General features: G+C 37.2%; 3 protein-coding genes across 3 annotated transcripts in view; 1 reads left to right on the forward strand and 2 right to left on the reverse strand.

Moving 5' to 3' along the window:
* The window catches only part of LOC139142365 (mucin-22-like), an 18,626-nt gene extending 11,565 nt beyond the window's left edge, over window positions 1–7,061 (reverse strand). The window contains exons 1-4 of the mRNA XM_070712287.1: window positions 6,585–7,061; window positions 5,542–5,681; window positions 3,161–4,350; window positions 926–1,220 (exon numbers count right to left, since the gene is read on the reverse strand). Of these exons, the coding sequence (XP_070568388.1) occupies window positions 1,000–1,220; window positions 3,161–3,635 (696 nt within the window). The 5' untranslated portion in view covers window positions 3,636–4,350; window positions 5,542–5,681; window positions 6,585–7,061 and the 3' untranslated portion in view covers window positions 926–999. The remainder of the gene's footprint in view (window positions 1–925; window positions 1,221–3,160; window positions 4,351–5,541; window positions 5,682–6,584) is intronic.
* A 22,411-nt stretch (window positions 7,062–29,472) lies between these two features.
* On the reverse strand, window positions 29,473–50,806 carry LOC139142382 (kelch-like protein 21). The gene is made up of 3 exons (XM_070712300.1): window positions 50,659–50,806; window positions 43,577–43,787; window positions 29,473–34,219 (listed from the first exon to the last, which is right to left on the reverse strand). The coding sequence occupies exon 3, from the start codon at window positions 33,312–33,314 to the stop codon at window positions 32,064–32,066; it is 1,251 nt and encodes a 416-aa protein (XP_070568401.1). The 5' UTR covers window positions 33,315–34,219; window positions 43,577–43,787; window positions 50,659–50,806; the 3' UTR covers window positions 29,473–32,063.
* Window positions 50,807–51,133: 327 nt separating this feature from the next.
* Window positions 51,134–60,452, forward strand: LOC139142391 (vesicle transport protein GOT1B-like). The gene is given in 6 exon segments (XM_070712311.1): window positions 51,134–51,273; window positions 53,235–53,326; window positions 57,207–57,296; window positions 57,298–57,386; window positions 58,298–58,379; window positions 60,245–60,452. Coding segments are annotated over 6 exon segments (417 nt in total). The 5' UTR covers window positions 51,134–51,248; the 3' UTR covers window positions 60,284–60,452.
* Window positions 60,453–60,948: the final 496 nt, after the last annotated feature.

Consider the following 60,948-nt stretch of genomic DNA (forward strand, 5'->3'; position numbering starts at 1 on the left):
TTTTTTACTGAGTGATAGAGATATTGCAAATCTACGGTAGTTGGCGCGATCACTAAGAAATAATCAAGAAAAATGTAAATTGACCGACATATCGACGCAGTTTACGGCTCTGCACGCATCGATAACCATAGCCGCGACTGGGCATGTGCCGCTAACGGACCACGCTTATCCACAGGCCCACGGAAGGTTTCGTAGATCGTCGTCGGATGGGAAGTGACTGACACTGTGAGGCCGAAGGCCGAACCTCGGTAGAAACAACATTTCGATAGAAACCTCGATAGAAACAACATTTATCGTTGATCTTTGGTAACCATACTGGTATGTACCAATTCTGATCAAATTTGAGCGACACCGTATAATTGCGGTATTTTTTTAATTTTGCCGCCCCCAATCCTCAAATACATGTAATTATATACATGCACAAGGTACACCAGTTGGTTATTCTGATAAGATGAAAACTGACACCTGGACTAGAGCTGAGAGAGCTCCTCAATAAGCATAGAAAATTAATTCTGATACAAAGACCATTGATACTGAACAATATTACTTACCAGATTTACTATTCATTCTGACACAAAGACTATTGACACTATTTATTACTTACCAGATTTACTATTCATTCTGACACAAAGACTATAGACACTATTTATTACTTACCAGATTTACTATTCATTCTGACACAAAGACTATAGACACTATTTATTACTTACCAGATTTACTATTCATTCTGACACAAAGACTATAGACACTATTTATTACTTACCAGATTTACTATTCATTCTGACACAAAGACTATAGACACTATTTATTACTTACCAGATTTACTATTCATTCTGACACAAAGACTATAGACACTATTTATTACTTACCAGATTTACTATTCATTCTGACACAAAGACTCTAGACACTTAACACCATTACTCACCAGATTTACTTCTAGCAGTACCACCAGACATCTTAGAGGATTCTGAACCACTAGGCATATCGTCACCACCAGTACTAACTGATCTCCTCTGTTTCCCGTTTACTTCCAGTAGGTGCTGTACCACCAGACATCTTAGAGGACACTGAACCACTAGGCATCTCTTTCCCACCAGTACTGACTGAACTCCTCTGTTCCTGTTTACTTTCAGGTACTGCTGTACTACCATCAGATTTCTCTTTACGTCCAAAGATACGCTTGGAGATCTTGCTGAAAATGCCACCAGAGTCTTTCTTCTCTGTGAATGGATAAGAAATACCTACATCAACAGTAAGTTCTGTACTGCGATTTTAAAGGGCTAGTAATGATAACCTTTCATGATTTTTTCTGTATTTTTGTTTTTTAATGTCAACCATTATTAGTTCCAGAGACCAGCTCTGGAACTGTTAGTTTTTGCTCACTTTCCTTCTTCTTTCTTTCTTTCCTTCTTTCCTTCTTTTTCTTTCTTTCTTTCTTCTTCTCTATTTCCAGTATTACTATCATAGAACGTGCTATACACAAATTTACCTTAATTACCCAGAATGCATTGCGACACACTTATCGACGTCATCGCTCAGCTCGGACGGGTTTTACGGGCATTTCTTGTGTGTTTATTTATTTCAATTTTTATTCTGCATTGCTCGACTATCATATTCCGTTCAGCTATTAATAATTCTAGCTTTCTTTCGCTTTGTTTTTTGTTGCTTTTTGATTTTATTTTCTCTAAATACTCGCCGTACGTGGCACTATACTGTTTCGCCCCGAATGCTCATGAGACAACAATGGCGGCGGATCGATCGCTTTGCTCGCATAGAGACAGAAAAGTAGGCTTTCTGTACGTTTACAAGTGCAGCTGGGCATATCGTGTACCTAGGCGAGGTGGGTGTGCTCGAAAACGAAGATCAATGCAAAATTTGGATTCAAAATCGGCTGTTTTGGCGGAGAAACTGCCCGCCGTATTTCTGAGGAGCCACCAGCGGTTTTTCCTATATCAGTCTGCGAGGCCGTTTAACGCCGGTAACACACAGCCCTGCCATGCAGAGCTAGGCAGCATACTTGAACAGATCCGGTCAGCGGAGCGAAAATTATTGCTCTGGCTCGCGAGAATGTCGTCTGATATACATTTCCGTGCGTTGTTGCCCCCGTATGTATCTGTTGCGTTTTTACCGTACATGTAGGCATTTGTAATCTGTGGACTGCCTTGCTTTTAGTTGTATTATGGTGTTTACTGCTAGCAGCCCTAACTATAGGTACGTGCTTGAATATTAAAATCCAAAGCACTCTTTCATTCTGCACCTATCTTTGTCACACATTCTCTTGTTTCTTCCGCTGCTCTGGTCTCTGGAACTTCGCTTTTGCTTGCAAATGCTTTCTAGTTTCTTGTTATAAGTCTCTCAAAGGCAAGTTGATATATTCATCTCGTCAACTCACCCTGTACTTGTGTAAACTGTGTTGTTATTGTTGACAATTGAATTCTGATCTGGGTTAGAATTCAAATGTAAACAATAATAGTGCATTTTACATAATAGATGCTATGTTGACAAGCTTAATGGTGTATATTTTAGCATTTTTGGATAGAACTGATATTTATTTGTGGGCTGAGATTGAGCATCACTTCAAGTTTGGAATTTCTTTTTCTGGCAAGTATTAGACAGAACTTCTCCCAGAGTGTAAGACATTCCATCTCAGACCATTTTTTGGTTGGAATACTTTTGTCACATCTCTCTTATACTTGCAAAACTTAGAGTCAAATACGTTAGTGTTATTTATTGTACAAAAACACATTAACCCTTTCACCCCCAGTAAAAAATTCTTTAGATCTTCCATGAAAACTCCAATTACTAGAGCTCATTTCAGTACCTTTATATGGCAAAATGTTCAGGGATTATGGGAATATTTTTATCAAATTATTTGTGTATAACTGTATTTTTACCCTGTGAAAGCCAATATTCATATTTATAGGATTTCCACATTATAAAATAACAACAACTAGGCAAAAAATATTTTGCATTGTGCATGTTCACTGGCTATCATGATACAATTTCTTCACTTCTACAAATATTATTTATCAATGGCAATAGACAATGAAAACAATGTGTTTAAGTTTCTCATGTGCTTTTGCAATGGTAACTAGTTCGACATGGACACTCTTTTCGACAACATGTGTTTCATATAACATTGTTATGTCTTTTCTAGTACCTTCTCGCAGCTTCTGTGGTCGTGTTGATGTGGCTGTCTCCATCTCACTTCCCTTTCTGACAGTCATCTCAGGTTGTGTTGGTGTGGCTGTCTCCATCTCACTTCCCTCCCTGCCAGTCATCTCAGGTTGTGTTGGTGTGGCTGTCTCCATCTCACTTCCCTCCCTGCCAGTCATCTCAGGTTGTGTTGGTGTGGCTGTCTCCATCTCACTTCCCTCCCTGACAGTCATCTCAGGTTGTGTTGGTGTGGCTGTCTCCATCTCACTTCCCTCCTTGACAGTCATCTCAGGTTGTGTTGGTGTGTCTGTCTCCATCTCACTTCCCTCCCTGACAGTCATCTCAGGTTGTGTTGGTGTGGCTGTCTCCATCTCACTTCCCTCCCTGACAGTCATCTCAGGTTGTGTTGGTGTGGCTGTCTCCATCTCACTTCCCTCCCTGACAGTCATCTCAGGTTGTGTTGGTGTGGCTGTCTCCATCTCACTCCCTCCCTGCCAGTCATCTCAGGTTGTGTTGGTGTGGCTGTCTCCACCTCACTTCCCTCCCTGACAGTCATCTGAGGTTGTGTTGGTGTGGCTGTCTCCACCTCACTTTCCTCCCTGACAGTCATCTCAGGTTGAGTTGGTGTGGCTGTCTCGCATCTCACTTCCCTCCCTGTCAGTCATCTCAGGTTGTGATGTTTTGGCTGTCTCCATCTCACTTCCCTCCCTGACAGTCATCTCAGGTTGTGTTGATGTGGCTTTCTTCATCTCACTTCCCTTCCTGACAGTTATCTCAGGTTGTGTTGGTGTGGCTGTCTTCATCTCACTTCCTTCCTTGCCAGTCATCTCAGGTTGTGTTGGTGTGGCTGTCTGCATCTCACTTCCCTCCCTGCCAGTCATCTCAGGTTGTGTTGGTGTGGCTGTCTCCATCTCACTTCCCTCCCTGACAGTCATCTCAGGTTGTGTTGGTGTGGCTGTCTCCATCTCACTTCCCTCCCTGACAGTCATCTCAGGTTGTGTTGGTGTGGCTGTCTCCATCTCACTTCCCTCCCTGCCAGTCATCTCAGGTTGTGTTGGTGTGGCTGTCTGCATCTCACTTCCCTCCCTGCCAGTCATCTCAGGTTGTGTTGGTGTGGCTGTCTGCATCTCACTTCCCTCCCTGCCAGTCATCTCAGGTTGTGTTGGTGTGGCTGTCTGCATCTCACTTCCCTCCCTGCCAGTCATCTCAGGTTGTGTTGGTGTGGCTGTCTGCATCTCACTTCCCTCCCTGACAGTCATCTCAGGTTGTGTTGGTGTGGCTGTCTGCATCTCACTTCCCTCCCTGACAGTCAATTCAGGTTGTGTTGGTGTGGCTGTCTCCATCTCACTTCCCTCCCTGACAGTCATCTCAGGTTGTGTTGGTGTGGCTGTCTCCATCTCACTTCCCTCCCTGACAGTCATCTCAGGTTGTGTTGGTGTGGCTGTCTTCATCTCACTTCCATCGCTGACAGTCATCTCAGGTTGTGTTGGTGTGGCTGTCTGCATCTCACTTCCCTCCCTGACAGTCAATTCAGGTTGTGTTGGTGTGGCTGTCTCCATCTCACTTCCCTCCCTGACAGTCATCTCAGGTTGTGTTGGTGTGGCTGTCTCCATCTCACTTCCCTCCCTGCCAGTCATCTCAGGTTGTGTTGGTGTGGCTGTCTCCATCTCACTTCCATCGCTGACAGTCATCTCAGGTTGTGTTGGTGTGGCTGTCTCCATCTCACTTCCCTCCCTACCAGTCATCTCAGGTTGTGTTGGTGTGGCTGTCTCCATCTCACTTCCCTCCCTGACAGTCATCTCAGGTTGTGTTGGTGTGGCTGTCTCCATCTCACTTCCCTCCCTGACAGTCATCTCAGGTTGTGTTGGTGTGGCTGTCTCCATCTCACTTCCCTCCCTGACAGTCATCTCAGGTTGTGTTGATGTGGCTGTCTCCATCTCACTTCCCTCCCTGACAGTCATCTCAGGTTGTGTTGGTGTGGCTGTCTCCATCTCACTTCCCTCCCTGACAGTCATCTCAGGTTGTGTTGGTGTGGCTGTCTCCATCTCACTTCCCTCCCTGACAGTCATCTCAGGTTGTGTTGGTGTGGCTGTCTCCATCTCACTTCCCTCCCTGACAGTCATCTCAGGTTGTGTTGGTGTGGCTGTCTCCATCTCACTTCCCTCCCTGACAGTCATCTCGGTTCTGGTTGTGTGTGTGGCTGTCTCCACCTCACTTCCCTCCCTGCCAGTCATCTCAGGTTGTGTTGTTGTGGCTGTCTCCATCTCACTTCCCTCCCTGCCAGTCATCTTAGGTTGTGTTGGTGTGGCTGTCTCCATTTCACTTCCATCCCTGACAGTCATCTCAGGTTGTGTTGATGTAGCTGTCTCTATCTCATTTCCCTGCCTGACAGTCATCTCAGGTTGTGTTGATGTGGCTGTCTCCATCTCACTTCCATCCCTGACAGTTATACTTTGTTGCAGTGTTTTTGTCTTCCTCGTCAAGTATTTTTGCTTTACTCTGAGCACCATCCAGTGTAGTGCTATCTGAAAACAGGATAAAAGAACAGATGTAAAAGTCTACAGTACTTTTTGTCTGAAGTTTAAAGGGCTAGTGTCTGCAACTTTTGATAATGTTATGTTTTGTACATTAATTGCAAGTTGTTGTTCTACATGTACTGACCAACATGTTGAAACACCAAAGCTATTTAGCTTGTCAACACAGCATCTACTCATGTTAGATTTACGTTCAATGTTACATATTTGAATCCTATTAATGGCTAGAATAGGAATTTGCAGTTAAAATACAAAACTAAAATAGTCAGAAGAAAATCATGCAAGTGTTTTTGACAAGATGATAATTGGTGCTGCCTTTCATATATACCAGTATGTACATTACAAGGAAAGCAGCTTTCATTGATTCTGTAGCAATGTTTATTTATCATTATTATGGGAAAGCAAAGAATGGAAGTTGATCATTTTGCCTAGAGGTCATAAAGAGGATCTTTTTATGAAATGTTTGACATGTTTGAAGTCATGCATCAACATCATTTTATTCATTTAGTTTTATTGAAATATTCCATGTATTCTTGTTGTCATAAAAAGGTTAAAAAAGGAATGACTTTGCCGCTTTAAGCTGGTTATCTAAATAGAAAATACCCTAAACTTCTTTTAGTATGTTTGAGTAAGATATTAATTTGTTGTAGATTAACAGTGGCTTTCACTGACTAAAATTATCAAGACATACACTTGTATGACACTATGTTGAAGTAATGCTGGATAAATTTGGGTCTGAAAGCTGCAGACTTTACTCCATGTTCTTTCATGTATCTTAAATAAGCATTCACCGATAGCATTATGATTGATTATTCCCAATTTAAAACATCATAACCAATCAGTACTTTTATTGTGTTTCTTCTCATATAGTAGGACAGACTAAAAAGGCCTTACCTTTTATTCCTACGTCATCATCAGAATATTGACTTCCAACTTTCATTTTAGCAATTCCTTGTAGTTCCAACTCAGACTGTATCTCTTCCAGAGCTGACAGTTTTGCCTCTAGATCACTGATGATCTTTTCCTTCTCTACCAGTTCAGATGAAAGATTCTCAAACATAGACTTGTCAACACGTTTGGTCAATTCCTTTTATATTTCAGTTATGTCTATTGTCTGAGTTAATTTTCTAATGTGTTCTACCAAAGTAGCCTTTTCCTGTTTAGCTTCATCTAGTTGATGCTGTAGAACTGACTTTTGAAAATCTATTTCTTTTGCATTTATTCTTGCTGACAGCTCAACTATGTACTCTGTGATTTGGATCTGGCTACTTTGACATGGAAGTAAACTTCTAGCAAGTAAACTGACATTTTCATCTGATACTGGTAGAGTTTGAAATTTAGTGCCATCTCTGATGAGTTGTACCTCCATTTCTACAATGAAAAAAAAAAATTGTCATTAAGACCATAATAATCAAGATAATTTTCTTCAAGACAGGAAAAGACAGACTAACTGATCTGACTGAAGGCCACCTTTTGCTAGTGACTGCATTTCATGAAAGATAAAAATAATAGATACTTCCTTACACAATATTAAAACACAAAGTGTATAGTCTTCCAAAAAATAGATACTTATTGAAATTCTGGCATAAACCAAGCAACCTTTCTTCTTGATGTTGAATATGAAATATCATTCCATACAAAGCTACCCAGCATGTACTTTCCAATTAATGTAGTTTAGCAGACATATTTTCTGTTTCAATGACTGGGCTGTTAATTTTCATGTTTAATTTAACAATTTCATAATCAAACTTATGGGTACATTGAAGTAATTAAAATGCTTCCTACACTCCGAAGCAATTCAAATTATAGAATATTATATTATAGCTTTGTCAATACCAGTGAATTTTGTGACGTCATATCCATACATTATTACTGATAATGTATTCCATTATGGGCATTATTCAGCATTGCGGCCCCACAGCGAGCAAGTTCTTTTTTTGAAAACGAAAAAGGACTGCGCATTTCAAAGGAGGGAAAGTATCGGATAAACCGTGCAATACACAAACTATAAATCTTGATAATGGTTCACAATATTGATAATAATGTCTTACTGTACGATTTATTACATTTTTTGAGTCCTCACGTACGCACTTGTCGTCTGTCTGGCTGGCGCTCAGCATGCAGTCCCGTCAGATACGCGGTTGTACTACGTTTGTTTACAACATGGTATCGCTTCGTTGTAAACAGAACTCAGTACGTTTGCAAACTCCTAGACGATACTGGGTTCGACACATGGCATATTATGTATGTCAGTGGCCATGTAAACGATGCAAGATGAAAGGCTACTCAAACCAACTGTAAACGGGCCAACAACGGCAGCTTGCTGTCATCAACCTTGACCGGAAGTGTCTACGGATATACTACGGAGCCATTCAAAGTCTTGGTCCAAGGTCAGCTACAACCAACAATCATGACGACCATTGACTCTCCGTTGATCTAACATCTCAGCCACCTAATTCTGATGCACTGACTGTAATCAGAGACAACTTTCATTCATTGTTTTTTTCTCCATGTCTGTGATTTTACCTTGCCTTGTTCTCGATATCGCGACAGTACCGAAACCCTCCAGTATGTTTGTCAACTGTACCTTTCAAGCACCCGTTTACGTCAAGTTCTGTCGTTCGCCGAAATAAATAGCTCTTCTCAAGAAGCCATCGAAAATTAAATTTATAGACACAATTATTATTGAAATATAAACATTTGAAATAACATCATTGAACTCTGTTGATATTGTTTGCAATGAATGCTGTACTACTATAGCGACATAATAATGATCGTATTGATCAGCTGATACATGGCATGCAGCTCGCTGATCATGCTGATGTCGATGCATGAACATTCCGTTTTCTTCATCTTTGGCATTTCACCATGTCTACTTTTTGAATGGCATGATATTTAAAGGTGATGTTTCAAGTTTGATATAGACGGTAGGGATGCAGTTACTTTTCATTTCCTTCGAAAATACATCGTTTTTCAATTCAAAATGAACCGTGAAAGTGCTGGTATTTTTTGTGCTGAACGTGCGTGTTCAGTGCAGTGCACTGTGCAGTGTGGAGTGCATGTATGTACAGAGTCAGGGCCGGTTCATGCTGGACGACGCTCACTGGCTTCAAACTCAGTTTAAATTTCCTTTTTTATTCGTTTTCTACAACTACAAATTCACTGGCATTGCCAAAATTATAAAATAATAGCAATAATGCACCCCTTCCGGCCCATAATGGACGAAAGCAAACTGCACGACATTCGCCTCGTACATTATGTCGTGCAAAGTTTGCTTTCGTCCATTATGGGCCGGGAGGGGGTGCATTATTGCTTAAGGATGTACGATCGGTAAAATTAAAAGTAATGTCATTTCTCTAAATTGTCAATTTTTGGATACTCCTTTGTAAGTATTATCAAAATGTGTGATAAAATATAGGGGTCACCGTGCTCGTTTGTGAGATAAATGACCATGAATTTTGCCATTTGTGAGAAAAAATGCTGAGTCAGCATTTTTTCACCAATGCATTTTCTATGGACGAAATAATTCAATGCTGTTTATCTCAAAATTTAGCGCGGTGACCATATAATTTTATTTGATCAGTATTATTTATTTCTCTGGACTGAGCTTTGTGCAAATTTTCATGAAAATGACATTAGTAGAAATTGATTTTCCAGCAAATTTCAATGTAATCCTATGGGAAGTGACAAATTCCACGCGCGCGTACCACTCGTACATCCTTAAATATTTGCAGTCAAATCGTCATGAAGACAGTTGTAAATAATACACAAATTTGCATATCGTGACGCACATCATTTCTATGTAAAACTGAAAAAGTCCACAGATCTCTCCCAATAATTCAGATCATACACCTCCAGAAGCCAACAACATACAGCTTTGACCTGTCTCTATGAAACATTTTGCCGCCAGCTGCAACTTAAGATAGTAGAAATAATGTCTTCTACAGACCTGAACATACCTAAGTCACTAAGTAACATTTGCCAGGAATGTTTGTAAGTGGTTCAATGTTGACGTTATCTTTTATTGATTAATCACAATATCAGTAATTGTTACCTCGAGTATTCATGTCCCGACTTGGTGTATCAGTCAAGAGATACCTTGTAACACCCAGTAGTGCTAAGACATCCTGTCTACAGGATAGGATATGTTGAACTGTGTCTGTATTTGTTGTCAGTACTTGCAGCATATCACACTGCCTTCCTTTCAGTCTGATACACTTCTCAGCTTTGAACATTGTCTGTACACTAGTCTCAGTGGATGACTTCACTTCCAGTGCTTGGTCAACCTCAAGTATCAACATCTTTGCTTTATCACTTTCTGTATAAAAATCAATGGTAATATTAAACATTAATAGTTGCAATTACTTTGAAAGTGACATAATTGCATTCCTCTTGATTTTATATTTTGCTGGGATGTGAAAAGAAAATGTATTATTTTTGCTCTTGGTGGAAACCTGAATGTTTGGTAATGAAATCTGCTCTCTGTAGATAAATTAAATTGCAAGCTGGTCATGTCATGTTTGATGTCATTCATATTGATGATAAAGTTTTAGTTTTAATTGTTTTCAGTTAAAATTCCCAGTGTGTATTGAAGAAGTAATTAAGATTGAATTCATTTGCATGCATGGTTCCTTGACTTAAAATATTGTGAATCACTTCTTTAATAGGCATCAGTGTTTCATTCTGTCAAAGCTTTAACCTATCAAGTTAGTACATACCCTGTTTAAGATCATCAACAGAAATGTCGGTGATATCGTCTTCAACATAACCAGTTTCTTCAGCCTTCTAAAAGATAAAGATTCCCTCATTATGGTACATTTGCCAAACGAAAACTTTTCCACTCATACTTGTTATTAATGATATTGTTATTCATAATTTCACCTCTTTTTATTGTCAAAACTGATGTTCCATCACAGACCAAAATGGGCCCACCAACATTGGTATCTGTTATTAGTGACTCGTGTTCGGGTGGTGAAGTCGAGTATATTTACTTGTTTGTTTGATCCCTGGGATTTAGATTTTGTAAATTACTGCAAGTAAATTTCTTTTCACCCTATAGTCAATAAAACACTCAAAAGAAGCTGAAATGAACTCCCTTATGTGTTTGCATTTGCACAGATTTCTACTAGTAATATTTTGAATTCACCAAGGGTTGATCAAAGCCATCATGTATTGCTGTATGTTTCATTACATTTTGCTGACTAGTTTTAATACAATAAAACAAAGTAACAATATTTATTCTAAGTCTACCATCACAGTGTCACATGGCAGATATAGTTTTAGGTACCATTATACTGCATGTGAGTTCGAATTTAATCAAGAATTACATACCGGTACATTCAATGGCTGTCACTGCAGACTATCTGTATCTCTTAACATAATGACATGAAATAATATTTTGCACACCTTTGAACTTGTCTGCTCGTCATCATCACTGTCTTCTGCCACGACAACATGGATTTCCATTGGTTGAATTCCACCACTATCTCCTGCAGGAAAATGAAGTTACGTTGCATGAAGATTCGGTATATTCACTAGTTTCACAGCAGTGCAGAAATTTAGACTAATAAGTTGTCTTACCAGATTACGGTACATGATGTAAACAAAGAGATATTCATGACTTGCTAATTATGCATCAGCAAATAGGCATACTATTTCATTCAGAGTTGAACAGGTCATGGTTTTCAATAATTAATGAAATCTTTTCTTAATATTTGTAAGTCATCTATGTATGAATTTAAATTTGTCAAAGTAAAGAATGATAAAGTAAGTGGTTGAGTTCAGAGAAAAAAGCAAGTAATGATACACCCAATACTGTAACAATCATAAAAACTTTCCCTGAAACAACACACAATTTTTTCAGAATTACAAAATATTCAGCTTAAACCATCAAAACTTACGATTGATAAAGAAGAGTTCAAGTTCCTTGAACCTCTCCGGGTTGTATGTAGCCTTCAACTTCAGTTTGATCCCAACGTCTGCAGCAATCTCTCTCATTTCATGTGTTATCAGTAGTGGTTCAAATGCTTTGGCCAGACTTCCACATCTACAAGTCTGCTTTACTCTGTAGAGATTGTAAAGAGTTAGTAACCTAAGTAAGATTGCCAAGGACTCTGCTGTTGCACTGAGTGGATCAACCCCATCACCAAGTGTCTTCTTGCAGACTTTCTTTACTTCTTCTCGTCCATTTTCACATGCCAGTACCTCATCTACTTTACGTTTCAGTGCATGTTTACAGTCTGTCCATGCAGCCTTCAGTTTTGCAATCTTTTTCTGTCTCTGTTTTGCAGGAAGGGCTTTAAATACTTCTTCTACATGTAGTTCTTTCAGAAGTTGGTCATGTACATTATCGTCTAAACCTACTTGTACATCAAGAGAGTCTGTGAAAGTGAAGTAATGAAAACATTAGAGCATCATGGGACAAAAATAATCAGGGTCTCAAAGATTCTGTAAAACACATAGCTGCTGATCATCAATTACACTCATGACATCTGTTGTCATGAAATGGTGTAAACAATACCACTTAATATATGAAGTCTTTAATATCAAATGTGAAAGTGAAATTAAATTTAAACCATTAGTTTTGTTTTCTAGGTGTACATGGTGTACGATAATTAAAAACTCATATGAAATCAATGTAAATGCAGAAAATAAAGTGACCAGAATACCTTTTCCGTCTTGCCCAACTTCATTATCTTTACTCTCTTCTCCAGAACGTTGCTGAATACTTGTAGTTAGCATGGATGCAAACCTAGCATAGCTTGTTGATATGACTTCACTCTTCAAAGTCTCTCTTCAGGTCCTTTGCTTTCTCAAAAGCCAGAGCTGTGTCTGCCAGATGTTTTAGTACCTTCTCTGACAGGTTTTTCTCAAGATTTTCTACAACACAGTTGTCAGCATGTTTCTTAAAGTATCTCCTGATTAAGTGAGCCAGATGAGAATATTCATCGACAGCTGTTGGTAAACCAGATACCATTGCTTCTAATCCATAGAAGCTGTAATCAATGTAGCATGGTGCTGGCAGACAGAGATGAGACTGTTGTAGAGATCTGAGCAGAGATTTTGCTGTATGGCCTGGAAGAAGTGTGGGCTTGATATGAGGATGCTTCATCTTATCAGAAAGTAAATTTTCAACAGTCTTGTCTGCTTGTTTAGAGACACCCTGTATCTTCCACATTGGAGGGTTTGTGTGCGTTGCCTTCCACTGATTAGCTGCTTTACCAATGGATGTTGCCATGACATCACATCTTTCTATGGCTTCTTGCACATTTAATTGACCACAGGTTAGTATGTGGTGCTGTGTGATCTCTCCTGTTGGGTCTTTCAAAAACGAACAGCTGATTGGTCTTGGGAGAATCTCCTCATGTGGAATTTCTGGCAGCTGCTTGCCGTGAAACTCTGCTCTGTAAGCATTCTTGAAATATTCATGGATCCGAGGTCCGATGGAAAATATCAGGTCTGCTTTACTTGCCATTCGCAGCATCTTTTCTTCAAATTCATGTATCCCGTACTCTTCAGCTTGCAGGCAGGTAGATTCTGGACAGGCATGGTTGATAAGAACTAGCTTTGCATCAGGGAAAACTTCTGCTCGGATATCAGCTGCTGGGGAACCTGTTTTTGGAGCGTACCCAATCACATATTTCACATTTTCCAATTCTCTCAGGTCTGGGTAGTATATCTGATGATGTAGCAACCATGTCTTCTTTTGTTGTGCATCTTTCAAATCAGTCCATTCTTTTTCTGTGCTGGAATCAAGGTAACACCACAGCTTTCAGCATCTGTCTTCTGGTCATCACTGAGTTTGACGTCAAGTACAGTAGAGTAGGCTTTCAGATCTTCTCCTGCCTTGGCCTTCCTTTCACAGAAATCTTTGATAAGAGTTCTCTGAAATCCTGTCAGACCCAGCTCATCTTTATTCCAGGAATCTCCAACAAATAATGCTGCAGGTTTGGAACTGAGTAGATGAAGTTTGGCATTTTTGAAGAGACTTTCATGCATTGCAGATGCAGCATTGTGTGTCTTTGCAGACAAACCAATCACATGTTTGATATCTTTAACTTTCCAAATACTTGATAGTAGTTGATATGATTTAGAAGCCAGTTGATTGCAGGTGGATCTTCAGCAGGACTGGACCATTTTGGTCTGGTAGCTGGAATCAACGTAACTCCATGTCTTGCTGCATCTTCCTTTTGTTGCTTACTCAAATCAACATCAAGGACAGTGCAGTGTATTTTAGAAAATTCAACAGGTTTCTTTTTCAGTGTATTTTCACAGAAATCCATGATCATCTTCCAATTTGCTAGGCTATATGAATTTCTCTTCCATGATGTTATAAACAGTGCTGCAGATCCTTCCATTTTGTTCCTTGGTGAAATTCCAGATTGCATTAATTGTGAATTCTTGTCCTGAAAATAAGTTTAAAATGACTACATCGCATGTTTACAATAGTAAAGTATCGAGTATCTTCATCAAAGTCACATGCTCTGTCTTATACAGTAATGACTTGTCATTCAGCTTCAAAGTTCAAGGGAAAAGATCTTTAGAAAATTATGTTGGCATTATTATTTGTAGAGATGACAGTTCAGAAACACCTCTTTGATTTCATCCTAAAAGCCAGCTGTTGTCCACATCTCAACTGCATGCATGTAAATTAAGTCGTATTCACAATTCAGCATTAATATGTTAGATCTGATATTTAATGGCATACACATTGCTTACAACACATGAGTCTAATACAATGTTACAGTAGTTTTTGGTCTAAGAAGGCATTTTTTACACACTTGACTTTTCTAAATTAAGGTTGACATTTACAACACATAGTTACAGAAAAGACCAACACTTTACAAAACACAAATTAAATTTAACATAGTGTGCCATTTCACTAATGACCAGAGTAGATAAGGTGAATTACCTGCCAAATGTGATCGGTATTGAAACCTATGTTAACCTTTATGAAAAGTCTAATTTCTGGCATTTGTTTTGGAATTTACAGCTTAGTTTTTGTCAAACTATTATCTTAAACCATATGGGTTGCAATATAACAGATCTGTTATTTTACACACATTTTGGAGGATAATTTCTCATTTTGTCCTAAAAAAACTTTTCCTCTCCAAAATTGCTCATCTTGTAACTTTCTCGATCAATTAACAAAAATGTTAGTGTAGGACTTCTTTCAAATAAGTGCATACCGGTATGATGATGAAATATGCGTACATTTCTGGACAAAAGTCGGTTGTTTTTAAAGTCTCTTTTTCAGTGATTATTTTAATAACTGAAATCCCTAAAATTACTGATTTCAAATTATCAAAGTTAAGAATCATCTGTGAATAATTGAATACAGATAGCAGCGGCTAATTTTCATTGTTTTTTTTCCAGAAACAACCAAGGAATGGTTGCCGTGTATGTCTTACTGGTATGCCAACAACAAATAACAACTGGTGAACAGATCATGAACCATGGCATGGCTGATACCTGCACTCAGGACTTTGTACTCACTTCAAGTGGTCAGCAAATCAACCAGTAAATATGACATCACTATTAAGGTGTACGCAAACTACATAGTACTGAAATGTATGGCATGTGTATAAACAGAAATTCAGAAATTGGTCAATATGAAGACAAATTGTTGTTTATCACTTAGATCACACATTGTTCAAAGAATGTGTAGACTTGCAATTAGAAATTGAAATTAGCTGGCATTACTACTCATAATTGTGGGGATAATGCTTTTGACATCCACATTTACAAAATGATTACAGTACTATTATTTGCAAAGCTTTACTCCTGTAAATAGACATTTTAAATACAGGCTCTTAGAGAGCATGTTTTGTTTTTCAATCATCCAGGTCTCCTTTTACTAAGAGATTTGAATTACGGCTGTAAGAGTAATTATTGTTCTTCAGAATCACCACTTCTACTTTGGAATTTTTTTGAATGTGCTGGAAATATATCGGTATAATATTAATTCCACATTGCAACTTTCAGGGCAATTGTTTTTTGTGGTTTGCTGTGGATATTATTACAGTTTTTTGTTTTCTTGTTGGAGCATTTTGAAATGCTCATAATTGTTTTGTCAACCCTGCCTGTATATGTAATGCCTCTATTATTGTGGATGATTTGTAAAATCTAGACTCCAAGTGACCAGAAAAATGTAACTAGTGGAAGATTTTGCTGGTTCATAAAAAATTTAAAACATATTTTGTTTGCCACCTCTGTAGCTTTACAAAAAATCCATGGGAGAATATTTTGTCTCTGTCCTAAGGGAAAAAATACTGGAATGCTATGTGACTGATTTATCCTCATCTGAATTTTCACGGAGGTTTATCTTGGTAAGATGTTTTTATCAGTCAAGTTGGGTTTGTGTAATAAATCTACTCAGCTTCTTGCTGCAAATATGAATTACACAATGTCATGTAAATTTTTGTTTTCTAAAAAGTATAGAAAAGACGTGTCCTTCACAAGTTCAGCATACAGCTATGACTTTGTTGCTAGTGAAATAAGTTGTATCTGACTTAATTGAGAAGATTATTTAATAAAATTCCAACTGTGGTACCTATCGCAATTGAGATTCTTAATTGTATAATTATATTTATTTGTCACTGAGTATGTGTTGTCGCAAAGAAATAACAAAATTTATGCATGCAATGTTGTCTTGTTGTATTCATATTGGTACACAGCTTCCAGTACACATATCTACTGACTTATACATTATTAACAGCAGAAATGATCTCAAAGTAATCAAAATCTACCAGTTACTGCACCACTGTACCATGGTTCGCATGGAGTCCCTTTGTATGTGTTTTTTGTGAGAATGTGGGGTAGCAAAGGTGGCTGCATTAGCAAACTATCCCTTTCTGCACTTGTGATTTTCTGTCAATTCAGTCCTTAAACCAAATGAAGAAAATGTATAACTGATCCACTGTTTTTTGAAATGTTTTTTGCATTTATGCATGGCAAATACTTATAATAGGCTTAGACAGTCATCAATAAAGTGTAACATAGAGATAAGAAGTGTGTGAATACTACACCAAGTGACGTTACAGAATGCTCTGTTCAGGTATGCAACAAGTCATATAAAAGTTAGCATGAAAATCTGTACCTGGCATTAGTAAATTTGACATTTGACAATTGTTTTCAAAAAATAGGTGTCTTTCACATGAAAAAACTTTTGGCCAAGGATAACTTTATCAACTAAACCTGTCGAGGTTAAATCGTTAATTTTGCTTTACAGCATGTACATTTCATAAACATTACTAGTGCGTATCTGCTGTGTTTTTACTGTATACAATAAATGTACTTTTGTTTTGAGTGTGTGGAAGACCTCTGATTTTTTAAAAAATGAAAGAAATAAAATTTGCATTTGGATTTTTTGAATTTTGCATTCATTTTATTTTTTAAACTTGCTTCCCTGTAAACTACTCTGTAAACTAAAAACTTTTCAATTTGTATTTGGTTCCTAAGGAATTACTTCAGTGATTTTTCACTTTGATAGCTTTGGAATTCAGTGAGTAGATTAATGTGGATGGCATCATCCAGATTTCTTCAAAGGATGATTAAATTTGAATACTCAAATTTGTAAGGCCTGTACGTTTTCTACTCATTGCTGTGGAAAGACCTCTTCAAGGACATTCAATATACCGGTACATTTATCAGTATAACCCGCACATACTGGTATGGTGTGTTCTGTTCAAATGGAAGTGTTATTGACACTATTTTTGCAAAAGTTTGTGACTGAGTACAATTGATTTGTGATGATAGATTTGTTTCATATTGACCCCTTCAGAAAGTTTTGCAAATAATGCCTACCAGAATATAAGATGAATATCCATTTTTGTGAGCTCAATTATAATGGATACAACCATAGGAGGAAAGAGGTCAAAACCATTCATTTAATACACACCCCACTAATCCCCATTCCTGATTTTATTTCCCACTTCCGTTGTTGTTGTTTCAGAAAGGTCATTTTAGGTCAAACTCACCTTTGTACTGATACCTCACCTTACTCTGAGGTAAAATGGCTGAAAATTCCACAAGGCATAATTTGCTTTCCAATTCAAAGTTTTGATCCTGATCTTTGACAGTGTAATCAAAATCATAATTGTTTTTAAATCCATGTTCTAGTAAAGTTAGACTATGTTTACCCTTGAATGTTTGAATGCCCAGATAAATTATTCAGAATTCCTGTTGGAATTGAGCGAGAAAATAATCACTTGTTTCCCATGATTCAAATTACATGGAGTCGATGAAGCCCTAAAATGCAATTCCAGCACTGTTTATCCGTTTCTGTAAAAAATACCGCGAGTTATAATGGCGAAAATGGCTTTTCAGGGATATGCGACCGCAAAGCTAGCATATATGTAAAAATCATCCTTGGTGAACTTCCCCTTTAAATCAAAGCACAAACTTGGAAAGAACAGGAAACAAGTATAACATACCTAAGTCTCTGGATAATTATCTGTACTTTCACCAGCGGACCCTCAAATTCACATCTGAAAAGCCACAAGGAAGTCAGACTGGTAGTACAAGCTTGCTGTAAATGTAGCAACACAGTATCACGTGATAGAAACCAGATTAGGAATTTATTACCTGTTATCCAAATGAACCTCAATGACATGGTGAGGACAAAGTTCACTTATGAAGTGTTAGAGGTTGTTTTCATAACTTTCCACAAAGCTCAATCAACTTATGGTAGTAGTATATTTTCTGTAAATGTTATCTTGTGTCAAGATTATTGTTTGCCTATGACCTTGTTTTGACTTTTATAATCTGGTTCCTAGTGCCCCTCGCCTGGCTGCATGCTAATGAAAATAGGGTCAGGTATGGGCCGCCATTTTAGTCAAAATTTTGACTGAATAGTACGAGGTTAAAGTCACCTGACGAGATCATGTGATCAAAATCCATAAACAAGATTTGCATCCACTCCACAGCTTGGCAGATCGTCCATGTAGCCGACACGAACACGAAGTGTGTGTTACCGGCTACCAAAAACTATGAAAAATAGTAAAGAATGAGCTACAAAATCACTATCAGTTTTAAGTTGCAGGTAGAATAAGTCTGTGCCTTGTAAAAAATACTATAAAAATAGTAGAAAGTGAAGACCAGCTGAAAGTTAGCCGAGGAGACCTTTACCGCATATCTTTTGCATCTCATTGTCGGCTACATGGACTGTGTGACCCACAGCTTTCTGTGGCAAAGAAGTAAATACTGCATATTAGTTTGTTCCTGGAATGACAAAATTTAGTAACACAACAGGATTTGATATGTGTTTGTTTGTACCAACTAGGCTGTTTGCTAAGGGCGTAACGTAAACTAATGTAGACATGAAGTCCTGCTTTTCGATGCATTTCAAACCAAATGGCTGAAAACCTCATCCCATTATGGCATGAATATGGGGAAGTATTGACCCACATACACGCTACAACCATACTTTGGTATGCCATATATTTCTAATTGGGATGGATTTACCTGCACACAAGGAAATATTCTGCAACTCCTGCATATTGGCAGCAAACTTTTCACAAACTTGCTGTAAAAATAATCTTTGGAAGGGATTGTGTTGGATGAGATATGGTAGCAGTATTGATCTTGTAAAGTGAGTGCAGAGGAGATCACAGCTATGATCATGTAGACAGAATTATAACACTAAAATATCACGTTTCATGGATCATCCAAAACTATATTTATTTTTAAATTCTTAAAAGAATACATGAAAACAAGCATGCTTTCATTGACAGATTGATAGAAACCTTCCATGAATACAAACAAGTTTATGGATATGCATGTATTTAACAATATGAATATACATTACCACCAAGCCATACAACGTTTTGAGAGGGAATTATCTGTTTGGTTAAAGTAAATATATTCTGCTGGTTGGTGAGAAACAAGTATCTGTGCATTTGTGAGAGGGAAATATCTGTGGGTAATTGCTGGGAGGGAAATATCTGTGGACTGGTGAGAAGTATCTGTGGGTTGCTGAGAGTGAAATATCTATTGGTTGCTTGAGGGGGGCGGGCAATATCTGTGGATTGCTGAAGGAAATTATATAATTGTTGATTGCTGTGAGGAAAATATCTGTGGGTTGAGAGTGGGAAATATATGTGGGTTGAGAGTGGGAAATATATGTGGGTTGAGAGTGGGAAATATCTGTGGGTTGAGAGTGGGAAATATATGTGGGTTGAGAGTGGGAAATATATGTGGGTTGAGAGTGGGAAATATCTGTGGGTTGAGAGTGGGAAATATATGTGGGTTGAGAGTGGGAAAGTATGTGGAAATATATGTGGGTTGAGAGTGGGAAATATCTGTGGGTTGAGAGTGGGAAATATCTGTGGGTTGAGAGTGGGAATATATGTTGGTTGATGCTGTGAGGAAGATATCTGTGGGTTGAGAGTGGGAAATATCTGTGGGTTGAGAGTGGGAAATATATGTGGGTTGAGAGTGGGAAATATCTGTGGGTTGAGAGTGGGAAATATCTGTGGGTTGAGAGTGGGAAATATCTGTGGTTGAGAGTGGGAAATATCGGTGGGTTGAGAGTGGGAAATATCGGTGGGTTGAGAGTGGGAAATATCGGTGGGTTGAGAGTGGGAAATATCGGTGGGTTGAGAGTGGGAAATATATGTGGGTTGAGAGTGGGAAATATATGTGGGTTGAGAGTGGGAAATATCTGTGGGTTGCTGAAAGGGAAATTCTATTGGTCACTCAATCTGATTAAAATCAGATGTAGAGTATGGCGACGTCTTTGCGCGGAATTGTCTTGCTATCGCTTCTCACTACGTGACAGCAAGAGAATACTGCGTATTATAAGAACTCACCGTACTCTACATCTGATTTTAATCAGATTGTTGGTCGCTGAGAGGGAATATCTGTGTGTTGTAAGAGGAAAACATCTGTGAATTGCTGAGAGGATGCATCTTTGAGTTGCTGAGAGGAAAATAAATGGGTCATTGAAAGGGGAAATATCTATGGGTTGTTGAAATAACACGATTGGAACTAATTTGGGATAATTGGATTTTCATATTTTTTAAAAAGTTAGGTGCCCTGTAGCTGAATGTTCCAATATTGCAAATTACTTTAAAAACAAGTGTAATAACTTGAAAAGAAAAGCAGATGAGATTGCAGTTGCAGATTAAATCGACATTACTTCACCATCCAATAATCCCAAATTAGTTCCAATCGTGTTAAAGGGAAATGTCTGAGGATTGCTGAGAGTCAAACATCTGTGGATTGCTGAGAGTAAAATATCTGTGGATTGCTGAGAGGAAAATATATGTGGATTGCTGAGAGGAAAATATCTGTGGATTGCTGAGAGGCAAGTATGCTACAAAACAATCAGGCATCTTCCCACGATTACTTTGGGACCAAAACAGTTGACTCTGCAGATTCGGAGTACTTTGGTTAACAAGGAATATAGTCCATAAAGAAAGTAGTACTCGCTTTAATGCAGTCAAAAAATAAAGAGTTTTACATTCATTGTAGAAGACTGTAAGTTACGAAACAATAGGGCATCTTTAACGAATCATTCTGGACCAAAATATAGTTGTCTGTGATGCAGAGCACCTTTAACCCTATGATGATAGTACATAAAGAAAGAACAGTACTCAATTTTTGAGTTTTCTAACCTGTGCAATACTTGCTTAACTTGAGCTTTAGATTCCAAACAGTGGTGAGAAATCAGTTTTAGCTCGCAATATCTTATTCAACGTCAGTGGAAACTTTGAGGAGATAACTAAGTTCACTGTCATGGCAAGTATTTTGGTCAGCCATAGTTGGCAATAAAAGTTGTACCAAGGTTTGAGGTTTCTGACATGCAGAAATTCTTGTTTAACATGAGATTAGTATGCGAAAGATATGTGATGAAAACCTTTCATACTCCCTCGGATGTGTAAAGTGAGACAAGGACTTAGTGTCAGAAAATGTTGTCCCTCTCAAGGAAGTAGAGACAAGTACTCTGCCGTGTGATTGAGTTTTCAGCACTGAGCAAAAAACTGGTCTCCCTGAGCGGACAAAAAGTCCCTAAATGACTGAATTTACTATTTTTTCTCTCAAAATTCAAATATGTAAACTTCTTGCAGATTTACCTTATATTCAAACATATAATTGACCTTTTCCTGACTTAGAGCCACCTAGCAGGTATATTTTTGGATAAACAGCCTCCACAGGTAGTTAAGCTTTAATGCAGTCAAAAAAACTAAGAGGTTTACATTCTTTGTAGAAGACTTTCAATATTAATTTGACATCTCCCCGAATTATTCGGGACTAGAAAATAGTTGACTGTGATGAAATCAGTTATAGTTCCCAATTGTTATTCAATGTCAGTGGAAACTTTGTGGAGATAACATAGTTCACTGTTATAGTGTTATGTGGAGTTATTTGGTTATCTTAAGTCTGTAAGCAAAGTTGTAGTTTGAGTTTCCGACATGCAGAAATTCAGGCTTAATTGAGATTAACATGTGAAAGATAGGTAATGAAAAACGTTTCATACTCCATGGATGTGTAAAGTGAGGTGAGGAGTCAGTGTAAGAAAAGTCACTCTCAAGAAGCAGAGGCAAATACTCGTCAGTGTGAGGGCATTTTCGCTACACCAATGCAAAAAAAGGTCGCCATAGCGACGGGACAAATGTCCCAAAATGGCCGAATTCTCCAGTTTCTCTTCTCTTGAAATTCAGATGAGTAAACTGCTTTGCAGGTTTGGCTTATATTCAAACATATAATTGACCTTTCCGACATACAGCCACCTAGCAGGTATATTTTTGGATGAAAAGTCTCCACAGGTAGGTAAGCTTTTAGTCTTCGTAAAGGTATTTCTTATAATGGGAATTTTTCTGTGAAAGTTTCTTTAGATCTTTTTGATCATTTGATTGTTCCCATTCTTACCTATGGTTGTGAAATTTGGGGGAATGAAATTAATGATAAGAGTAATTTCTTAAATGATGTTAGCTTTTCTTTCTACAGATATTTACTGGGAGTTTCAAAACATGCTCCCAGGCAGGTATTATAGGTGAACTTGGTAGATATCCTATCAAAATTGCCATAGTCAAACGCATGTTAAAATATTGGCATAAGTTAGTTTTCAGTGATGACATTCTGTTACGTTCAGCGTATCTTTCTGCAAGATATCATTCAAAGTGGTTTGAGTTCATTCAAAACATACTAGATACTTATAGCGAGGGTAATATTTGGTCAGCTGTGTGTAACATTAATGCCACTATAAAATTGTACAGAATAACTTACGCAAGCATTATCAAGTTTCTTGGTACAGTGATTTACACAATGATTAAAGTCTCTTGGGAAGGGAAATAATAAGCTCAGAACGTACAGAGAATTTAAAACTAAGTTTGGTTTAGAGAATTACTTACTGGATATTAAGAACTTAGCTGTAGAAAATTGGTCACAAAACTTCGTATTTCTGATCACTGTTTACAAATCGAGTTGGGCAGAAGGTCAAAACCAAAAATTCCACTTGAATCCAGATTTTGTAAGTTTTGTAAGTCTTCCGTGGAGGATGAATTTCACAATTTAATGAAGTGTCAAAAATATAATAGTGATAGAGAAGTTCTCTTTTCTGCAATGAAGTTGTATTATCCTATATTTGATAGTTTAAATGAAAGAGAAAAGTTTTTGTACATTTTAACTTCAGATGATACGCTGTCTCTCATGAAATATATTACAAACACTATGTTTCCCCCAGCAGCTGCAGGTAAAGACATAGACAACAATGTTTTATGCAATGTTTAGTTTTGTTCTTGCTATACTGCACTTTCCGAAGTGTGTTGTTATGCAATAAAGTGATAAAGTGATAAAGTGATTTAATTCAGTCAAAACACTGAGAGGTTTACATTCTTTGTAGAAGACTTTAATTTATGAAATAATCGGGCATTTTCCCAAAATTATTTGGGACTAAAAAATAATTGACTGTGATGCGGAGCATTTTGTGTACCCTAGAAGGTAGTCCGTAAAGAAAACAATACCCGATTTTGAATTTTCTAACCTGTGTTTGAGTTTTACGTCATGCAGAATTCTTGTTTAACCCTTTGAGTGCTGTATTTTTTTCCATCAAAAGTTTAGTGCAACATTTTACCAATTTTTATGAATTTTTCTGTAATTTTTTTTGGTAATTTTGGACCAAACGAACTCAACATTTCATTGGCTACAGTTTTTTATCAAATTTTGGCAAAAATCTGATAAAAATTAACTGAGTTATATTTTCTAAGGGCGACAAAAATTGACTTTGGCGCTCCAAGGGTTAAGTTGAGATTAACATGTGAAAGATTCGTGATAAAAACCGTTTCATACTCCTATGGATTGTTTAAAATTAAACAAGCAATTGGTGTAAAAAATAGTATCCCTCTCAAAGAAACAGAGACCAGTTTTCGGCCTTGTGAGGGCATTTTCTGCTTTCTGCTTCTGTTAATAGCGCCAATGGCACTTGATCACAACTGGCACATTGTGAAACTACTCTATCTCTGGGTACACCTGTACATGAAATACTGAATGGGTAGGTGCTGCGGGTTTGGAGTTTGTCAGTACACACACCAACATAATCATATCATATACATACAGACCAACTCAAACCTATAAGAAGAGCTTTCACTGGCACATATACTTTTGGCCATATGGGAGTTTGAATGGGTTAGCTCTACATACTGACATAGAGGAGAAGTTGTTGATTGTGCCTGCACTTCAAATGTTAAAGAATAGCCACCTGGTATTTGTAGCTGACAGCTGGGGAAAGAGTGACATGGGACAAGTATGGATTTTAACTGTAAACAAATTTTATTCAATATATAAACACTGAACAGTATTAAAAAATCAAGCAGGTAGTATTTTGTAAAAAATACCGTCAAGGACAGTGTGCTCACATTCAGTTTGAATTGGTCTATTCGAGAAATATTTAAACCAGGAAAAACAAGAATGACAAAAGCAAATAAGGTCTGAAAGGTAGGTACTCGAGGTCATCTTTGGAAACATGCATATCGACTTCTATAGCAATGGGACAAGCAGATCCTAAACGCATAAGCAAATGTCAACAACAAAAAATAGACAGAGAAGGCTTGATAAAAAGAAAAGGTGGGAGTGGTAAAAAAAATGTACAAGGGATCTGGTAAAAAAGTAATGCTACCTCATCAATCTTCTAGACCCTACCCCCTCCTGAATATCAAATGTTCCATCCCTTGGTATTACATAACGCCAGATGACAGGAAATATATTTACAACCTTGGGGAGTTTTTAATTACAATGGATGAGTGTTATCATTCTAATGTAAACAGCACTTAAGTTAGTTACAGATAGTGAAATTCCTTCCGCTGTGGGTGGTGATTACAACATCTGGAATCATCCTGGATCCAAATTTCTCATCAGTTCTTGTATGTCTTACATAGAAAAGTTGCAAAAATTGGTCCGCAATGAAAAATTTACCTCAGCTTTGTTTTCTCAATCAAATTTTCCTACAAATTGATACCAAATATAACAAAATTACGTTCACAGCCTTCGATACTGTCTCATAATATATCCTGGGTTGGTGTAGGTCATTTAAGGTCACAAACTGAGAACATTACCTAAACTATACAAATATGGGGGGTTCCCATCACTTTGAGCAGAAAAATTTATCTAATAACATCCCTCGGGACTTTATACCAAATTACAAAGCTATCAAACAAGTTATTTTGAAAAAAACTTTTCTTGACCAAAAATGACAATATTGTCTTAAAAATACAAATTTGTATATTTCAGGACAATTTCCACATATCTAACTATTGTAATCTCTGTACATCTGTTTACCAAATATAAAAGCTGCCTGTCCAGGGGTTTTAAAAAGAAAATACTGTTAAAGAATTTTTGACCTAAAATGACAAACTTGCTCCAAAAAAGTAATTTTCCAAATTTTGTCATAATTTCAACAAATTAGAAGAGTAACACCTGCGCAAAGATCCAACCAAAATTTGAGAGAGATTGGGCTGGCAGTTTCAGAGAAGAATTTTTACTGAAAATGAGAAAAATCACCAAAAAATTCAGCAAAAAATACAAAATTAAAGACATCTTCACAATATTCATAAAACTGTATAAAGTTCACCTAAGGTACTTGCACACAAATTTTCAAAGCAATCAAAACAGCGGTTCTAGAGTTATTAATTCTTGACCATTTTCACATTTTGTAAGCTCATTTGCATAATTTTGGCAATGCAGACTTCATTTGAATAAAGTCCCATCAATAGCCCAGGATGCATCCACATACCAAATACCAAGCTGAAAAGTGCAGCGGTTTGCATGTTTTTGATGTTGACATACATACATACACACATACATACTGTCTCGGGACCTCCAGTGTCCGATCGTTTTGTAAAATATAACAAGTGTGCCATATATGAGCTTCGTTGAATACACTGATATCAAACAGCCATAGCTGTAACTGGCGCACAATGGTTTGATCCATGCAGAAATTTGCATAGGGAGATCGAATGGAGATAGCACAGCAGGCACAGTGTATGTTTTCTGACCAAAGTACCTCGGAGTTTTCCAAGGGATATTGGAAGATTGGAGGGAAAGTGATAGGGGCTTGTCAAAGTTGGTCTGCGGTTCATTTGTGTGCTGTTGTAAGAGTCCTTCGTTCTCTCACTGAACGGATTGATCACGCAATACAGTTTTTGATCCAAATGCAAACACAAAACAAAGTCCCAAAGTAGCGAATTCCAGCCATTTTTAAACCACACTGTTGTCAGTGGGGTAAACAATATTCGCAAAAATCACACATTCCAGGCTAATAGACTATGTTTACGAAATCACACGTCCTTAACACAAAATAAAACGATCTTTGTCTTTAAATCAATGCGCCAGTAAACAGGTCCAGCAAGTCTGTAATGTTAAGGGTCATAACAAATGTGAGAAATCTAAAACATTAAATATGTTGTTTTTTATCAATTTTATTACCAAAAGTGCATGAAAATCTCTGATACTTTGTATCAGCCATCCTGCATATTTCTAACATTCATCAAAACCTCATTTCTGTTCCACAACTCATTAAATAGTCCACAATGCAGGATTGGTGTACATTCCAAAACTAATATATGAAAGACCCCTAAAATCAATTAGTTAAAAGGGGGGGTTAGAAATTTCCCAAAACTATCTAACCGCTGCTCTGTTTGGCTCCATTTTTCGGAATCGGAACCTTGGAACCATTCTGAATATCTGTACCAAATATCAATGCAGTCTGTTCAGCGGTTTTTGACTTTTTGTCGTTTACAGAAAATGGACACACCGGTTGAAGCTAACCCTATATCACAACTTCTAGTTGTGATAAAATGTCCCCCCTGGAGCTGACAAAAAGTCCCTAAAATGGCTAAATTTTTGTCTCATGAAATTCCAATAAAGAAACCTGCTTTGCAGATTTAGCTCATATTTGAGCATATAATTGACTTTTTTCCAACATCGATCACCTAGCTGATCAATTTTTGGATGGAAAGCCTCTACAGGTACATAAGCTTTAATGCAGTGAAAAACTGAGAAAGACATGAAATAAGTTCAGACAGGGCAAAACAAAGACTAGCAAAACAGACAATTTTCTACACTTTGCATTGACATGAGGTCACTCAATGTCATTGACCCTAAAAGTACACTTGAGTAAAGGAATTTTCAGCATGCAATTCTTTGCCCTTTTTGGTCCCCATTAATCAGGGCAAGATGCTGGATTGTTTTGTAGCTAAATGTCTTCTAAAAGGAATGCAACACTCTACGTTTTTGACATTGCATTAAAGCTTACCTACCAGTGGAGGCCTTTGGTCCAAGTATTGACCTACTCAGTGGTTTTATGTCAGAAAGAGATCAAATGTATGCTTGAATATGAACTTGACATATTCAGAAATTCGCTTTGAATTGCGAGAGAAAAAAACTAGAAGATTCAGCCATTTGGGGACTGTTTACCTGCTCTGTCAGAGCCTTATTTTTTGCCTGGTGTAGACAAAAACGCTCTCACACAACTGAGTATTTGCCACTGCTTACTTCAGAGCAGTCGTACGCGAGTTTTTGATAAGGACGGCCAGACATCCATATACCCATACACCCATATCTACAAACAGAACAGACATATTACATACAGATATTTTTACATCATATAACCTCCCAGTTGCAATATATGTATGGCAAATGGGAGCTAATACGCATCACCAAGTAACTTGTGGTCATTATACATTGTTGGTATGAACAAAAACTCTCATAAAATATCTACTGAGCATATACCAGTTCTTGTTATTAAAGGGGAAGTTCACCAAGGATGATTTTTACATATGTGCTAGCTTTGTGGTCACTTACCCCGGAAAAGCTATTTTCGCCATTTATAACTCGCAAGATTTTTTACAAAAACCGGTAGAAATAGTACAGGAAGTTGTCCATGTAATTTGAATCATGGGAAAAAAGCGCCAAGCTTGGAGCTTGCATTATGTGATATGGAAGGGACCATTTTCTCATGGGTATGGCATTGTCCACTCACCCATGCTTAAACCAGGCTGTGCGTATTTACATAACTTTTGTTTATACTGAGTATCCTTGCATAAACGATGATTCACTCATAATAAACTGTCAACTGTCAGATTTTGTGTTGTTGTTTACTACTGTGTTACTGTGAGTGGACAATGTGGGGGCCATACCCGTCCAAAGATGGTCCCTTCCACATCACATTATGTAAGCTCCAAGTTTGGAGCTTTTTTCCCATGATTCAAATTACATTGGCAACTTCCTGTACTATTTCTATCGGTTTTTGTAAAAAATCTTGCGAGTTATAAACGGTGAAAATAGTTTTTCCTGGGTAAATACCACAGAGCTACAACATATGTAAAAATCATCCTTGGTGAACTTCCCCTTTAAGTTTAGTATTTACATGAAACAACTTGTGTACATTTTACATACTGTCAAAAACTAATAAAATATCTGAGTATACATGTATTTTGAGTTTGTGTTTACATGAATTTTGATAAACAATATGACAAGGGAGTAAACCTTCTTGAGTTATTGCTATCTAAAATTTTGTTTATCATTGCAATTATAAATTGAATTCTGATATGAAGTCAAAATCAACAATATGGAAATACTTCAAAGAGTTGACAAAAATAAAACTTCTCACAAATGAATTCTAGTCACCAAATCATGATATTGAAAACTGAGAAAAAAATTGGATCAGGCATACTTGAGTAATAATGGCTTCAGATATAAAAAAAGTGCAACAAAACGGGTGTAAGGTGGCTACATGAAATTACTATTGTTAAAATTACTGACATGGATGGGTACACTGGAATGGCACAGTATACAGAAGTAGACATCAGAGTACAATTCCTTATACTAACGTTAAATTAACATTGGTTTAGGTTAAATCATGTTTTAGGAACAAATATTGAGAGTCTAAACAGTCCATGTACACATGATCCATGTGGAAGGAATTCAAATCTTTATTGAAGAAAATTTGAACTTATTTTTGTATCACACTTTTATTGCCACAAATGTGATGTAAATCCTATATTTACAAGCAAGCAATAAAAATATTATTATTATTATAATGGACCATGGTACAAACAAACCCATGTGCGCAAACGTGAATAGAAATGTATGCGCTTGTACAAATGAATTTGTTTGTACCGCCATCAGGTGATCACTTGGATGTACTGATTCTGTAGAACATATCACGTCATTTTTTATCCGGAATATAAGCATTAATAATTACAACTATGGACAGAATCAAGACTTGCACATAAAGCATCATTGAGGCAACACTACAATAAGTTTTCATTAGAAACAATCAATTTTAAAGAACAAAGACCATAAGTTCCTTAACATCTGGTAAAATTTAAAAAGCTTTCATGAGATGACTCCAGTTTTGTAATCCGTATCAGGAGAGGTAACACATTGTGTAGCACAAGGTAATTTGGGCAAAACTGCACAGCTCTTTCAGTTTTCAAATATTTTCACTTTTTTCAAATAACAGTAGTCACTAAGATATTTACTACGACTATGAACTGTATAAGAACAGTAACAAGTCATAATTGTAATCCTAGATGTATTTTTACGTGAACGTATTACAATCCAAAATCTGGACATCTATGTTGTATAATGGACACTCCCAATGATTAGCAATTTATGTTTCAAAGCTACTTTGCATACAGCTCAGGCAATAGTTACCTACTTTGCATACAGCTCAGGCAATAGTTACCTACTTTGCATACAGCTCAGGCAATAGTTACCTACTTTGCATACAGCTCAGGCAATAGTTACCTACTTTGCATACAGCTCAGGCAATAGTTACCTACTTTGCATACAGCTCAGGCAATAGTTACCTACTTTGCATACAGCTCAGGCAATAGTTACCTACTTTGCATACAGCTAGGACAATAGTACCCAGATGTAAAGATATAATGGAACTAACAATAATGGAACTGGTCACAGATGTGTCTTCTTCTTAGCATTTCAATAGACTTAAGAAAACCCTGAGGTGAAATTGTCCAAGGTAAGAACTGCCATACAACAGAGTTCATTATGACTCTGTAGAATCATCTGTACACTGGACTTTTGTTTCAAATTCTAATAATATTAAAGTTGAGACCTACTTCTCATTTCTGTACTTTTAAGTATACCATACAATTTTGTGCACTATCCTTCGTAATTCTGTTTTGCTCAGATCTCTAATACAAATTATGGTAAAATCTTCAGCAAAAACAGACCAGTGGTCTTTGAAGATAATTCAACAAGTACACACATGAGACAAGCAGCAACATTTTTGAACAGAAAGTTCGATACACAGAATTTGACAGTACTTCAGGTAATATGCGCCTTGGGGACAGATTTTTGGACACTAAAACTGTTCAATTCTTTTCTGATCTACCTCTTTTGGGAGTCATTTTGAAGCCCATGGAGTAAGAAAAACTTTCACTGTGAGTCTTACTATTTTTTTTAAATCAACAATTTTGTTTTTCTGAATACAGCTGGCTGACATTTTGGATTTCAAATATCAGTAAATCTTGGGTAATTAGTTTCTCTAGTACCAAAATTTGCCCAGTGACCTATGATTTTTAATCTTGGTTTTGAAAGAGAATGGTTGAAAGATTTCCTTGAGGAAAGTTTGAGCAAAAGTTTAAGTCTTTCACTTTCAAGGTGCTTACTACCTCAATGGCAATGCCATTGTGTAGATTCTATTAGATATAACTTATAAGCATCACTGTAGAGTCTATAGCAATGACATATAAGCAACACTAGTTTATAACAATTACATGTAAGCATCACTGTAGAGTCTATAAGAATTAAATGTAAGCATCACTGTAGAGTCTATAACAACTACACGTAAGCATCACTGTAGAGTCTATAACAATTACATGTAAGCATCACTGTAGAGTCTATAACATGTAAGCATCACTGTAGTCTATAACAATTACATGTAAGCATCACTGTAGAGTCTATAACAATTACATGTAAGCATCACTGTAGTCTATAACAATTACATGTAAGCATCACTGTAGAGTCTATAACAATTACATGTAAGCATCACTGTAGAGTCTATAACAATTACATGTAAGCATCACTGTAGAGTCTATAACAATTACATGTAAGCATCACTGTAGAGTCTATAACACGTAAGCATCACTGTAGAGTCTATAACAATTACATGTAAGCATCACTGTAGAGTCTATAACAATTACATGTATAGCATCACTGTAGTCTATCACAATTACATGTATAAGCATCACTGTAGAGTCTATAACAATACCGTACATGTAGCATCACTGTAGAGTCTATAACACGTATTAGCATCACTGTAGAGTCTATAACAATTACATGTAAGCATCACTGTAGAGTCTATAACAATTACATGTAAGCATCGCTGTAGAGTTTATCACAATGTTTAAATTGTTTGAATGTTGCTAGTTTGCAATATCGCTTACAGCAACCTGGATGCAATGCCTGAAGTGTACGCCATCGTTTTGTGTGAATGTCATACACATCCAGCATCATACCTTGACATCAACTCCTTCCAAATCATAGACATACTCTTTCATTATCACATAGAGTTTACCATTCAAACTACTAGCACTGACAATATCAACATTTCTATTGAATGTAAAGGGTATCTGCATTGAATGTTTCCATAACATTGTAGATACATCTAAAATCCACAGATTTGGTTCCAACATGCCATCAGTCAAACCAAGGCAGTGTATTCTTGATTAATCAGAAATGCAACTTTAAAAGGACCAAGGTTTGCAGGTGGATGATATTTTGACAAAAGATACCATTGATTATGACTTGGTAAATAGAATTGCAATGTATCAACACTCATATCACCATTGAACACAAACAATCTACTTCTTTCCTCATAGGATACTGCTACAGGGCTTCCTAAACTGTCTAACAAGGGCTCTCCATTTTTCCAGGAATCAGTGATTGGATCATAACTTCCACCTCATCCATGGAATACTTTCCGACACTGAGTCCTCCAATGCAGTAAATCATTCCTGATAAAACACAGGCAGCATAGTTCCAACGTTTGACTTTCATGGATGGTTTTTGTGACCATGAATTAGTAACAGAAGAGTACTTCCACAACTGACTGGTAACTTCAGGAAGTCCAACATCACTGCAGTAACCCATCACATAGATATCATTATCCAATGTGACTACAGTCACTGGTACAATACCAGTAACTAAACACGGTAATGAATTCCAGCTGCCTGTACTTACAGAGTAAGATTCAACTGACAAACTTGGGCCACAAAGACTCTCACTTCCTATCATTACAATGACTTCCTTAGTGAGTTTATCACGTGCCCTGTAACGCTGTGTATTATCTTGGCTATCTGATTCTAATGGTGGCTTGTTTGATTCCTCTATACACTTCCTGACTATCGGTGATGTCATTATGTGTGACTCACTTAGTATCATTTCATGGAGATAGTTTTTGTTGACAAACGGAAATCTGACACATTTCATAACATCATTGATTAGAGCAACTCGCATCTTTTTATCATAATTGATCCACTTGACAGCAGCATGGAGTACTGTGTCTTCTTCATTAATATTCAGATTATCATCACTAATTATTTTAATTAGATGATCTTTGGATAATTCCAAAAATTGCTTTGTCATGTAAACTTTTGAGAAGTTAGTAACAGCAAGTTGAATGGCTGCTTGATCAAGTGACGGGCTCAATAAGGCAACTGACATGTTTAAAGCCTGCAAACAAGTTGAAGGCGATAGTTTTCCCAACAAAGAACTGGTACAGGTTTCTGCTAACTTTTCTAAATGGATTTGAAAGTAATTGACAGTTGTCAGCATGTCCTGCATGTCATCAGGCAAAAGTACAAGCTGTGCTGTGTAAATGAATTCTATCAAACTCTCAAAGATGTCAGCTGAGATTTGATTCAGCGTAATATGGTGACAGTGTTTTTCATTCATTTCATTTGTAAACATTGCTTTAAAATAATCACTACAGCTTGCAAGCACAGCACGGTGACAAGCAAACTGTTGACTTTCAACTTGAATCTCAGCATCAATCAGAATTTTCTGTTTTCTCATCTCATTTAACTCGGATAGAATTGCTTTGGTGTTATTGACATCAAAGAAATGCTGGTATCGAGGATTTACCCTTGATGAATTCATTGTCTCTGATTTTCTATCGCAGTTTGTTGTACATGGAAATGATCACATGCTTTTCTAATGCTGAAAGATGAAATTTCTTTGCAATGCATTTTAAATCTTGAATGTCACTTTCATTGATGACAATATTGGATGTGTAAATGAAATCAATGACTTGCTTTAATACTTTAGGTTTGACATCAGTGAGATTTATCTGATTAGTTTCCATCCATGCTGTCTTGCTTGGTTTGTTGGTATGACTTGTACAACTTGCTGCCATCAACACAATTTTATGACATTTGACCTCTGTGTTACCAGCAACAATTGTCAAATCTGTTAAGCATTCTTTGTCTCTCATTTGGTTCAGCAACATCAAAATATTGCTTTGATGACTAGAGTCTGTCACCACTGTTTTACGGCGTTTGCCAACCTGAGGAAATTTATTGCCCATATTCAGTATTGTTTTATTTCTTGATTCAGTTTACCGTGAACAGTGTTGGTAATTCCAGTAAGGCCAAAATTTGTCTAAAATTAGACTCTTTCAGTGGACTTGCCACATTCTTGAATCCAAATACAGACACACATTTCCCTGCAGCAAAGTGGTTTTATCAGTCCAATAGAGACCTTGTCTCTATCATTCTAGTAGATATGTCACTGCTTGAAATCAACAATATTCTTGAATCTTGAGAGCCACTTCACTACTTCAGACTAGCTGTATTCTTCCACTTCACTACTTCAGACAAATTGTATCTTCTACTTCACTACTTGAGACAAGCTGTATCCTTCCAACATTCCTGCTGTAGAAAGGCTGTATTTTCAGCCAGTGGTAGCCTTCCTTCCTACCGTCACTTCACAGTTGACTGTAACCTTGTTTCCACACATATACTGTACCTTCACACTTCAAGCTGGTAATTCTTCATCTACTTGCCCTGATAGAAAATATAATTTTTCCATGTTATAGATTGACAGTAAATCAACGAAGGAAAGTGTAGTATTAACCCTTTGAGTGCTGTATTTTTTCCCACCAAAATTTTAGTGCAACATTTTACCAATTTTTTGTAATTTTTAGCTCCCATAGCCATATGTGTATATGGCAATGGAAGCTATTCTTATAGGCTAGGGAAATGTCTGTATGTATGTATGTCTGTATGTCTGTGTGTCTGTATGTCTGTCCGTCAACATCAAAAACTCCAAAACCGCTGTACATTTCATCTTGATATTTGGTGTGTACATGGATGATGGGCTGTAGATGAGATTTTGTTCAAATGAAGTTGTCATTGCCAAAAATATGCAAATTAAGTGAAAAAATGTGAAAAACAGTCAAAATTGAAAAAACTCAATAACCACTGAGCAGATTACATGAAAAATTAGCATGTAATTACTTTGGGCTGACATGAAATGATTGTGCACATCTTGGGTCAGTATCTTGGACTTGCTATTTTTCATGAATTTTTTTGTAATTTTCTCCCATTTTTGTCAAAAAATCTTCTTCTCTGAAACCATAAGTCTGATTGATTTGAAACTTGGTATGGAAGTGCATAGGAGTGACCTTTCCCAAATGTGGGCAAATCGTGGTGAATTTGCATATTTTTAGTTTACACGTCCATGACTCCCATGTATAAGGCAGATCTCCATAGACTCCCATGTATAAGGCCACGAAAAATAAAAATTTAGTTTCTCATCGTATTCATATTGCAAAAAGGATGCAGTGACACAATTTTTAGTCCCCACGGATGAAGTCCAGTGGGCTTATAGATTGGGTCATGTCCGTCTGTTCGTCCATCCGTGAGTCCATCCGTTCACGCAGATATCTCGGATATTTTGACAAAATGTCATGTGACCTTGATGACCTTCGATCTCAAATATACATATTTGTCCATAACTCAGTAACCACAAGTGCTACCACCCTTCATATATGGTATGATGGGACACCTTATGACTCCACATATTGTACCTCATTAATTATGTGCATATCTAATTTTGAGCGAGCCAATAGAGCTAGAGGTCTGATTTTTGGTATATAGGGATAACTTAGCAATACAATTTTTTTGACAAAATGTCATGTGACCTCGATGACCTTTGACCTCAAATATACATATTTGTCCATAACTCAGTAACCACAAGTGCTACACCCTTCATATTTGGTATAATTGGACACCTTATGACACCACATACTGTCACCTCAATAATTATGCACATATCTAATTCTGAGCAAGCCAATAGAGCTGGATGTCTGATTTTTGGTATATAGGGATAGACTATAGGATAGAAAGTTTTTGACCAAATGTCATGTGACCTCGATGACCTTTTATTAAAATATATGATTATGTCAATAAATAAGTAACCACAAGTGCTATGTCCTTTGTATTTAGTAGGATGGGAGACCTTATGACAACACACGCTTTACCTCATTAATTATGTACACATCTAATTCTGGGCAAGCGAATAGAGCTAGAGATCTGATTTTTGGCATATAGGGATTAATCAGCAATACTAATTTTTTTTCAAAATGTCATGTGACCTCGATGACCTTTGACCTTGAATATACATATATATGCATAACTCAGTAATCACAAGTTCTTATACGCTTCAATTTTGATAGGATATAGACCTTAAGCATCGTGTTCTCACCAGAAAAAAAATTTTGTGGGACATTTTGTCCGCTGACCAAAAAAAAGCGGGACAATGGATGATTTTTGTGAGACAATATATAAATATGTTAAAAAAGTCAAACTGCAAATACGAACCTTAGTCTATGCATGGAAAAAATAAAGGACTCAACAACTCATTCACTTAACAACTTTTTTGTAAACATTCGGTGAAAATATCAACTGATATTAAATATCAGTGCCTTTTAATGAAAAGTCTATGGGACTTTCGTTCTTTCCAGTGTGAAAGTCCATTTCGGGGCCCTCTACAATAACAGTAGTTGCTAGAGTGTCCAGTCGTTCAGCTCCAGTTGATTCCTGTCATGAGTTACTTTTTTTTCGCACACTAAACCCCCTTTCACAACCAGCAGAAGGAATAGGCCAAGTCAGCATTTATTTAGATCAGGAAAACATATCCCTATGATGTTTGTAAACAATCATCAACTTTTGACGTGAAATTTTGGTCGCCCAGCCAAGGCTACAAATTTTGTCAATTGATTGAAGCATGGAAAAAAGACGTCCATGTTCTCACGTATAAGTTCGCCTGGAATAATATACTTATCACATGCGCAAGCCAAGAATTGATAATTGTTTGCATAATAAGAGAACTTTCCTCCAACTTTTCCACATTTAAACCTCGGAACTACTTTTGGAATAATATCATCAATCGGCAGTGGGCCAGTTGTCGATCATTTCCAGTCGTAGGTACTAGGTCACGTGGGCGAGGAACGGAGCAAATGCCTGATAACATCACACAACACGTATCTCCCGCGAAGTTTATACATGATTCCAAACATAGCAAAGACCTAAAAATTATCTCAGACAAAGTTGCGTTATTTTTCGAGAACAAAAATTCACTGAATCTCAACGGCACGAACACTATAACGTCGTTCCCGTCAAGACCCTGGTTGCCATGCGGAACTCACACTAGTATAAATGCTACCAGCTTCGAGTTCGTTGTTTTCGAAAAATGTTCATGTAATTCCTTAGGGATATACAAGCTTTACATTCTTGTGTTTTCGTAGTTCGGATTATCGTTGTCGTAGCCTATGAAAATATTTATCGTGCCCATGACGCCTCCAGCTTCCGCGAATTCCGTGGACATTTACCGGTATGCATGCAAGGCGAACACGTCCAGTGCGTCAGACTACCACAGTCTCGTGTGGTTCAATACACGACGGCCGCTGTGTGGTATACGTAATGATAATGCATCCACACATCGGCCATCATGTATCGAATCACAAGTGACTGTGGCTTAAGTACGCCCTCTGACGGGTATTGCCTCCAGATTGCCTCGGTTTCAACCAGGAAGTGTAATTACTCGCGTCAATCATTTACGTCCATGGTGAGAAGTATTGGCTGTATGATACGGCCGGCCGCGCTGTACGGCTGGCACACGAAAGTTTATAATTTCAAAGGCGCGCCACTATTGGCGCGTACGCCCAAGAAATCCGGACAAAACAGAAAAATACGCGAGAATGTCGCGGAATCGCGGCCTGGTGAGAACGCTGCTAAGATGTCACATCTTGTACTCATTTATTATGCCATATGTATTTCTTGGCTGGCCAATACAGCTAGAGGTTTGATATTTTTCCCGATTTAGAACCATAACTTAGACATGCCTCATGTGTTTCAAATTGGGAACAATGACATAGACCTATGTGCCCATAGATCTGAACAATACACTTAGTGATACTTCTTAATGACCTTTTCCTGCCCCATCAAGACTAATACTCCTATTACAAGTGGGGACTATGTCATTGTAAAGACTTGTGAGTTAATGGTTGTATCACCAGTATTCGATATATCTAATTCTGTATTTTTTCCATTTTATATTCTGAATAAATACATTAAACATATTTCACTGTCTCCAGTACATTACATTTAAGTATTTTCACTTCATGCACTTTATCCCTTTCACACATGTTCAAATATCTGACCAGAGAACAAACACTAATAGTCCAGGATAGGAGCTACGGTGTCATTGACGCTATTTTTTGATAATTTGGATCAAATGAACACATTTTATTGGCCACAGTTTTTATCTAAATTTTGGCAAAATCTGACAAAAAATTGACTGGGGTATATTTTATAAAGGGGACAAAAATTGACTTTGGCGCTCAAAGGGTTAAGGTGGTTGGAAAGGCTAGAGCGTCAGTTATAAATTTCAACAAAACTATTAAAATATAAAAGTAGTCAACATTCTCTGTGGAATAAAAAAAACTAGACATTTGGGCACAAAGGCATTGCAGAGTTATAGCCTGTTAAAACTTCTGAAAAACTGACCAAATAAGAAGAAGTTGGGGAGTCCTTAGTGTATTAACTATGGTAGAGGTCCCCTAGCTTTTAATAAAATGTTTGAAAAGGGAAAGTCATTATTTGCTGTTTTTCAGGAAAGTTTGACAAGGTGGTGCTGGCATTCAGAGTGAGTGACTGCTATTGTAAATGCATTTTTAGATTCTTTGAGTGTCAAAGAGGTGTCAAAAGTGAGATTAACCCAAAAAAAACTGCTCTATGACTTCAAAAGAGGGGTGCAAATATGGCTTGTTTTCAACATTTTTGACAGAATAACAGTTTTCCTACATAATTGTATACCAATTTAATCCAACTTTGAAATGAGATATGGACATGGAATTTTTACAGCCTATTAACAAGGTTACAGATAAGATTTGTACGGCACAATTTTCCTGTATTTGAAGTACTTTTTGAAAAATAACATTTTGAAATTTGAAAGAATTTTTAATAATTTTTTGATATATAAACCCATGTAAAATCATAAAAACAAATTTTATTTACAAATCCTGCCGTACAAATCTTACAATAAATAGTGTCAACATATTTATAACTAATTTGGTAATATTAATACTATCCAATTATTATTAAATTCAAATATGTAAAAAAAATATGAAAAATTAAATTTTAATATTTACTGGTGTCATATTTCAAAATCATGGCTGCAAATATACAATTTTTATATTCTTTGGAGAAAATATTAACTAAGGGAGTTATCCTGAAAATTTGAACTAAATATCTGATTCTAACACTTGAAACTTGACATTAACTCTGAGAAAAGAATTGGTTGCAAAAATAGCCTTTCAAACCACCTTAACCGTTTGGCAGTCTTGATTATCTCACAAACCACAGTATTTCACCTTATCCAGTATTCAACCAGAAAGAAAACTTTTAAATTTTCAACTCTATTATTCTTTATTACAGAACAAACATTAATGGCACTCTGAAATTTTTATTTTGGTTTATTACAGGCCTTGTGTATTGAACACCACATAGGATCACACACCGCATAGGAACAAATAATAACATGTTGATAATGACATGGGCCCTGACATAGTAATTTGACTGAAACTCAACTATTTTCAAGCTACATGACAGTGAGCCAAATATGTTCATTTGTTGTTCAGTGATGAAAAACATTTTATTTGTGAAGAATCTTGTACATCATGGGCATTGCCACTGGCACAAAACATGTTATTCCTACACAGAGTTTGTTTTTGATAGATCCTAACAGATTGGTTTGCAGTGGTCAATATTGACAACTGATTTGATTTCATAGACGCTGTGATTTTAAGAACGACAAAAACAACCTGTTTATCTCTTTAAAGTCTGCCTATCTTTTCATTCAGGACATAACAACAGTCAAAACATTTCCTTTTGTCAAAAATGTCCCGATAATAAAAACAGAGCATGTAGAATGGTTTTGAAGTTTTGATTGTTTGACTGTATGGCCCAATTGTCATCTACACAACTGATTGTTTGACTGTATGGCCCAATTGTCATCTACACAACTGATTGTTTGACTGTATGGCCCAATTGTTATCTACACACACTGATTGTTTGACTGTATGGCCCAATTGTTCATCAACACAACTGATTGTTTGACTGTATGGCCCAATTGTCATCTACACAACTGATTGTTTGACTGTATGGCCCAATTGTCATCTACACAACTGATTGTTTGACTGTATGGCCCAATTGTCATCTACACAACTGATTGTTTGACTGTATGGCCCAATTGTCATCTACACAACTGATTGTTTGACTGTATGGCCCAATTGTCATCTACACAACTGATTGTTTGACTGTATGGCCCAATTGTTATCTACACAACTGATTGTTTGACTGTATGGCCCAATTGTCATCTACACAACTGATTGTTTGACTGTATGGCCCAATTGTCATCTACACAACTGATTGTTTGACTGTATGGCCCAATTGTCATCTACACAACTGATTGTTTGACTGTATGGCCCAATTGTCATCTACACAACTGATTGTTGGACTGTATGCCCAATTGTTATTACACAACTGATTGTTTGACTGCTAGGGGTGTTTACATGTGGTGATTAAGTCCTGAGTTGAAACCGGAATAAATTTAAACCTGTGTCAGTTGGACGTGTAAACAGACAACACCGAACTAACAAAGAACTAAATTAATTCGGTGTCAGAGGGCTGGTCCAGGTTCGGTGCTCCGTACTAAACAATGGCCTATTTACACGTGTGACCAGAACACCGAACTAAACGCCGAACTATATCCTGTCTTCGGTTCGGTCATTACCACAATGGACGGTGTTCAAGTAAGAAGCTCTCGCGATCGCGGCAACAATTGGTCACAGGAAGAGATCAGGCTACTAATTTCAATCTGGAGAGACGAAAACGTCATCCGTATGATGGACGGCACGTCGAGGGATCGGCAAGTGTATGAAGACGTCGCTGCCAAGGCCAGGGAGAAGGGACTCGAGAGGACAGCGGAACAATGCCACAAAAAATCAAACGGTTGCGAGCTCAGTTCAAGTCCGTGTCCGACAACAACCGTCGTGGTGGCAGAGCTAGAAAAACGATGCCATTTTACGATGAGTTGTAGGTAGTAAAGGGAAAGCAACTGGTAGTAAAGGGAAAGCAACTCCACACATCGTTCATATTTGGGTTGTTTGCGTTTTGTGTATGATATTGTGTATAATATAAGTGTATATCATGTTTGGCTGTTTTATGTAAAATGTGCTTAATAGCCATGGCGAGACGTACCCGTAATCTACGTGTCTTGTGTTAATCCACACTGGAGCGGAGAGACTACTGTGACACTACGATCCTTTGGCGCTACGTTTCGAAAACAGAGTTTTCTTCATCAGTCGCTTAAAATTCATTTTTGATTGGTGAGACGTGTTGAATGGTTGATTGTTTTTATTTGGTAATATGTTGTTCCATTTACGTTTGGTAGGGAAGCTAGAATGTCTACTGTTTGATCTTGTTGTGTTTGTGTGGGTTCGTGTGAACCTGAGTTTGAGCTATTATAGTTTTTGTGAAGTCTGGCGCTTATAAGTGTGTCGCCTATATTTCTGTTCCTTCTATATGCGATTATTGGTTGGTTTTTGAACAGTTTTTTAGTGTTTTGTCTTTTCAAGTTCACTCCAGTTTTATGTCAGGGCTTGCTTGATTTTTGTCGTGTCGATGTACGGGCTATGAAGACTACTGTATTGTTGGTGGCGTTATTTCTTTCTTTTTGTTGTTCAAGCAGTCTTTTCCTGCTTTTATGATCTGTCTCTCTGATAATGCGTTCTATTTCATTTTTTATATTGTCGGTCTTGTAATTTTTCACTAATTTTTTTCACTAAATTGTGTGACTTTCTGTGTAAATCGGTTTCGTTGTTACGTGTTCTGATGTATCGTAATGTTTCACCTTTGATCAGACCTTTGAATGTTGCTGCCGGATGGCATGAGTTTCTTTGTAAGAACTGGAAAGTATCTGTTGGTTTTGTGTGTGTCTTGATGTCGAGAATATTCTCTTTGTTGTATCGACGACCTTTGTAGATAGTCAGGTCTAAATATGTGATTTCTTGAGAGGAGCTTTCAAACGAAAATTTGAAAGTAGGATGCATTTTGTTGATGTTTGATATGAATTCATTGAGTTCGTGTTGTGTTCCGATGAAAATCAGAAAAACATCGTCCCTGAACCTCAGCCAGGTCGGTATTTGTTGTTTGCATTTCAGTATTATTCTCATTTCTGTCTCGTGAAATGTAATATCTGCTATTTCTGGCGAACAACCCCATCGAGATTATTTCCGTATAAGAGCATCCCCATATTTGCCGGTAGAATTCATCGTTGAATTCAAATGTGTTGTTTATTAAGATTATTTCTAGCAGAGCTATCATGTATTTCGTTGTGTGGTTACTTTTGATTATGTAATTGTTTGATGATCTTTCCTGATTTAATGCTCTGCTGACTGATTCAATTGCCTCATTATGTGGTGTATTCGTGTACATGGAAATTACATCCAGTGTTACTAGTGTCGCATTGGCCGGAACTTTGACTGTCTCAATTTTCGGTATAAGAGTCTGATCTTAACATGAAATAGATACCGACATCAGACGGGGCGAGGCCAACAATATTCTCTCCTAGTAAATTTCTTCGCCGAAGGCGTCTCGATTGGTTGACAGAACACAAAAAGAGCGTAGACAGCAGCTGCATGATGTGTGGGTCGCCATTGCAAGCAAGCGATTGTTCTCTAGCCCAGATATCGCTGAGGGCGCTTGACCCGAACTAAATTCATACCTTGTGTATGACGTGTAAACGTGAGATCGCTTAGATCACTTATTAGGAATATTTACAGAACGACTAATCGGATTCCTCAGCTTTAAAAAAATACATGTGTAAACCCACCTTGTATGGCCCCAATTGTCATCTACACAACTGATGTTTGACTGTATGGCCCAATTGTCATCTACACAACTGATTGTTTGACTGTATGGCCCAATTGTTATCTACACAACTGATTGTTTGACTGTATGGCCCAATTGTTATCTACACAACTGATTGTTTGACTGTATGGCCCAATTGTTATCTACACAACTGATTGTTTGACTGTATGGCCCAATTGTTATCTACACAACTGATTGTTTGACTGTATGGCCCAATTGTCATCTACACAACTGATTGTTTGACTGTATGGCCCAATTGTCATCTACACAACTGATTGTTTTACTGTATGGCCCAATTGTTATCTACACAACTGATTGTTTGACTGTATGGCCCAATTGTTATCTACACAACTGATGTTTGACTGTATGGCCCAATTGTCATCTACACAATTGATTGTTTGACTGTATGGCCCAATTGTCATCTACACAACTGATTGTTTTACTGTATGCCCAATTGTTATCTACACAACTGATTGTTTTACTGTATGGCCCAATTGTTATCTACACAACTGATTGTTTGACTGTATGGCCCAATTGTTATCTACACAATTGACTGTTTGACCTTGTATTGTAATCTACACAATAATGACAATAACAATAACATTACAAATTGTACATTGTTTCACAACCATTTGTTCAAATCTCGACAGGAAATGCGTCTTTTATAGTTTTACATGTCACTATGTTAAAAGAATGATAAGACGAGAACAATGATAAACTCTAAACATTAATTCCACCTAGAGCAGTCAGGTAAAACTACATTTCAAAAAAGTACATTTTGAATAACTTTAAAAAATCACCGTGCATGAATTTTTCAAGCATAAATAATGGTACATTTACATAACTAAATGCTGTAAAGTAATTCTTGTTGTGAAAAAAAATTAATGACTTGTCCCTGGACAGTAAACACATTAGTTGCTTACATACCATAAATTCACCTCTGCCTGCTCCTTGATATAACCTCAGCGTGCTTGATACGACATCCTTGTGTTTGTTGCCGTGACCTCAGTATGATCTTTGACATGACCTTAGTGTGCTCTTTGACATGATTTCAGTGTGATCCTTGATATGACATCAGTGTGATCTTTGACTTGACCTCAGTGTGTTTCTTGACGTGACCTCAGTGTGATCTTTCCAGCTTCAAAACAGTAGAATCAATAATTGATTTAAATCTTTGAAATACTTTGCTACCAGTACCAGACAGTGGAAAAAATCCAACATTATTTCTTATGTTAAATCAGGACTGTTACCATGACAATTGTTTAGGCTACAATGCACATCAAATGAACATTTTTTTCACAAGTTTGAAAGAAATTCAGATTAACCATAAGATTGTTCCTAAAAGTTACAATAGGAACATAAGCATGTGTTGGTAAAGCAAGTATATTTTAAATTTGAATTGTTGAGAATACCACAAGAGTAACTCATACACCGTTTTGTGATCTGGTACACCACTTCAGAAATAAAGGGTGATTTTTTATTTCTGGGCAAGGGCAAGAGGAAAGGCAAAAATTAACAGAGCCGAGCCTGTTTACTAACCTGCACCCATAAATAACAGGGTGGAGTCTGTTGTTTCCATTAAATTATAAATGAACCCCTCCCCCCCCTCAGAATGAAAGAAAGAAAAAAAAAATGAAAATTTCCCACGCAAAGACGACGGGGCCCCATTACTTGTATTACACAAAAGTATTCACTTGGCAGTGATGTGTGAGATTCCCTGTTACATGAGCTGTACAAATTTTGCAAGACTGGAAGTTTTTCAGAAAAAAGTGTCTAAGCTTGGCTCACAAGTGCTCCATTTATTTTGTGATTGATTATGGTCTTTGTACAAGTCATAATTTACATTTTGGCTCTAAAAATATGATGTGTACGATACTGTGGGTTGCTAATACTATTATTCATATTCACAGGCATGTTAAAGCCCCAACTCCGTATAAAAGCGTGGAACCTACAAGAGTGGTCATAATGGTGGGATATTCAAACATACTCGGTACGCTCTGGACGTCCGATAAAAACCGTTAATTTAGAAATCTACTGATTAATTTTTTCTTGGAAATTGAGGGAATTGTATAAGTATTTGGAGCACAATATACTTGGTTTCTGACGAAATTAAATTTGAAATGACGTCTGGAACCAGAAAAAAGATAAAATATTTGCCAGTAATATCGCCGGTATAACGTTCGATGTTCAGTTTGAATCTGCTTGATTGACATGATATGCAAATTGCAAATGAGTCATTAGCGATACGTTGTTTACTTTTTACGTACGTAGCGTTGATTGTTCAATGCGGGGAAAAAACACCAAATACTCGGAGCGTACCGAAAGATACAAACGCACACACACTGTGTATAATAAATACATGCAAACACATTTGATTCGGTAGTTCTCTTTTTGGAAAATTTGTTGGTCCTGAAAAGGACTGATTGTACTAGCCGTACATTGTATAGACAGGAAGGCCTAATGCCATTCATGCCCGATGTAAAGTACACCAGGTAAGTTCGGGTAGAGACCATGGACAAGTACCAGCACAAATTCTGGCATGATCTATCACTTTGTCCACACTGTCTGTATATCTTCCGTCTTCTTTTCAAATTTCAAGTTTTACCCTCTAGTCAACGTACTGTTGAAAGCGCAATCATCGCAATGCGATATGCGTAACTATCGCTTAGCTGTTTCCAAAAGTGATATACATTTTCTTTCCCGATCTAAGCCGTGCATGCCTATGTAACACAAGCGAACAAAGTCAAAATTCAAAAAACAAGTAGCCTCCAGATCCAATGTGCTGACAAAACCGGGATTTTTTTACGCCCTGCTATCGCCTTTGGCATATTCGGTTGTCACTGCTGGGTCACTTATGCTGATCAGACGTCGAGTTGACAAACGTCGCCGGCGGCAGCTGATGTCACCGTACTAATCAGTCCATAAGTTGCACTCAAATGTCCCGCTCGATCCCTATCATAGCTAGCTCCAATTCATTCCTGGCAAAGAAAATTCCCGAGCTACCTCTAGTGCTCATCAGTGACCGCTATCTTCATAAAGCCAGTTGACAGTGTGATTAGCAGTCTGACTCTGACTACCACGCGTTTGTAATGACTATAGTATTGCGACTGCGTGGAGAGTGTAGAAGTGCAATTGCACTCGATTTTGGCGGGATCGTTCAAAGTAGCGAAATACTAGAACTCACCATTTTATAATAATTTATAGGAGGATGAACATTGAAATATGAATACTCCGAGAATTCATGCGATCACTTTATTCTGATTTTATTTTTGGTGATTTAATATTAACAGGTTTGATTTCTAAAATAAGTATTTTTCAGAAGCTTTTTGAAATAATCATAAGACAACAAATCGACACCACATTTCATTTCGGTCACCATAAAACTTGTAATCGAAGCCGGGGGAATAGTCGTCGGAACCCTCCCATCCGACAGCTGCCGAGTTCATGAGACAACGAAATTTTGAAAAAGAAAATAAAACTACCATCCGAGAACTGTGGAAAACTACGTTTTATAATGGAGACAAAGCCCTGCCTCGCTGAACTTAGGTCGAATGAGGAAAGGATTGTTTGTAAGACAAAAGCTCTACAAAATTTGGTAGACGACGTGGCCGTTGAGCATTGTGGTAAATGTCCAAGTCGTCCATTGAAATAACCACACTCGATAAATTTGGACATCTAGTAGGCGAATTTGCTGTTCTTTCAGAACTGTTTTGATTTTTTCCGTTCTTTCCTGAAATGCGGCATTTCTAGGACGGCGTTTGGACAAAACGGTGCTTCATTATCAAGGCAAATACAACTCTGCAATCAAAACTCCCTGCAAGAGTGATGTACACTATGACCGAGCCAAGGAAAACCCAGATAATAGATCCCGTGGCAGAAAAACTACTCGTTGGATTTCTGTATCGTTTACCCGTATACAAAGATGCGGATAGCTATTGCCACTGCCATGATATGCATTATGTTGAATCATTCAAAAACGTGCTGAATACAATGACAAACGCTTCGTTTTCGGACGAGAAACGTATACCATGACGCATGAGAACTAAGGAGTGTCGATCGATCGCCTGGCAACGTCATCACGGTTTGTACAAATCCGAGGTGACGCCGCGCCGAACCTCTGCTCCAGTAAGACTTCGAAAAAGTCTATGTTCAAGACAAACCTATGGGGAAATGAGTGGATGTATCGTATGGAAAGTAACCGTTAAAATTGGGTGAAAATAGTATACGTAAAGTCACCGTGCAGTCAATGTTTACATTATGTGGCGTGCACGTTCTATTTTTGGAGGTGTTCAACCAGCTGTTTAATTTGCTACTTTTTGTTCACAAAGAAACCATATTAGTTATGTTTTGCTCCGCCCTTTTTATCGATTTTTCTCGGTAGGGCCCTACCAAGAGTTACCCATTTAAAAACCACTACTGTATATTTGTGGTCCGTCACATGGTTCAGTTCAACCAATGAATATGCGAAGGACACAGGATGGTCCAATTATAAATCTACTTGTGTAGACTTTTGTAATTTGCACTGTTCTGGTCTATCAACAACCTCACATGTCACACATCCATATGACCTTAGTCAATATTCAACTGCTATGATTAAGTCTGACTCCTGGTCAATATGTTAATTAATTATCTCATTATCTGATCTGTCGATGTGATGATTATTCATTTGTTGCATAGTCTGATCAATGCGCACAATTGAAGTACCTTACTCTGGACAGTATTGATGCATTGAAAATTTACACTAATATGTCCATTTTAACCAAACCTTAGTCTTTATGCACATACAAGTGTAAACCTGCAGTCAATTTCAAAATTGTTGAGTAGGAATGCTTTTTGTCTGTTTGTCATACATAAAACATTTAAGGTGGCTGAAAAGGCTATTTTTGCACCAATTCTTTTCTCAGAGTTAATGTCAAGTTTCAAGTGTTAGAATCAAGATATTTAGTTCAAATTTTCAGGATAACTCCCTTAGTTAATATTTTCTCCAAAGAATATAAACATTGTATATTTGCAGCCATGATTTTGAAATATGACACCAGTAAATATTAAAATTTAATTTTTCATATTTTTTTACATATTTGAATTTAATAATAATTGGATAGTATTAATATTACCAAATTAGTTATAAATATGTTGACACTATTTATTGTAAGATTTGTACGGCAGGATTTGTAAATAAAATGTTTTTATGATTTTACATGGGTTTATATATCAAAAAATTACTAAAAATTCTTTCAAATTTCAAAATGTGATTTTTCAAAAAGTACTTCAAATACAGCAAAATTGTGCCGTACAAATCTTATCTGTAACCTTGTTAATAGGCTGTAAAAATTCCATGTCCATATCTCATTTCAAAGTTGGATTAAATTGGTATACAATTATGTAGGAAAACTGTTATTCTGTCAAAAATGTGAAAACAAGCCATATTTGCACCCTTCTTTGAAGTCATAGAGCATTTTTTTGGTTAATCTCACTTTTGACACCTCTTGACACTCAAAGAATCTAAAAATGCATTTACAATAGCAGTCACTCACTCTGAATGCCAGCATTGCCTCGTCAAACTTTCCTGAAAAACAGAAATAATGACTTTCCCTTTTCAAACATTTATTAAAAGCTAGGGGACCTCTACCATAGTTAATACACTAAGGACTTTCCAACTTCTTATTTGGTCAGTTTTTCAGAAGTTTTAACAGGCTATAACTCTGCAGTGCCTTTGTGCCCAAATGTCTAGTTTTTTTATTCCACAGAGAATGTTGACTACTTTATATTTTAATAGTTTTGTTGAAATTTATAACTGACGCTCTAGCCTTTCCAACCACCTTAAAGCGCAGTGGTCGTCGCGCCGCGCTTGCGTGTTTTTTTGTTGATAAACATAAATTTTTGTAAACATAAGTCTTCTCAACTTCAATAGGAGTGAGATGGGAGCAGTCCCCCACTTTGTTAAGGCCTTTGTAAGTAAGACTCAACATCATGCAATAGTAAAATATTAAGATCGGAAACGAACTTCAGTGGTAATAACTCGTGTAGAGCTACGAACATTGGGACACTACACTCAGCACATTATGTCGCTGAGTTTACTGCACGCAGACACAGTGAACAAAAGCTTTGATCGCGCGCGATCACGCTGGTTATACACAATGCTATGTACAGTACAGTGAAAATACATAACTAAAATGATCAACATTGCCTATATATGTAGACCAGCAACAAGCACAATGCCTAACACAAAAATTACACTCAAGACCATGATCGGCTAGCCTGAGCAGGACACAGGAGATGTTGTTGGGAGACGGTCACCGCGTTGACGTACACGGATATAGAGAATTCGGTCCCACAACGTACCGGCCGGCCCGCGACGACTTGGCCCACAACCAACTGTTGATCACCATGTCTTACTTCTCCTAGTATTACGTGGTAAGAAATAGTAAATGTCAGGAAACAATAGACAAAACGAGCGGGTTTTCGCGGCATTTGGCAGGAAAATTGCACGGCTACACCGTGCATAGACGTATCGAGAGATCCTGTGCCCCGGCCTGTGCACGGTCATGGCAGTGATCCAACCGCTAGCTGGTGTAGGCCTACCGGTGCTGGGCAAACTTCGTTGTTGTACCTCCTGATTGCCGGGTAGGTCTGAATCCTCTTTCAAGTGAGATAACCCCCACATAACAAGAAGACCTATGAAAGGTCCTTCGCTTGACTTGATACCTGTACTCAGAATTCTCGTTTGCACCCCAAAACGGGGTAAACTTTGTTGTAGTTGAGTTGGATTCTCCACAGCCGAGTGTGTACATAGCGCGCCATATACCCGGTTTGACACGGACGTTCATACAGACCACGGAACGGAACAGATGCAGAGATGCTTCTTGCTGCAGCGGGCATTGCTCTGCGAGCTGTAGATTTCTGTAGTTTGAGTTGTTGTCTTTGTACAACTTGTTGTACTCCTGTCGGGCCTCTTGAAATGAAAGCTCTCGTCCTTGCTAGCGATGTTGAAAACTAGAGCCTGGTCGTTGATAGTCTGTTGGCGTATACATGCGTACGTATGCGTACGTCTAGCTCTATGGCTCGAGCGATACAGTAGCCGAGCCCCATTCAACTGATTCAAGAAAATCATGAGCAAATGTGATCTCAATCCAGCGTGCAATTATTGTTCAATATTCAGCAGATATTTAACTTACATTAATTGACCTTTTATTTCGTGTTACATTTGGTTTTAGTTGATATGCTTGTGACAGATCAGCCGCCATTTTAACAAGCGGCAATATCGCAAACATTACAATCAACCCGTAACATGTGCGGCGTTCTTGGATTTGTTTACAACAGAGGGGGACCCCCTCAGGAGGATGCGCAGCGCGACGACCACTGCGCTTTAAGTTTAGAACACTTACAAAGCATGATGGGACCTACTTGGCTACTGACAATATTGTTGCCATGTCAACAACGTTGAGGTCTGGTGATCGGGCGCACGCGCATTGAGAGACATGTCCCACGGCATAAAATATATAGGTCAGTCACCGATCGGGGAGAATGAACCTGACTTTTTTTAGTTTTTTTATGACCAAAAATCTAATTCATGACCTGCAGCTTACACTATAATGATCTTTCATGTCAAAAAAAATGTATGATATTTGTCGGCTTGGTCCCAACATCTAAAGACACATTACTTCCGTGCATTTGTACCCATAGTGTCTGCAAAAACAATTTTATATGTACAAAGGTTCATTCGCGATTCATACCGTGGTGTTCCCAGCGTACCTAACCCTCCGCCGACGCTGTCTGTGAGACTGAAATTTCTTCAGAAGAGAGACTGAAAACATTCTATGCAGACTCACTTCTAATGCGTGTATATCAAAAGATGAGTTACAACCTGCAACCTTTTCACTTGACGAGTTGTCGTCTTGAGCTGCAAACCCGCAAGTTTGTTGCCTTGTGAAAATGTGCGCCTTCCCTAAGATTATAAACCAGTAGTTTCGCTACACAGTACATGGGATAACACTTTACTAAACACTTACCACTTTACTACTATGTTCCCATTGCCAACTAAGTTACCACGATCGACGTCCCGATCGCCACAACGTCAGCGATCACTGATGTCATTCTAGCTGAAAGTTGACAGTCATATCTTGTCAGGAGGTTGTGCATTGTCAATACGTTTACACTTTCACAAGGAAAACCTTGACATACTAAATATAATACACTTGCAATGATTGGAGAATTCGCCACACTTGTGTGTATGGTAGCCAATCATTGTTTACGATACACACCAATAAAAAAGAGATCGTTTATTTTTTAATAGGGGTGACAAAGAAGAGAATATCGGGGTCGAAGAATATTTTCCTTTATTTGGAGCATATCCAACAGTGGAGCATATTAAAGCGCAATAATGAAATAAAAAAAGTAAAATGATGTCAAAGTTTGACCATGTACGTGTGACGTATTTGATAATTTGGAATATGAAAATGTACCCTAAGCTAAACTCCCCCGTAATCGATAGACTTGCCAGTGATTTCCGCTTCAGACGTGGCCTTCGAGTTGGAATAGGTGCCATGTCCGTCAGTTGTACACACTCGCTCTCCAAAACCGGCTGACATCGGACTTAAAAATGTTTGAAATAACAGATTATCAGAGTAAGTGCTACAATATCCATATATGTATCCACATGAATACACTTCCGTGATAAAGACCAAGGAAACCTCAAAATTATTTCCATCCGAAGGATGATGTTTTCAACTAAAATCTCGTGTATGGATGATGTGACCAGACTGGTAGACCGCTATATGTGTAAACAGTTGGTATTCGTTCTTACCTTTCGACAGCTGTGTGAGATATCTTTTCGTGTAAATATTCTGCGTTGTCGGTAGACTTAAATGACACATATGTACGGATGTACCGACCTGTCCCATACAGTGTCATTGTCATTGTCATTGGTTTGAGCCTGGGGTGGAAGCTGGAATCCACCATGGTGTAGTCCAACACAGTAACACTGACAGATGTTGAGTAGATTCTACAAAAGGTAGTTCATAGATGGTAGTTGCAAAATTCGCGGGAGATTTTTTACTAGTTTTAGACATTTTACCGTGGTTTGACATGAATACACTGATAAAACTTCTGATCAACTGTACTTCCCAATGAACAGTGATGATTGATGTTAATTAAATAATCACACAGCAGTCCTTCAAGTTCACATGTCAAGGTGGTTGTCCTTTGTTTTGTTTACAAGTCATATGTGACACAGATAAGAAAGAGCCACTGATTTTCAGTACAATCTCAAATCTCACTCCTGCTGACTTGTACAGGACTTAAGATGCAGTCAAGAAGTTATTTTAGAACACAAGTAAAAAGCAAACTTACCTTATTCTACATTTGACCTTGAAGACAATATTCAATAGGTGTCATTAGTTCGAAATTATAAAAGCAAAAAAGCAAACCCAGCGACGGTATACCACGACATTTTGACCAGTACACGACATATATGCAAGAGTAATAGCTTCACTTTACTTTTACTTCATTGCTCAACAACACACTCAGGGAGTGTGGTAAGACAAAAATTACAAAACTCAAAGATGCAGACTTCAACAAACACTTGATGAACCTGCTGCTGGGGGAGGAACTAAAGTATCAGAAATAAATTTGGCAAGAGGTAGTTTATCTTTGTGAGTAAAGATATACGTGAACTTTTCTCTATCATTCAAATGAAGAAAACCAGGATTATACAAACTTGTGGATGAAAATATAATATTTTGATAAGCTGATAAGTTGTGTATTTTGGACATTGTATTACAAAGTGAAATTCATCAGCAACTAAAGTCTTACAATATTTGCAGAATCTTTCATTTGCAGGAACTTTTGGAATTGACCTTCTGCCCAGTTCTATTTGAAGGTTGTGATCCGAAATTCTTAGTTTTGTTAGCCACTTCCTATAGGTAAAAGATTTTGTATCTAACAAGTAACTTTCAATTTTAACATTTGTCTTAAATAGTCTGTAAGTTCAGAGCTTATTCTTCAGCATCCACACTTCCTTGTATCATAATGATTATTTCTCAGCCACGTTTGTTCATAAATTTCACATAAACTATCATATACATTATTAACTGTGGAATTGATATTGCAACTAGAAGTCCATATATCACTCCCACTGTAAGAGTTCAATATGCTTTGTATATAATTGGACCAATCTGGGTGTATAAGCAGACCTCAGTAAGATGTCATCCGATAAAACCAATCTATGCCAGTATTTGAGCATGTGCTTTATCACCATATAGTGAATTGGATATCTAATAACGAGTGCATATATTTTGCGAATTGGTCAAAATCTCGTGGTATGCTGTCGCTGAGATGGGTTATTGCTATATGATACATCAAAAACAGTTTTTCTCTAGCTGAGAGCTCGCACATGTTCAAACTGTGGTATATCATGAATATAGCAAGGTTAGTTTCATGTTTCAACGAATCAGATTGCTGTATTTGTGCTATCAATATACTGACCAGTATGATATGATAATCATTTGAAATCAAACCATAATGCATGATATCAAAGAAGCAGTAAAAAGAGATCTAATGATTGCATTGATTTTGATTTCACCAACAGAAATCGGAGTGGGCCTGTCTGGCTTTGGTGTTTTTTTCTTATTTCTTGGAATATTATTTTTCTTCGACAAAGGACTGCTTGCCATTGGAAATGTGAGTAATTATTCAAGCATCTTTCTTTAGCTCTCAACATTGTTAGCTTCAAGGAGAACAAAGATTTAATCTTAGAAAATTAGACTTCCACTGTTTTGTGTATGTCATATTGGCATAGAGGGCGTACTGACTGTTGTCTTGGGTGACAATGACTCTCACAGTGATCAATAGACAAAAGTTTAACTATGTTTGTAAAAAGTGTTGATGCATATCCAGTATTCTTTTCTATCAAATGACGTAATGCGCATCATTCGAATTTCCAGTTGACGGGCAACGTGCGCATTCTGCATGCAGTATGTGGTACAACAGTGCAGACAACAATTTTATTTTATTTTATTTTATTTAGACTTTATTTAATCTCGATAAACTGTTGAGCCAATGGCTCTTCTCACACAGTGTCGAGAAATCATTAAAATTTACAATATATACATTAAAAATTGCACACATCCATGAAGACATGAAAGGCAAAACATACAATAGGTACAAAAAAAAAACAAATGGACAAATGGACAATAAACAATATTACACTACTGAACATCTGTGTCACATAAAAAATGAAATTTACATTTGTCTTTAAAAGCCTGCAATGAGGAGCATGACTTTAAGTCAACCGGTAAACTGTTCCATATTTTTACACCACTGTATGTAAAACTTTTCTTAAAGAACTGTGTTCTATGTTTTGGAATGTATAAATCTTCTCTGGCAGCAGATCTAGTATTCCGACTGTGAATATTGTGTATCCTTTTAAAAACATTCAAATAATCTGGAGCTAAATTGTTTTGTACTTCTTTATACATTAAAATTGATTCATGATATAAAATCCGTTTTCTGAATGGCATCCATTCAGTGTACGGAATAAAACTTCACTAGAAGTATTAAAATCACAATCTAAAAGAACTCTCGCAACAGCTTTCTGGAGTCGCTCAATGCGTCCTAAAAGTTTGATAGAACAGTGACCCCATATGTTGGAACAGTAATCAAAATGGGGTAAAATAAAACAATTATAAAAACTCATCATGGCCCTTTTAGTTAGAAAGGGGCGAATACGCTTGAGTTGAAGTAACTTAAATGCGATACTTTTACAAACAGAGTTAACATGTTTTTTCCAAGCTTAAGGTATCATCAATAATTATACCCAATAATTTATCATGTGTAACACACTCCAGTTGATCTCCATTACATAACACATGAATTGATTCATCTATTCTAGCTTTTCTTTGAGAAGTTCCAAGGACCATAACTTTTGTTTTCTGTGAGTTAATACACATGTTATTAAGATCACACCAGTGTGTGATGTGATACATGTCTTGATTAAGCTTATTTTCAATTTCTTTTAACTTAGTACTGGTGACCTGTGCAGCAGTGTCATCTGCATACATGTTAAGATCAGATGTATTTGTAAATAAAGGAAGATCATTGATGAAAAGTAGAAAGAATAAGGGGCCTAAGATAGATCCCTGTGGTACACCCACAGAGACTTGACAAGAATCACTAAGTGCCCCATTGAATGAAACTATCTGGGTTCTTTTCTCCAAATATGATGTGAAAAACAGCAAACTATTTTCTGAGCATCCATAAATCCTAAGTTTTTGTAGTAAGATATTATGATCAACAAGATCAAACGCCTTTCTGAAATCAACAAGTAGGATACCTATCAGATTTCCATTATCAATTTCTTGGTACCATGAGTTTGTGATGTTTGTTAATGCAGTTTGACATGAATGAAACTTGCGAAAACCTGATTGTTTGTTTGACAATAAGTTGAAAGTGCACAGAAAGTTATAGAAGTGAGTATGAACATGTCTTTCTAAAATTTTGGACAAAATAGGCAAGACAGAAATAGGTCTGTAATTTGATACAATATCCCTTGCACCTTTTTTATACAATGGTGTTACTTTTGCCGATTTCCATTGATCAGGGAATGTCCCAGAGGAAATTGCGTAATTGAAAATTGCAGTGAGACTGGATGTTATTTTGGTTGCTCCAATCTTCAAAAAGCGAGAACTAATGCCATCTAAACAGTCGACTTTTTGCAGTCAATACTATTGAGAAATTTTGTGACTTCAGCTTCCTGGAGCAAAGGGATAACAAATTTTTTGTCCTTGGGGAGATTAGATGAAACAAAGAGTTGCAATTTATCTAAAATATCGTCATTGGTCTTATCATTGTGTTTGATGTATTCAGAAGCTACATTTGTGAAAAAATTGTTGAACACATTTGCCATTTCCTGTATTTCTGAAATTTCATTACCTTGACTTGTTACAAAAGTAGGGTTTTTACAATTGAAAGTTGGAACCAGTTGCTTAAAAACTTTCCAAAAATCATTGGTACCTTTGTTTAAAACATTATTATAAAATTCACGCTTTGCTGTTCTGATTAAATTTGTGACTTTGTTTCTCCATGTTTTGTACAATTCAAATGACTTGTTTGCCTTATGTTTATCTCTAATTTTGATTGCTAATTCAATATCATCATTCCACCATTCTGGAATTTTTTTATATTTCACACGTTTCGTTTTAAACGGTGCTGCTTGTTAAGACTCTGAGAAATAATGATCATGAATATCATTGAATTCCATGAATCTATCATATCTGTGATGTTATCAGAACCTGAAACATTTGACCACTGGACTTCACCAAGATCTTTACAAAATGAATCCGGGTCAAAATGTTTTGTACATCTATACTTGATAGTATGGTGTTGCTTTGACAGAACTTTGTTTGAGATTTGTCTGATGATAAAAACTGGATAGTGATCACTGAGACCGATATTAGAAAACCCAGTGTAAATTACCTTATCAGGATCAGTTGTCCAAATATGGTCAATACAGGTGGCAGTATTATCTGTTATCCTTGTAGGTGAATCAATCATATTTGCAAGTCCCATCGATTCACAAAGTGAAACCCACTCTTTGCAGTTTCTGTCATCAGTTAGAATACCAATGCATGCCTGACATATGTTTAAGGTATACAGTCACCTGTAATCTAAATATGCCCATATATGGTCAAAGGGGCGTTCCTTGGTATTCAAAATGCCCATGTGAGGGCGCTGTTTTTATAAAGCGGCCACCCGCTTAAAATCTGTGATTGGTTAGATTTTCTCTTTCCATGGTAACTGGCAAAATTGGAACAGGTGACAGTATACCTTTTAGTGTATGGTTGTAATAATCAATCAAATAGGAAAGTTGGAAAGACACTTTTTAGGATACCAAAGGAAGTTGTGCACAAGGGTGAAAAATCAAGAAAGTTGAGAAAAAAAGGCTTTTCAACCTGTCAGTATGTTGTACAATATTGTTTTGCCCGTCACTTAGTGACAACAATGTCTTCGATCACATGCCCAGGTCACATGATTGATACCTGTGTCACGAGGTAGTATGCACCTCGGGGACAGACATTCAGACTCTCAAACTTTTACAATTCTTTTCTGAACCACCACTTATTGGGATTTATTTTTAAAGCTGTTGGTGTAAGAAAATTTTTCACTGCCTTTGTTAGCATTACTGGCCCTTTAAATACACTGTCCACACTGACAAGGAAGTGCTTGATACATAAGTACAGTGCAGACTTCTTTTGCACAGTTTGTAAGTTTGTCCAGAAAAGACAGTAGCTCTCAAGCGTTGTAGTATTCACTGCTGCATGTTGTTGTACAGTGAGGTATATAAAATTGAGGTGAACAATTCATCTCACATTGTGTCATTTCCTGGAAGCCACTGAATGAATCCTGCAGTACAGTATTGTTCTCCCGTGAATCAACACCTAGAAATATTTCATGTACCGTATAATGCATCTGTCTGTTCTACTCCCACTGTAAAGAGTTCAGTCATGTTTACTTACACTGTAAAAAGTTGAGTCATTTCTGTAAAATTCTGTTTTGTTTGCAGATACTATTTCTTTCTGGGCTAGGGTTTATCATTGGATTGGAGAGGACTTTCAGATTTTTCTTTCAAAAACACAAACTTAAAGGCAGCAGTTTTTTTCTTTGGTGGAATTCTCATAGTATTGATTGGTTGGCCATTGGTCGGAATGATAATTGAGTTGTATGGCTTTTTTCTTCTTTTCAGGTAAGTATTCCACTGCAAGTATTTCATGAAAGTTTTTGATGTTCAACTGTTCAGTTTCATTGTTAAAGCCACAGAATACTGAAAGTTTGAATTACAGTGTTTTGATTACTTGAGACCTGAGTATGCTGTAAGTTTTTCAAACTCAGTGTAAGTATTTTGAAAACAACAGCAAAACTCGTTTAATTATCATGTTTTGTCATTCAAAACAACTACAACTCTGCAATTATCATACCTTGTCATTCAAAGATGTATGACATCATCATCATGTCACATTTCAATAATAACACATGCTAGCAAGGGCAAAATCTTGATTTGTTGCTCGCCCAAGGGATGGTGCTCATGGCTGTAATATTGATGATGCCCGAGCTGAAGCCTAGGGTGATCTTGCCTGTGCTAGTATGTGTAATGCATTTTATTACACCCAACAAACACTTTTGTTTTCGAAACTTTGCAATTGATGTAGTCAAGTGTCGTCACTTGCCACAGTGAAATGTTCCATTTGGTGCTCGATTGCAATGCAAGATGAAGTAGAACTTGGAAGGTCCACTTAAATTAAAAACAAAGAAGATGTTGCTTTTCTCATATAATGTACAAAATGTCGTCTGATTAAAGTCCAGCTAACTTCTTGTACCGGTACCATTTCAAAAGCCATTGCTCTGCAGAAAATACGAAGAAAATGTACATTATGCAGTATGCACAGTAACAACGTGTGGTATTCCAGAACATGGTAGCAGGCTATATCACTGCCTGTATGCGACAGGGCCATATCACACAAGCACTTCTTGTTATCTTATCACGTGAGTGAGGCTCAGCCAATCACAGTAACTGGATTATACATTAAGTGTGTAATAACTACAGAATCTGTGTCTGTTCAATTTTCACAAATTTTCATATTTGTTTTCCTATTACAGAGGCTTTTTCCCAGTAGTTGTAAATTTTCTCAGAAGGATACCAGTTATAGGTCTTCTCCTGAATTTACCTGGAATTAGTCAGGTAATTATATCAACCTGCTTCTCATCTGTTTCTTGATTTTACAAACGGTTGAAGGGTGAGGGACTGTTCAGGTCAGTTTTTGTGTATGAAGTGGGCGGAGGGAAAGTTGTAGTATTGGTGGGGGTCATATTTATTCTAATTGATGAAGAAGGGTATCACCATGTTTTTAGACTGAGATGACAAATAAACTGTTTATACTACAACAAAATAGTGATTCAATTATAACACATGAGAGCGAGGGCAATATCACGATTTATTGCCTGCCACAGGGATAGTGGTCATGATCGAAATACTGATGATGCCCGAGCCGTTGTATTGTATGTAGCTTAACCAACACAACCTTCAAAGTGCTACAAAAATTCCAAGTTCAGTCTCAGATCTAAAATCTTGAAATTTTATGCCAAATGTAACTTTTATGTGAGGTGTATTGTTACAAGCCACTTTTTTAGCTCATATTTGGTATGTATATAAATACCAAAAAGAGCTTATATGGTGAGCCGGTGGCGTCTGTATGTTTTTTAACAGTAAGTAGCTGTATCTTGAGGACATGATGGCAAAAAAGCATTGCAGATTAGAGAAATACAATTTGATATTGGCCAACTTGGAGATATATTCACAAATGAATTATTGTGTATTTTAAAAATCGTCGTTGAAGATCAAAACCAAATCAAAGTTCTGATGAAAATGTGCCATAGATTGGTATTTGAAGGTTGTTGAACAATTGTTAATCGGCAAGGTGGCTCGAAAATATTGAGAATTAAATTTCAAAAAATTAATTGTACAACATTATGTCTATCATATTTCTATACGGATACATAGCACTACTAATAGACATGAATGGTATGTCAGATCAGTCTGAAGAATTCCATTATACTCTTTGTCAATATACACACATATCATTGTTACACAGCAGCCTTCAGAAGTTTTATATTTATAACACTTCATACAGCATGTGCCAATATTACTACATTGACAATTCTTTTGTTGCATAGTATTTAGCAATATTGCTACAGTAACCGTTATTATAGTTGTAGCAATATTGCTACACTCTAACAATTCTACTGTCATATACAGTATGTAGCAATACTGCTACACTCTAACAATTCCACTGCCATATAGTATGTAGCAATACTGCTACACTCTAACAATTCCACTGCCATATAGTATGTAGCAATATTGCTACACTAACAATTCTACTGTCATATAGTATGTAGCAATACTGCTACACTCTAACAATTCTACTGTCATATAGCATGTAGCAATATTGCTACACTCTAACAATTCCACTGCCATACAGCATGTAGCAATATTGCTACACTCTAACAATTCTACTGCCATATAGCATGTAGCAATACTGCTACACTCTAACAATTCTACTGTCATATAGCACATAGCAATATTGCTACACTCTAACAATTCCACTGCCATATAGCATGTAGCAATATTGCTACATTCTAACAATTCTACTGTCATATAGTGTATAGCAATACTGCTACACTCTAACAATTCCACTGCCATATAGCATGTAGCAATATTGCTACACTCCATAGACCCTAAAAACGGATCTATGTACACTCTAACAATTCCACTGTAGTATAGTATGTAGCAATACTGCTACACTCTAACAATTCCACTGCCATATAGTATGTATTAATATTGCTACACTCTAACCTCTAACAATTCCACTGTCATATAGTATGTAGCAATACAGCTACCCTCTAACAATTTTGCATTCTGACAACATAGTGAAGATAGTGAGATGTTGCCATCAAAGATTTCAAGACTACCGGTGCATTCTATGCATCCATAATTATTTTCCTCTACAGCCAATATTACAACCCATTACTTTTCTTTTTCCCTTGCAGCTTGTTGGCAATTATGACGAGTCAAGGATTCAAGTGTGACAGATGTTTATTCAAATCATTTTTTCAGCATTTATATTCAGAGATTCAATCAACAGTTGGAATAACAGCAAAACCTTGGTGACTGTGTTCACCAAAATATCATCAGTCCTTCAAGATTTTATTTTTTTACATCAGCGTCCCGTTAACCTGAATGAAAGAGTGGCAAAATGTAGCTGATTTTTTTTATCTGTGTAAAACAAAAAGGCCAAAGATTACACTTGTAAAAAGGTGTTTTTCTAAAATTATTAAATTACTAAACTCAAACCAGTGCCTCCAATTTGATATGTTAGTGTATTTTGTGAGACACATTTTTATTCTGTTGCTCAGCTGTTAGCTGTGCACATTGTTTATCAGATTGAAGTAGATAATTGTGATGTCACAATCACAGTCTCCATTGTGACATCACAGTTTACATTATGATGTCACAGCTACGGTGTACATTGTGATGTCACAGTGGTCATTGTGATGTCAGAATCTCTATTGTGACATCACAATGTAGATTGTGATGTCGTAGTGGAATTTTTGATGTCACAGTCTCCATTGCGACATCACAGTGTATGGTACATTGTGATGTCACAGCCAGTGTACTGGTACATTGTGATGTCACAGCCAGTATACTGGTACATTGTGATGTCACAGCCAGTGTACCGGTACATTGTGATGTC

Source organism: Ptychodera flava, chromosome 1 (genome assembly GCF_041260155.1).
Source record: "Ptychodera flava strain L36383 chromosome 1, AS_Pfla_20210202, whole genome shotgun sequence".
Taxonomy (NCBI): Eukaryota; Metazoa; Hemichordata; class Enteropneusta; family Ptychoderidae; genus Ptychodera; species Ptychodera flava.

What these genes read in the sequence shown, in the direction of transcription:
- LOC139142382 (XM_070712300.1), bottom strand. Translation starts at nt 33,314, where the DNA reads ATGAATTCATCAAGGGTAAATCCTCGATACCAGCATTTCTTTGATGTC.